The following is a 72089-nucleotide window of genomic DNA, read 5'->3' as shown; positions in this document are numbered from 1 at the left end:
ACTGAGTCCTGTGGAATGATAACAAACCTATTTTCTCTATTCTTTGTAGAGGTAGGGGACTATGGGTTGGGAACACAGCATATATTGTTGAACTCTGTTGAGGTGTTAGATTTTATTGAACCGTTTCCCTCCTGTTATAAAGTATGGATCATTGGGGAGGTAAATGTTAGGAAATGAAGGTGATGTCAAAACAAAAGGATTTAATAAAAATCTTATTTTTTTTTCCAATTTGAAGGTTGGATTAGATGATCTCTAAGATCCTTACTGACTCTTATGGGCTTATTCATTCAATATTTCTTAATTAGTACCTACTAAACACCACACTAGGCAGTGGAAATAAAAAGATAATCAAGAAACAATCTTCACCCTCAAAGTGCTTACATTCTATTGTAGGGGACCAAGAAGCACAGAGAAAATGATATATCAAGTAGATCCAAGGTAACTTCCAGTAAAGTTGATTCCTGAGGGGTGGTGCTAGTGGGGATGGCATGGCGGGGGTGGGAGGGGGGCTTCCTATAGAAAGTGACAACTGAGCTGAGCTTTGAAGGAAGCTGGGGATTCAGAGACTTGGTAGAGAGGAAGGAAGACCTCTTTGGCATGTGAGATGGCAGCCTGTGCAAAGGTGTGAAGGTGGGAGATCATGTACAGTGTGATCAGTTGGTTTGGCTAGAACTGGAAAATGTAAGGGCTGTACTAGAAAACTTTGGAGGGCTTTTCCAGTTCTAAATCTTCCATCTCTTGAATGTAGAATTCTCTCTACCTGATTCCCCCAAATGTCCTCCTTCTACACACCCTTTTTTTGGTATCAAAAGGCATGGATAATAAAGGATGTCCTCTTTCCCTACTAGTGAGTAGGGCTTGTGTTATTCAGAACTGCCCTTCTATACGAGGAGAACATTTAAAATTCATAGCCAGAGCATCCCTTCCATCCTGGGGATGGATTGATGACCACAGGTAACAAAGGACTCTGTTGAAGGCTGAAGGTCAAAAGCAGAAGCTGATGGATGAAATGACCAAGGAAAGAGAAACTTCCCTTCTTGTGAAAGGTCAGAGAGAGGCATCTATTGAAAGAGTGTTCCCTTCACACATCAGAGGATCGGGTTCTCTCTCTCTCTCTTCCCCAGGTCTCTTTCATTGGACTACCCCCCACCCCATCAAAGGCTCACTGTGGTCTCTGAAGAGTTCCCATTGGTTCACACGGCCTCTTCTCAGTGGAGTCTCTTCTCCAGGCTTCCTCCTCAGGAACAAAGGAGCACAGAACCAATGGGAGGGTTGGGCTTTCTTCAAGCAGTGCTGACTGAGCCTTTTGAACTGGGAATACTGAGACCTGGCCAGCCTGAGCTTCAATCTCTCTGGAGGGTCATAAATTTCATACCCTTGCCCCTCAGCAGGTTTAAAAACAACCACCACCACCCCTTATTTTTATAAATTAATATGTGAAGGAGAGTAGTACAGTGGGAAGAATACTGCATTTAAAGTCGGCGGCCCTGGGTTCAAATCCTGACCCTGCCACTAGTTACCTATGGGACGTCGGGCTAGTCCCTTCATTTTTCTGGGCTCTGCTTTCCTCATTTGTAAAATAAGGTTGGATTAGGTTATTTCTAAATTCGATTGGTAGTCTTCTATGATGGTCAACCATTCTGTGATTAATTTAGGGAATTTCTGCTATGGGAACACCCTTCACCTTTGAAGACTACGTCTTTCTATAACTTAGAAGGTAAGTTATATAGAATTAGAATGTAAGCTTCCCGAGAGTAGGAACTGCTTTTTCTTTTTCTTGGTTCCTTGCGTGATTAATTGACACCGTGCTAGGCACAGAGTATGCAGATACTAAATGTTTACTTAGTAGTGACCGAATGGCCTGGACCACAGAGAAAGATCACAGATGTTGAGCTAGAGAGAAGTCAGAAGTCACCTAACCAACTGTCTTATGACAGTTCCTTATACATGAGGAAACTGAGGCCCAAGTTGGTATTTTCCTCAATTTTCACAGTATTCAGTAATACAGCTGAAATGGAGAACTGATTGGTCCAGAGCTGGTGATAAAGACATTTTGGAAAAGCAGCAAAGTAACTTCAGGAATCTGTCAATCTTAGAATGCTTCCTTGCATTAACTTCATATGGAAGGTGATTTTCTGCCTCTTCTCTGAGGTTCCACGCATCTGAATTATGTTGTATCTGGTTTTCTCCACAAGCTGTTAATGGTGCTGACTAATAGTCTTTGTTCTCTTGGAATGTATACTGGGACTCAGTTTTTCGGGAGATAAAGTCCAGTCTGAATTCTGTCCTGGGGTTGGTATCTCCTGCAATACTGAAGCAAAGGCTTGTTCTTGATAAATTTGACCTTAGGGATTTATTTCCTTAACCGTTTGGGTGTCCAAAGTCAGATGACAAAAGGCCAAAGACTGCAAAGGGTGAGATACAGATAAACACTTTCCTTTCTGTTTCCAGCTAGTTCCCTGGCTTTGATCTTTCCTGTGACTGCTGACCATTAGACCCATCCAGCCCAGGTATCAGGAGAGGCCAGGCTCCACCCTTCCCAATTGGGTGAAGAGTGGTGAGCAAGTGCCCTTGAGATGGTTGTAGTGTAGTGGATTGGTCAATTTTGTCAAGATTCATGGGAATCTGTCCAGAACAACTGTCACCTGTCAAGATCAACTGGATTCAGCTGTCCATATTAAACAGAACTTGTCAAGATAAACCGGTATCCATTAGGAACAACTGGAATCTGTCAAGATGAACCAAAATCTGTCAGGATCAACAAGAATTGATCAAGAACCAGCAGAATTTGCCCAGAACAACTGGGTGGTGCTAAGATTTTATCACTGTTTATTTGTGAGGGGCACAAGGAAAATTTCTAAGATTTAATAATGAAAGGAATTGGCTCCAAAACTTCCTGCTCACCCTTTCCAAATTTTTGATACACTAATTATGGACCCAGTACCACATGATTTCTGAAGAAGCTGAATTTCTTGTTTTTACTTAAGATAACCAACTGGAGTTTTCCTCAGAATGGCAGTGGTTAGTTAACCTAGGCTCCATGGGGTTTATGGATAGATTTCAGGGGGTCCATAAATTTGGATGAAAAAATCATATCTTTATTTTCACTAACATCTGTTGGAAATTGGGCATTTCTTTCAATTACTTAAAAACATTCTGGGAAGAATATTATTCTTTACCCAAATGTCAGAGGGATCCTTGACACAAAGATCCTTGCTTTAAAAGGATCCATTGATCATGAAATTCTCAGACACTGTTATGAGTGTCTGAGACTCCTATCCTTACCAGTTTATTCTCCCATGTTGGCTCTGGCTAGGACAGATCCTTTGAACCTTGGGTCCACTTTGAACTTTGGGTCCCCAACAACTTCAGCTCCTCTGGTAGCTGCCCAACAAGACTCTGGAGGGAATTCTTTATTATAGTCCAGACTCCAAAGGGTGACCACTTAAGAATCCAGAATTGAGAAGTAATCAAATGTAATTATGACTCCTGGGTACCTCTTCAAAATCAGTTTTAAGAAAGCAAACTAACCTCTTAGATATGAAAGCTGTAAGGTGCTCCCTGTACTACATCCAATGTGGAAGCATCTCCAGTATTTAAATGCCTCTCTACCAACATTCTAATCCTCAAAAGGATGGTGTTACTTTGGTCCATGTGCTCTGGTCATCTTCTGTCATTATCCCCTGGTCTAATACCTTCCCTAAATTATGTGAAAATCCAGGTGAATGCAAAAATAAATTGGAGCAGATTTTTTTTAGTTTACCAGTCAACTTGGGCTAATGTTAACCAACTACTGTCATGTCTGCTGTCCAATGAACAATAGACAGCTTTGTGCAATCTGCCAATTGGCCAAATATTCAGAATGACCAAATCCTCCAGGATGCTTACCAATGCCTTCTTGAAGCAATTCTTAGGGTTTGCTCTTCATACACTGACATGAACCAAATTACAGTCTATAAATCGAAACCTGAAGAAAACCCTTCTGATAACTATAATAGACTATTAGAAGATTTCCAGAATTATCCTGTCCCTCCAGACATAGGAAATGCATTTAAGCCCAGGTTATTCAAGGCATTGGTCAATTGACTGGAAAAGATTATTTCTCAAAGAAGAAGAAAATGCAGTTATGTGCTGGGAAAACTAAATCCACCAATGACATCATTGTCAGAGTAGACCACCATGGTAAGCAAGTGACTGAAAGTCTGTTGCTCAGGATAACCTAATGGTAGGACAAATTCAGAATGAGAAAATCTTTTCCTGGAATTGTCCTAGTCTTCAAAAGTCACCTTTCTCACTGAATAATTGATAACATTATTATTGGAAACAAATGGACCATTGGAAATCTGAATGTAAACTCATCCCAATATCCAAAATTACAACAATTATAGAATGTGAGGCACTCATGTAATCTAATCTCTCCCCTCTCAACACCCATCTCCAAACCCTGAACTCCTGCTGCTCTGTCTGGAATTCTTTTTAATTGATGCTGGGATGACCAAATGTTATCCTCTGGTGATTGCCACAATATTCCTATGACCTCTGATTTGGTATAGGCAGTGGGTATTGAGGGAGAGCCTCATTAGCATTTTTTCTTATTCAGTTACTATGTGAATGATCCCCTAAGATCGAGTGTGCCTTCTTCCTCTCTGTTATTTCTTGGTTTCAATTTAATGGGAAGGGACCTGCTCTGTAAATTAAATGCAGTCACTATTTTTAATTCTGACATAGTTCATCTGGAATCACCTCATTCTAATATCCCTGCTGTGTCTTTGTTTCTTTAATATAATCTTGACTGTTTTGGGGATATAATGAATCTAACTCCTAATTACAGCCCTGCAATTACTTTATATAGCTCATGTTATTTCTGAGAGGCAACAACAGATCTTTAATACAGAGGAAATTCATTGGGATTAATTAGAGATAGCTAATTGGCACAGTGGAATGCTGGACTTGGAATGAGGGAGACCTGAGTTCAAATTCTACCTCAGATACTTATTAGGTATGACCCTGGGCAAGTCACTTAATCTCTCTCAGACTCAGTTTCCCCATCTGCAAAATAGGGCTAACAATCTCCCTCACAGAGTTGATAGTGAGGATCAAATGAGATAGGTAAAGTGCTTTGAAGGCTTTGTAAATGTTAGCAGTTATTAATTAATGACTCAGTCCTCTGAGGAATCCCTTTGAGGGGTGGTTATTTATTTTAAAGCCTCCTTGAAATTCCATTGCTATGAAACATTCTTTTGTCTCAGACCCCTGCTTTGGATGAGCTGGTTGATCTAATCACCTTTTATGAGTAACCACCCAGGGTATCTTATATCCTTGCCATCCTTCTTCCTTTCCCTCCTGTTTCCTGTTCCAGGATGCTGCCCCGGGGGGAAAAAGTCTAAAAAAGAGAAGGAGCTATGACCCAGGATGCAATGACTCTGTATAATGACTTCCTTTTTAATTCTCCTAATGGTTGCGCTGTTATTACTTTTACTAGTGGCTGCTTCACACTATTGTCAGCAGTAGATTTCTGGAAAACTTGAACTAAAACGCTTGGTCTATACCCAAGGCTACCTCGCCATTCTCCCATATTCAAATAGACTTTGCTGATTTGCCTTCAAGGGGATTATCTGCCTCATTTGGGAGTGTTGCATTGCTTCAAATAAATTTGTCAATTCTATCATCTCTAAATAGAGTAAAGGAGCCTCATCTATGCCAGAAGGATCTGCTCATGACCTCCAGCCAACCACTGGCCGCAAACTCACTACTAAATCACCAGATTAGTGTGAGCTGCAAAGATGACTTGCCTCATCACCTGAGCTCTGGTCTTACTGATTCTTCTTCATGATTGTCAGTTTGATATGGAAATTCTGAGCCTTAGATCATAAAACCAAATCAGCTGGCTCTCTGAGGGAGGAAGTTTCAGGAGTGTATCCAAAAACATGAGAGGCCTTTGAGAATGCTAATCTGAGACCAGAGCAGGGGTCCTCAATCTCTTTTGTGCCAAGGACCCCTTCTGGCAGTCAGCCTGGTGAAGTCTAAGGATCCCTTCTCAGATCATGTTCTGAAATGCATAACATACACAGAATTACAAAGGAAACCAATCATATTGACATAAAGATGTCATTTTCCCTTTCAAGTTCAAAGATCCCCTGAAATGTATCCACAGATCCCTTGGGATTTGGTGGACCTCAGGTTAAGAATCCCAAGGCTAAAGCAGTTAGGAAATTATTTTACAGAAACACACAGCTCCCCATGTTCTCAGCCAAATAAAAGGAGAGTATCTCTATAACAATTTGTCAATTTGCCAGAAGGATGACTTGAGAAGTTTGCTTATAAAGTATAGGAGTATGGGGTGAATGATTGAACTATTGGTTATCATGGAATCTGTAGAAACGATGTGAATAATAAACTGGTAGGCAAACATCAGGGTTTCTTCTGTCTCATCTACTTGTTACAGAGTGCTGAAAAATAGGGAAATTTAATGAAGCATTAAACCATCTTCAGACCCTCATGTAATAACAATAATAGCAATAATAACAGATAACATTTCTATAATGCTTTAAAGTTTACAAAACACTTAACAAATATCTCATTCTATCCCTATGACAACCCTGGGAGATATTATCCACATTTTACAGATGAGGAAACTGAGGCAGAGAGGAAACTTGCCCAGAGTTACAGAACTAGTTATTATGTGAGGCTGGATTTGAATTCAGGTTTCCCTGATTCCAGCTCTAGCATTCTCTCCATTGTACCAACTAGTTATGCATGACAAGTTTGTCAATTGCTTCTATGTGTAAAGGTTTTTCGTCCCAAGGCTTCACTGTCCACTTCGACTCATCAAAGTGAGAGATAGTCCTGCAGCCTGCTAAGGAAGGGATCTCACCAGAAACCTCAGACCTTCCAGGTCAAATGTAACTAATGCCTCTCTGGCTTTGAGTGAACCATCAGGCATCCACATTCTGTGTAAAATCCTAGGATCTGATTATCTTATTAATTTCTAATGATGGATTATTATTTTATATTATATATGTTTAATTAGAAATAAGTGAGAGAAAATTGCAAGTTTTTTTTAAAGACCTCGTTTAAGCTTAATGGACACAGAAGATAAATATTATTGATAACTCATTAATTGTAAGCTTACTGGCATAACTGTAAATTTGAGAGATGACTATACCACTCCATCCCCTTCAGCTGTAACCAGTGGAATTTGCTGACATGGAACCTCTTGACACTGTAACTTTAATTTTTTGTTGTTCCAAGCGTAGAATCCAGATAAAATTATTTGAAATATCATTAAGCAAGTGGTCTACCATTAAAAGGAAAGATGCTGTCACAAGGATTATTATCTATGTATCCCCAAATATCAGAGTCAGCCAGATGGATGTCCATTTAAGGAACCTTACAATAGTAATGGCAGGAGCTTCCTGACTCAGTTTCCCCATTGTGATAAATTGCTTCTGAATGAGAAAGCTTCTCACCTGTTAGATCATGGGCTTGGCTACGATATCCTTTCAATGATGTGGACTTCCAATGCATGAACTGGCCATCCCAAAAGGTATTTATGACAGTTACCTGAAATCAAACAGATCTGAGGTAATTTAGTCCCGTTAAAGCTATAATAGGCCAGTCTATGGTTTTCAGGCATAGATCTGATAGACTACTTTTAATACTGTTTTAACCATGTTCTTCTTCTTCTTCTATCAGCAAAGTCCCCTCACCAAAGCAGGTAGATAGGCAATTTTTTACAGTGAATTGTGCTGTTACAATCACCAGACAGCCCTGAGCCTACTATGTTAAGGGGTAAGGGACCAAGGACCCTATTGTTCACATTTCTACAGTTCTCCATGTAGCTTGCTGAAAATTCCTCACCTGGCAGATCAATTCTTCTAACTGCCACCTCCTTGCTCTTTGGCTTAGAGCACTCAACTTTAGGTCAGGAAGATCTGGGTTTCAAACCTGCCTAACATACTTGCTAGCTGTGTGGCTCTGGACAAGTCACATTCTCTCTCAGTCTAAGTTAACTCACCTGAAAAATGGGGATGCTAATAGAGCACTGTGCAAACCTTAAAGCTCTCTAAAAATGAAGCTATTTCTATGATTTTCCAATCTTCCTACTCTGCAGGAACACTCCCATCCTCTTAAAACCCGAGGCTAGAATTATAATGTAGCAAATGTTTAAAAAAAAATACCCACCACAATAAAGAGAAAAATGATTTTAAACACTCACATCTATTCATCGATGTGTTTGTGTGTTGTCCACGTCCATTATATGCATCCTCGTGGGTCTGTCTAGATGAGGCTTACAGGGAGATATAACTGTTTCTAGAATCTTCTCTGCCCACCTTTCTTCAAGAGAGACTTTGATTACTGCCAGAAGGAAGGGACGAATTTGGGGCCACAAAGCTGATCACTCTACTCTCCTCAGAGAGGTGGGGTACCAGGCTGTAATTATACCTACCTGCCCCCCAATATTGTTATTCCAGGATAGGGGTTGGTAAACTCCACTCCCCTCTTTTGTTCAGCTTGAAGAGTGATATTTATATTTCTAAATAAAGTTTTTCTTTCTATTTAAAAATAATTCTTAGCTTAAAGGTACAAAAAAGAGGGGGATATAGTTTGCCAACCCCTGGAGGGTGGAAATAATGTTAGGTTCAAGCTGTACTCCTGATCAGTATCCCTTAACAGGGAAGGAGCTCTCCAGGTATCTATCTAAGGCTTGACTCTCTTCTCAACCGAATGCCAGTTGCACAAAGACCACATATAGTAAATAGCAAATAAACCCATTTATCCAAGCTGATAGCAAGTAGAAATCAGAGAAGGTATACAGATGAGAGTATACTAAACAGAGTGAATAAGTCCTCCCACTGGGAGTGAGATATCTCAGTTCAACCAAGAAAGAGAGTCTCAGATCTCATCCAATGTGAAATCCTCTGAAGTCTCTAGCAAATTGGAGTTGGGGACATGATTGAGGTGTGGGCTCCTCTACCTGTTGGCTTCTTCCCAGAGTCTTTATTTCCCTTCAGGGATGGACCTCTCTTGGAAGAGAATCTGGAACCGAGCATCTTGAAGCTGGAAGCCAGAAGATCAAGATCTCTCCTCTTTCAAGGTCTCTTGAATTCCACCCCTCATGAAGGCATGGAACATGCAGTCAATCAATCTCCATCAATGAAGAGTGTTGTACAAATGGTCTTTGAGTCCCTGGCTACAAATCTTTTAAGGATCTCTCTCTCTCTCTCTCTCTCTCTCTGTCTTTCTCTTTCTCCCTCCCCTCCCCTTTCCTCTCCTCTCCTCTTTTCTCCTCTCCTCTCCCTTTCTCTCTCTTTCCCCCAAAGGGAGAAATTGATACAGAAATTTAAAAAAAATAGTTCTCAATCTTAATTGAGTAGTAAGACTCACCTTGAAGAGGCAGTAGACTGATTATTAGAATTGGGAATATTATTCAAAATTTGGAATGCTCCTTTGTTTTTCCTCCAGGTTATGCTTCTCAGCCTGGAAGTCAGCTGCTCAAGGGAATTAACTGTGCCATCCCCACCATGCCACCACCCCCCCGCAGCCTTGGTTGTATCTGATTTTTCTCTGTAAGCTGTTAAAGGTGTTGATGGATAATCTTTTCCTCTAGCAATGTATTAAAAAACCTCTCTGTGACTCTTAGTCTTTGGGGAGAGAAAGTCCATTCTGTATTCTGGCCTGGGGTCTCTCTTCCCACCAATATTGCAGTAAAGGCTTGCTCTTGATAAATCTGGCTGTAGGGATTTATTTCCTTAAGAAAGGGACCTTGGAAGCCCAACTTCATAGTCCAACCTCTCCATTTTACAGGTGGGGAAACTGAGGCCTAGAGAAGGGAATGCCTTGTCCAAGGTCAGACAGGTCATCATAAGGATCATAGCTCTGGAAGGGACTTCAGAGGCCTTCTAGGCTAAGTCTCTCATTGTACAGATGGGGAAACTGAGTCATAGAATGGTTTTAGTGGCTTGCTCAAAGTTAAAGGGATTAGAGTTCTACGGTTATAAGGGGCCTCAGAGGCCATCTAGTGTTCATTTTATTATATGGGAAAACTAAGACCCAGAGAGAACCACAGTGATTTACTCAAAGTGACAGATGTCGTGGGAATAATAGACCTAGAACTTTGGTGACCATCTGGTCCACCCCCCTCATTTCATGAGGAAACTGGGGCCTAGACAAATTAAATGGCTTTTTAAAGATGGCGTTGGTAGTGGCAGAATTTGAAACCAGCTCCTCCTACTCAAAGCCAAGACCCTTTCCCCTGCTTTCTGGGTACAGGCCGTTTCCCCAGAAGAACCAAAGCTCCAACTGTAATTAAGAATTTTTGAATATGGATCGAGAGGCAGGAAACCAATAGTCATGTGTACTTGAATCTCCTAGGCACCCATGGGAGGCGCCAGTGAGGAGAGGCCAGGCTGGATTCTCCTCCTAGGGAACAGGGCAACCCCATGCTTCCCCCACCCCCTGCCCTCCTTCCCCTAGGCCCAGGTACCTGGATCCTCCTCCTCAGCCTTTGCTTAGGTGGGAGGTGCCCAGAGTGCTGGAAGCAAAACCCCTAGAAGAAAGAGAATGGAGAGGAGACAAATTCATAAGTAAAGCAGGAAGCCATATAGATAGATGAGTATGTATGTGTGTGTATACATATATGTTCATGTATATGTCCACATGTTATATGTGAATGTTCTACAATACATATTATGCTAAGTAAAATTTATAAAGCATTTAGTACATGCCAGGAATAATAATAAATGCTGGAGATACAAATACAAGCAAGTAGGACAGTCCCTGACCTCAAGGGGTTTCCATTCTAATGGGAGAACTGAACATATAAAGGGTGCTGGACAAAGGACTCCTGAGTCCCCTCAAAATTCTGTGGTAAAAGCAAAGGAACCTTGGACTCTGCCCTTAGAACCACCCTGGGCTCTGAGTGGGCAGCTTTCACCCTGTCTTGCCAGATCCAAGCCTCTCCCTCACACTTCTTGGCTATCTCCAAATCCTGCCAGCCTCAATGTTCCTCCTTGTCTTCTAGTTCCCCTTTATGTGCTGTCTTGCCCTCATTAGAACATAAGTTTCTTGAGGGCAGGGGCCATCCTACTTGCTTGTATTTGTAGTATAGTGCCTAGCAAATAGTTAGGTGTCTAATAAATGATCCATTTATCTACCTATCTATCATCTATTTATCGCTACCATCTCCCTCTCTCTCTCTCTCTCTCTCTCTCTCCCTCTATTTATCTACCTAGTGAGCTACCCATCCATCATCTATATACCTATCTGTCCATCTATCATCTATTTATTTATCTACCTATCTAGCTAGCTATCCACCTATCATCTATGAACCTATCTGTCCATCTATCCACCTACCTACCTATCATTTATTTATCTCTACCATCTACCCATCTCTCTATCTCTTTCTCTCTTTCCCTCCCTACATCTATTTATCTACCTAGCAAGCCATCCATCCATCATCTATATACCTGTCTATCCATCTACCCATCATCTATGTATCCATCTACTTAGCTAGCTAGCTATCCACCTATCATCTATGTACCTATCTGTCCATTTATCTACCTATCATCTATTTATCTCTACCATCCACTCATCCATCTCTCTCTTTTTCTCTCTCTCCCTATCTGTCCATCATCTATTGATCTATCTACCTACCTAGCTATCCATCCATCATCCATGTACCTCTCTGTCTATCCCTCATCTATCCATCTATCTATCTAAACTCAACAGGTCATCCAAAACTCCAGGGAGATTGGGTGTCAGGGCCCTAAGCAGGTCCACAAGGCATGTGAGCAGAGTTACCATGGAAATAAAGATATTCAAGAGCTTTCTGGAAAAAAAGCCAGCATTGACCTTTGGCTCAGGATCTGAAGAAGCTGTGTGGTGTGTGTGTGTGAGTGTGTGTGTGTGTGTGTGTGTGTGTGTGTGTGTGTAGTATATGTGTGTGGGGGGGGGTGTGCATTTACCCTAGAGAGGAAAGAAAACCAGAGCCGGACATGATTGCTGTTTTCAGAGGAAAGAGCACAGCATTTAGAATCAAAGGGCCCGGGTTTAAATAGTGGCTCTGCCTTTTAATACTTGTGTGAACTTAGGTGAGTCCCTTCACCTTTCTGGGCCTCAGTTTCTTCATCTGTAAAATGTTAGACTGGATTTAATTAAATGACTTCTCAAGTCCCTGCCAGCTCCACATTTATGATTCTCTTGGCAGTGATGGGGTGCAGTAGGTAGAATGCTTGACCAGGAGTTAGGAAGACTCCAGTTCAACACTACCCCAGACTCTTAATAGCTGTGTGACCCTGGATAAGTAATTTGTCCTTTCTAAACTTCAGTTTCCCCATTTGTAAAATAGGGATAATCTCACAGGGTGGTGGGGAGGATGAAGTAAGATATTTATAAAGTACTTGGCAAACCTTAAAGTGCTATACAAATGCTAGCTAATTCATAATTAATGTAATTATTATTAGTATTCTAAAGCATGTTAAGACCTACATGCCTTTTCCCTCATACACAAGGTAAAGAAGGAAGCATCAGTACCATCACCTGTATTTGGCAGATAGGGAAACTGAGGCTCAGAGAAGCGAGATGGCTCATCCATGCTCCTAAGTCAGTAAACATCAGAGATGGGATCTGAAGGTTTTGAGACTCCAAGTCCAGTAGGATATCTATAACACTGTAGTGCCCGTCAATGCATCCCATTGTCCCACTACCCTCCAGGCAGCTTTTGTTTGGAGTTTTTACTTTACATAGCTGTTTTCACAACCTCTTTCTTACAAATGGAATTTCCCAAATTCAGATCCATCCTGGCACTGGGCTGGAGGCAGCTGGGGGCACAATGGATAAAGCCCTGAACCAGGAAACCCTGAGTTCAAATCCAGCCTCAGATACTTACTAGCTATATGGTCTTGGGCAAGTCACTTGACCCCTGTTTGCCTCAGTTTCCTCATCTGAAAAATAGGGATAATAACAGTACTTACCTCCTAGGTTTGTTGTGAGACTCAAACGAGATGACCCATATAAAACGCTCAGTATATAAACAGAAAATATAAAACACTCACTATATGAATGACAACTGAGCATTCATCTCCATATCACAGTTTCCTCATCCATAGTATGAAGATAATGATAATTGCATTACCTAACTCCTAAGTCCATTGGGAAGAAAGCACTTTGTGAAACTTAAAGTCCTCCATTAATGTTATTGTTGTTGTTTTGTTTGTTTATTTGTTTGTTTGTTTGTTTTTACTGAATCTATCATTTCAATAGCATAGAGAGCTTCAGGTGAACAATGATCTCTAGAAGGGCAGATTAGTGCCTGCCCTGTAAGTGATGGTCTTAGAGAGTTGCCCACAGCATTGAAAGGTGAAGTCAGATAAAAGGGGAAGATATGGGAGAAGACAGGAAGGGAGGGGGGAGAAGAGAGACAAATGGAGGAGAGAGAGGATGGAAAGAGAAGGAGGAGGAAGAGAGAGGTGGGGAGAGAGGTGAGAGAAGAGAGAGAAAGGAGAGAAGAAAAAGAAAGGGAAGAGAGGGAGGAGGAAGAGAGAGAGAGAAGGGGAAAAGAGAGATAAGGGGGCAAAAGAAAAAAAAGAGAGAGTGGGAGAAGAGAGGGAAAAGACAGAAGGGGAGGGGGGAGAGAGAAGAGGAGAGAAGAGAAGAGAGACAAATGGGGGATAGAGGGGGTGGGGAGAGAGGGAGGAGGAAGAGAGAGGTGGGGGAGAGAGGGGGAAAGGGAGAGGGAGAGAGAGAGGGAGAGGGAGAGGGGGAGGGAGAGAGAGAGAGAGAGAGAGAGAGAGAGAGAGAGAGAGAGAGAGAGAGAGAGAGAGAGAAGAAAAGAGAAAAAGGAGGAGAGAGGGGAGGAAGAGAGGGAGAAGGGGAGAAGAGAGAGAAAGGGGGAAAGAGCGAGAAATAGGAGGAGAGAGAAGAGACAAAGGTGGGAAGAGAAAGGAGGAAGAGAGAGAGGTGGCGGGAGATAAGGTTGAGGAAGAAAGAGAAAAGAAGGTGAAGAGACAGGGAGAGGAGTGGGCTTGAGAGAGTTTGCAAGCAGAGGAATGTTCTTTTTCCATAGGAAGTGCTACCCTGGATGCTTACTTTGCAGATGATGCCCTGTTCCTCCTGTTTAGAAGTTTCTCTAACTGAGAATCTAACTAGCTGGAAATGTTCTAATCTGTTGAGCAGAATGGGTAAACCCCTGATGCTCTTTACATTCAGAGCTGAGCCTTGATAACTCAATGACCATGTCCCCTTAATATCTGTGTAGTTGTTCTTTCCAACTAGCCTTATGACTACTGAGCCAGCTGCTCTGAGCCCTCTTTTCTACAACAGGCAAGGAAATGGACCTACTTGAATTTCCTGTAAGGTATTTAGAGAATAGGAAATTGAAAAGCTTTTGAACAGGCAAAATTAATGCTCCCAGCATAAGAGGGGCATGGTTAAATAGGAAAAAACAAACTAACAAACAAAAAAACAAAAACACCTCTGTATCAAATGTATCTGATAAGGATTTGTTATCTTACATGTAAACAGATAACAACTTTACATAGGACCAATAGCCATTCCCCAATAGATAAATGGCCAAAGGATAAAAAAAAACAAAACAGTTCTCAAAAGAATTTAAAATTATTCACAACCACATGAAAAATGCTATAAATCACTAATAATAAAAGAAATGCAAATCAGAACAACTATGAGATTTTATCTCACACTCTGAAAATTGATGAAGATTACAAAAAATGGTAACAATGTTGGAGTGATTGTGGAGTGATAGGCACACTAATACTTTGTAGGTGGAACTGTGAAATAAACAAGAATTGTGGAAAGCAATTTAGAATTAGGAAAATAAAAGACCAAAAATGTCTATATCCTTTGAAACAGAGATTCCATTACCGGGATTATATCCCAAGGAAGCCAATTATGATAAGAAGAAATTCTCTACATACACCAAAATCTTATAGCAGCACTTTTTTGCAATAGCAAAGAATCAGAAATGAAGTAAATGTTCATTGATTGGGGAATGGCTAAACAAATGGTGGTACATGAATGTGATAGAATATGACTAAGTTGTAAGAAATAACAAATATGATGAATACAGGGAAACATGGGAAGATCTGCAAGAACTGATGCGTAAGTGATGTAAATAGAGCCAATAAAAGAAGATATAAATTGAAAACAATGGAAATAGAAATCACTACCAAAATATTGAAAGTTAGTTATGAAATTATAAAGAATAAATATGGCTCAGAGAAGATGTAAGAAGACACTCTGCCTCCCAAGGCTTTGCGGAGGTGGAAGGCACACAATTATTGAACATTGTACATATTTTCAGACTTTGTTGATATATTAAACAGTTATACTGTTTCCTCCCTTTTTTTTCTGTCTAAAAACACTATTTGTTGTATGGAATAGCTCTGGGTGGGGGGGGGAGTGATACTCAGGGAAATTATGGAGATGCTAAAAAAAAAACCACAACAGACATCAACAAAAACATATTTAAAACACATGAAAGAGAACCATGGAAAGCAATGGCAGGCATCAGGCAGCTGCAACACGTGGCAGATGATGACGTTCCCCCTAATGTGCTGCACAAGTGCTCGAAGACAAACTAAATTAATCCTCAAACAAACAGCAATTACTAAATGCCTACTGTGCCAGGCACTGAGGCTACAAGTACAAAGAATATCACAATCCCTACTCACAAAGAGCTTCCAGTCTAATCGGAGAGACAACAATCACATATAAAATACATATTTGTAAATATGCAGGATACACATAAAGTAAACAAATACAAATATATCCAAAGTAGTTATATACATAGTAATCTGGGAGGGAGGACAGAAACAGAAAAGGTTTCATACAGGAAGATGGTGGCTGAGTTGCACCTTAAAGAAAGAAAAGGACTCTATGAGGTGAAGGGAAGGAGGGAGGACATTCTGGGCATGGAGGGATGAGGGCATCTCTAGAAAAACAATGAGTTGTCTGAAGAAGTAGGGAATTCCCCATCAATACAGATCTCTAAGAGACTTCTCATTTACTCACCCCTACAAGTTTTTTCTTTTCCAGGTTAATGTAATCTCACAGGTACATTATGATGACTGAATGAAATAATTCCACAGTTGTTCAGTAAGCATTCACTATGTGCCAGGCACAGTGCTAGGCATTGGAGATCAATAAATTAATGAAAATACATTTATGAAACTCCTATGTGCCAGGCACCGGGCCAGGCATTGAAGAGCAATACACCAACGAACACATTCATCAAGCAGCTGTGCGATGCTAGAATTTGTGCTAGACGGTGAAGGTCAACCAATCACTCAACGCACCTCTATGAAGCATTAATTGCCAGGCACAGTGCTAGGCATTGGAGATCAATAAATAAATCAACACACATTTATGAAGCTCCTATGTGCCAGGCACTGTACTAGGCATCGGAGATCCATCAGTCAATGCACGTTTTGTAGTCATCTGCTCTCAGTCAGGCACTGTGCTAGGAGATGAATAGACAAATATAAAATTGAGACAGTTCTTGCCTTCAAGGAGCTTACACTCCATGGAAATAATGGATGAGAAAGAGCTTTGCATGCTAAAATTCACCATATAAATATTAAAGTTGGGCAGAGCCTTGGAGATCACTGGGTCTCACCTCCCTCCCAGTATGGAATGCATCCTTCTGTATTCTTTTTTTTTTTTTTTGGCAATTGGGGTTAAGTGACTTGCTCAGGGTCACATAGCTAGTAAGTGTCAAGTGTCAGGTCTGAGACTGGATTTGAACTCAGGTCCTCTTGACTTCACATCCTTCTGTATTTTTGACAGAGTTAACTAATTGAAGAGAATTTAGCCACTTTGGAGGAGGAAGACTTGACAGATTATCCAAGGTTCTGGACTTACCATTTTAATCTATCAATCAATCAACCAACAAACATATTAAATGCCTGTGGGGTGCCAGGTACTGTGCTACAGATCAACAAACTGATGAACAGAGAGGGGAAGTGAGTTCCCTAAGGTCACACAGTTAGAAATTAGCAGAGCCAGGATTAGAATTTCTGTCTTTTCACTCCTGGTTCACCACCCTTTCCCCAATACCCAGGCTAACTTTACTTTCTTTACATAGCCAATACGGTCAATGGAAATCCCATCCCAAAGGAAAGGAGAGCTGACTAGCCCTAGGATTCCACAGCACAGCTAGTTCTTTGCAAGACTTTGCCTGTTTTGGGAAAGCTAATTTGTAAAAACTTCCCAGGCTGCACTTCTCCTCTTTGAGAGGAGTTAGGAGAATCCCCCAAACACAGATTCCAGGGGTTTAGATAAAGCATTAACATCATTGCTACAAAGCAATAGCCAAGGCCTGTTTGCCCTGGCAGCTGGGGCCCAGATTTATGGGTTTTAATTTTCAAGGCCTTAGGGCTGGAGTTGGGATGATTGATGACTCTCACTAGGACTGGTACAGCCGCTCCCTTGATGTTGAGAGGGAGCAGGAAATCACAGCTGCAATGGGATCTATGCTGACAAGACAGTATGATGACCTTATGGAATCTCACATAATGACTTCAAAAGACACCTCAAAATGGAAAAAAAGTGATCAGCTGTGATGCTGGGTCCTTGAGACACCAAATCTCAGAGACGGGAGGAAGACCAGAGCACATAGGATGACAGGATCCTGGACCAGAGCCAGCAGGAAACGGCTTCAGAAGCCATCCGGTCCAAGCCTCTCATTTACAGAGAAGGCAACTGAGTCCTAGGGAGATCAGGTGACTTTCCCTAGGTCACAAAGGGAATAAACAGAAGAGTTCAATGTACTTAGCTCATCTCAAGTCTGAATAAGAATCCCTCATGTAATATCCTTGATATTATATGGGGTTGGGGCGGTTGTCATTCTGTTCTCCCGAGCCTCTACAGTGATGACGAACTCATTACGGTCTACTTTTAGGCAGCAATTTGTAGGGAAGTTGTGTTTTTCTTTCTATCAAGTCAAATTCTGCCTCCCTTACCGTGTACTCATAAGTTCTAGTTTAGACCTCTTGGACGAAGCAGGGCGAGTTTTAACCCCTCTTTTACATGACGGTCTTTCAAATATTTCAAAAGAGCTTTTGTTCCTTCCCCCCATCCCCAGGTAATTTCTTCCCCAGTTTCTTCAGCTGATCATCATACAACATGCTCTATAGTCTTCTGGAGAATCTCCAGGTTGTCACTGTCCTTTCTGAAACACAGGACACAGAACTGGATAAAACACTCCCTCTGTTGTCTGACCGTGGCCAAAGGCAGTGACAATATCAACAACCTAGCTTTGGACACAGCATCTCTCTTAATGAGACTAAAGTTATATTAGTTTTTTTTCCAGCGGCCACATCACAATGTTGACATATTGAGCATACAGTTCACCAAGACCCCTAGATTTTTTTTCACGTAGACTGTTGTCCACTTTTACCCATCTTAGGATCATAGATTTTAGATTTGGAAGGGAATTTTGGAGTTCATCTAACCTAACCTCTTTATTTTAAAAATGAGGGAACCAAGGACTAGAGAGAGGAAGTGTCTTCACCAAGATTACACAGTTAGAAAACAGAAATCCACCATCTGGTATCTTGGCATTTGATTTAATTTCTATGCAGTGTGGAATTTCACATCACTAAAAAGTATATTTAGGCCATGGTGTTAGAAAGTTCCCTTCAATGTACCCCATGGAGCTTTCTACCCTGTCTCCGTCTAGGGCCAGGTAAGACCACAGAATAATTGTCTTGGGTGGGAGAATGGATTCTTGGCCAGCAGCCTGACCCAGTGAAGACTGAGTTCTCTTTTCACTTTTTGTTTGTTTTTTTCGGTCATCTTTATTGTTATGAAACTTTGTCTTATAATTAAGCTCAAATCACCCTCTTTGCAACCCCCCCCCCCACTCCTATGTTCTTAATTCTGACCTCTGAGGTCAGCAGAACAAGGGGAATCCCTCTTCCATATGACAGACAGCTCTTCAACTAGGGAGCTCTCGTGTATCTTCTGAACCTTCCCTTCTCCAAGGAAGATCCTCAGTTTCTTCGATGGAAGCAGCCCTTTGACATTTGCTATGTGCCAAAGATACTCTGTTCTTAAGTCTTGGATCAGGCCAGGAGGCCAACAGAAAACAAAAGAACAGAGGTAACAAAAGATGGGTCATCAAAGCAGACTTTTAAACAGTGCTTTAGTATTGACAGAATGCTCAAAAAATTCAGAGCCATCTGGGGTTCAAATTCAGTCTCTGATACTTGACTGTATAACTTTGGGAAAGTTACTTAACATCTCCAAACCTCAATTTCCTCATTTGTAAAATGAGGGAGTTGGACTATGTCAGGGGTTCTTAAACTGGGGGTCTGTGAAATGTGGCTTCAACAAATTTTTATACTGTCAATATAATTAGCCTCCTTTGATAGTTTATATATTTTATTTTGTGCATCTGAAAACATGATTCTGAAAAGGGGTCCATAGATTTTATTGGACTGCCAAAGGGGTCTATGAAAATCTCTAAGGTCCCTTCCACCTTTAAATCTATGATCCTATGATTCTCACAACCACCCATGACAAGTGGGAGATACATAGTTAAGGCAGACAGATAACATCTGGGAGACTTTTTAGAGTTTAAAATACAGAGAAAGAAAGTGATCAGAACAAACCATCACCGGGAAACCCTTAAGAACCGGAGAAGTAGGGACAAGGCAGATATGGAGCCAGGTACAGAACATTAACATTAAAGAGATGATCTGACGCTAAGGCAGTCTACTGCATGGATTGCCTCAAACTTGGGGGGAGGTCATTAAATACAGCTCACTGAGGTAAAAGAAATGCAGGCAGGCATTTTGGTGGTTACAAAGAACTGCAAACAAAATCAATGCCCATTAATTGGCAAATGGCTAAACAAAATGTGGGACATGAATGTCATGGGATACTTTTATGCTATAAGAAATGAGGAATATGAAGTGTTCTGAGAAGCATCAGAAGACACATGAACTGATGAAGTGAGAAGTAAGCAGAACCAGGGACACAATATACACAATGATTACAAAACAAATGGAAAGAACAAAAAAACTGAAACCACACATTATGTAATTACAGAGGTACAACTTGGCCCTGAGGAAGAAATGAGTACATGTGCTTTTCCCCCTTATTGCAATGGTGTAGGGATATGGATAAGGAATGATACATGTACTGTCAGACTTAGCATCTGGGTTGCCTAGTTTTACCGTGTTTCTTTTCCCATTTCTTTTTGATTCTTTGTTACAATGGATGGTTTGCTGGGTGGGGGTGGTACATGGAATTAACAAATGATAATGGTGTCAAAACAAAAAGAATCAATAAATTATAACTTAAAGAATAAAAAAATATAATTTAAAGAACTGATGATAGGATCAGACCCAGTGTCCTGACATCCAGGCACAAAGAAACCACTTTAGTGGCTCATGTGAGACTGTTGTATACTGGAAAGCCAAGTTACAATGGTCTAGACTAGAGTCTTAGCTCAACAGCTAAGGGAGCACGGTCTCTGGAATAGTTAACAACAACAGCAACAACAATTGTATTTGTCATTAAAATTTCTATAGTGTAGTAACGTTTACACAATGCTTTTCATATATCATCCTTTTTAATACCTACAAGAAGTATGTGATATAGGGGATAATATTACTCTGTTTCCCCTGCCCCCCATTTTATAGATAAGAGAACCAGGGCTTAGAGTCAATTGCCAATAACCACCCTATCAGTATGGGCCAGAGGCAGGATGTGAATCTAAGTCCTCCAGTAACAAATCCACCAGTCATTCCACTTCATCATACTTCCTCTACTAAGGTCCAAGCACTTACCCGCCAAAGTCCAACCAAGTTGTTCCTATCTATCTTTACTACAATTACAATTCAGGAGACCAAATTCCAGATAAGAAGATAGCTCACTGAACAGCATGACTGGGGCAGAGAGAGTTGAATGTCCTTCAGGAATTTTTCCATCAAGCTATAAAACCCTAATGATCTGGCTAAAGATCTGTCTGTCTAAAGACTTTCTGTCTAAATTGGTGTTGTGTATCAAATCTATCAAACACTTGCTGATTAAAGACTTGGTACTGATTGCCTAGAAATATGACATTACAAAATAATAGATTTATAGCCAGGTTATGCCTTAGACATGATCTAGCCTAACCTTCGCATTTTTAAAATTAATTTTTTTAAAGAACAGAAATCTATTTTCTTTCACCTCTGCCCTCTACCTATTAAAAAAAAGAAAAATAAATATGCATAGTCAAGCATAACAAATTTTCTCCCCGGCCGTGTTGAAATTTTTTTTTGTCTCATTATGAACCCTAAATCCATCACCTCTCAGTTAGGATGCATAAAGCATGTTCCATCATTGGTCCTCTAGAATCAAAGATAGTCACTGTGTTCACCACGTGTCTTATGGAAGAGGAAATTGGGGCCAAGAGGGATTAATTGACTTGTTACTGATCACACTGGTAAATTCAGAACCTGGATATGAATTCTAGTTCTCTGATTCCAAGTCCACTATTCTTTCCACTCCATCACACCAATCATTGGATCTCCGATGACTAGAACTGGTGGAACACTGAAGAATTCCTCATCTCTAATATTCTTTCCCCCATCTCTACTCAAGCCAGCACTGGACACCTCAGAACACTTCTTCATTTCTATATGCTTTTGTACAGTTCTAAAGAGTACTCATTATTTTATGATTGAAGTTGGCAGCTTCCCAGTGACTTATAGGGATATAGCTTAATCTCCTCAGTTAACCATGGCCAAATTCCATTGGAGGATGGATTGCTTATCAATAGGATAGTTGTAGCTGGCTGATCTTACAGAAAGAAAGCTCATGTCATCTTTAGTGTGGGTTTTATTCTCAGAGAGTGGTACTTCACGAACTCTGGTCACACTCCTTCTCTGGGTAGGGCTGAGCTTGTCAACATCACCCTAAAATGTATACTTGAGGTCTACACACAATACACATGCAGTCGGACCTGAGCATAGGATTGCATGATCATAACCTATTCTTCTAAATGCCTCTCCAGGAATAGCATGATTCCATTACTTTCTTTGGCTACCCTATCATTCTGTCAACTCATAATGACCACGTACTCTGCCCTAGATTGTGTGGTTTACAATCATCTGATCTAATGTCTTAGAGGATAGTTATGTATTAGTTTGGGATATGAAGGGTTACCAAATCATAGAATCTCAGGGTGGGAGGACCCCCTAGAGATCAAATAGTCCACCTAGTAAAAAAAAAAAAGCCAACCCAACAACCGCGAAGAAGTTAAATAAATGGTAAGCAGCTCTGTTTCCTATCTGTTGTCCATCATCACCCCAAGCACCACTGGTAGTGGTTTCATTTATTCTTTGAATCTCCTCTTCTCCATACTATAGCTAAAAACCATTTTGGCCTTCCTAGTATTATGGTAAGAATCTACTGATTACTCCTTCCTACTTAAAAGTAATTACCTTTGTTTAAAAAGGACAATTCTTGAATGAATTAATCAACCAGAACTCGGTGGGAACGAGGCCACCAAAGGTTGCTGCATCAATCAAAGGCATCTAGTGAGGGGCTCAGCCACACCCTGAGGAGTTTGTATAAGAATGTATTTCACAACCAGAGAGGACCCTTGAAGATTTGGCAGTGGAGAAGAAGGAGTGGAGACATACATAACTGAGCTAGTGAGAACCTCAAAAATAGAAAGAGAAAGGTGTGACTGAATGGTGTCAAAGAAGGGAGATATGGAGAAAGGCCATTAGATCTCTGAGTGGAAGTCTCAAGAAGATGCTATCAGTTGTATCCACTGGCTAAACAAATGAGAGACATTCTATTGGATCTATTTCTTTTCTTACAGTTGATAATTAGGAGAGTCCATTGCTCTCACTTTCATATTAGATTTTTTTTTTTGGATGAGGCAATCAGGGTTAAGTAGGTTAAGTCAAGGTCACACAACTAGTAAGTGTCAAGTGCCTGAGGCTGGATTTGAATTCAGGTCCTCCTGACTCCAAGGCCAGAGTTTTATCCACTGCACCACCTAGCTGCGCCTAAATGAGAGACATTCTAAAAAAGAATCAAAAGAAAAAATAAAAAATCCTGCTCTTTTTCCAAATTTCACCTCCCAATGCTAATCAAGAGACATTGGAATTTAATATTTTTCTTAGTTTAACCCAAAGGTTTCTCATAAACTGAATTTTGCCTTAACTGAAAGAGGCAAGGAATTAATTAGAGATAGATATTAATATAAAGTAAAACAGAATTAAACCTCTGAGAAAAATGTTTTTTTTCCTAACTGGGGACTCAGAGCAATTGTGATCGTGTTCCTAATTTTTCATCTAAAATCTCCCCAAAGTAGTGCAAGAGGGAACCACGTGGACACGAGGGACCATTATATCACCCCCTAAACATAAAGGAACTAATTATTGCAACACTTAGCATTCTGAGCTTTAGTGTTACTGACATTATTCTTATGGAATCATGTCATGATTTTGTATTCATCCTCAGTTAATGGCCCTTCTTTCCCTCTTTAGTACATTAAAAAACATAAATTGGTCATTGAATTGCCTGTGAATTCTAAATCAATCTGTTACAAAAATCTTCTTTATTTCTTCCTTAACAGAAATGTTTCTCTTTGTGTCTTCAGAATTTAATCCTTGAGAATATCCCATCCCTCTTGGGCTGACTTACTAATAACACTTTACTCTATGGGATCCTAACTATTCTCTTTGAGAACTCTTTGAAATCTTCTCTCCCTAAATCTAAGATGTGTGCCAGATTGTGCCCACCCTTCCGGAGGAGGATTTCAGTTGGGACACAACCCTAGAAGCTTGAGTTTGCCTGGACCACGTGTGTTCACTCTCCTATATGTGTTCCTAAGCCATGTGTGTTCTCTCTGTAGGTTTCCTCTCCCACTAGGGCTGTGGAAATCTGTAGAAGTGTGTGCTTGTGTGTGTATGGGGGTGTGTGCGAGGATTTTCCTTGTTATTTACCTAGTATTTTTAAAATTAGATGCCTTCTGTTCTGAATTAATATATCTTCTGGTTTCATGTGGTAATAATAGATAGTACACATAGCAATTTACATTTTGTAAAGCATTTTACAGATATTTCATCTCATTTGGTCCTTACAACAACCCTGTGAGATAGGTACTAGTATTATCACCCCATTATACAACTGAGGAAACTGAGACTGAGGGAAATTACATGACTTGCCCAGGGTCACACAGCTAGTAAGTGAGGGGCAGAATTTGAATTCAAAATCCAGAATCTGGTGTTCTATCCGCTATTCACTATTGCCTGGTAAAAAAGACTCATTAGGGCTTTGTCAGCTGTGATTTTGAATTTTGAATTTTTGAATATTGAAGCCAACTCAAAATGTACCTTGAACCTGGGTGTATGTATTTGGGGGCTGACATTTGAGGGGGATATGGGGCAGAATTATTATATTATAAGATGCCATTGAGTAAGTGGAGTATACCAGAGGGGAATAGGAGTGAAATAAAGGGGACTCACCCAGAGTCCATAAGTACAGGAAATGAAGCTAACAGACAGATGGGTAGGTAGCATGTGTCCTGTTGCTACATACAGATGAGTATTTCCTGCCCATCTTATCACCTGCTGTTCCCCACGGTCACCTTTCTAGAGCTTGGAAAGGGCAGATAATTGGCTGCCACCTTCCTACAGCTGTCAAGGGGCATCGTAGGTAGGAGCTGACAAAGTTTCCAGTTAGAACCTGGGGTGGGGGGGAGAAGAAACTGCCCTCCATTTGGGGTTGGTCACCAGGCCATGTCTGGTTCAGTAAATGTTACTACATTTGCTCATGAGAGATAGCATAGTAGGTAACTGAGTCCAGAGACGTGAGTTCAAGCCCAGGCTTGGCCACTAACCTAATGCCTCCTCCTTTCAGATTGCTTCCATGTAATCAGTATGGCTGTTGTATGTTCCCATTTACATAAGTGCTGCCTCCTCCATTAGATGGTAAGCTCTTTGAAGGCAGGGACTTTTTGCCCTTTTTGGTATTCCTAGTGTTTAGCAGAGTGTCTGGCACGTAGTTAGCACTTAATTGGTGCCTGCTGGTTGATCAATGGACTCACTGGTGGGGGGTGATGGTGGAGGGGGGTGGTGGTGGAGAGCGGTGGTGGAGAGCTTGGCCAAGTTACTTCCCTTCATAGCTAGAAGGAACCTTAGTGGTCAACCAATCCAATCGTCTCATTTTATAGATGAGGAATTGACTGATTTGTCTAGTGTCACACAGGTAGCAAGTGGCATGGCTGGGTTTTGAACCCAGGTCCTCCAGATTTCCAAGCTAGAAATCTTTCCACTTTGCAATGCCATCTGTAAGCCCCAGTTTCTTTCACTCATCCAGCATTTATTAAGCATCTCCTATGTAGCTCATATAACAACCAATATTTATATATGTGCTAGGCACTGTGCTAAGCTCTTTACAATTAGTATCTCATTTGATCCTCATGACAACGCCGGGAGATAAGTGCTGTTTTTATCCCCAGTTTGCAGATGAGGAAATTGAGGCACAGGTTAAGTGATATGCCCAGGGTCACCCAGCTAGTAAGTGTCTGAGATTAGATTTGAACTCAGGTCTTCCTGATCCCAAGCCCAGCATTCTCTTCACTATGACCCCTAGCTTCAGTGTATATCGCACATTGTGCTAGGCACAGGGAAACATGAGGACAAAAACCAAAGGGTCACTGCTTGGGTTCTAAAATGGAAGTGATATTTGCATCAGAGGCATCACAGAAAGAGATTTAGAAAGAGAATTTGATCTAGAACCAGAGGACCTGTGTTCAGATTCAGCCTAAATTGCTTATTTGAACCTGAGATCAAATCTGGCTTCAGCCACTTATTAGCTGTGTGACCTTGGACAAGTCACTTAACCTATTTACTTCAGTTTTCTCAACTGTTAAATGGGATGATAATGGTATCTACCTCACAGGGTCATTGTGAGAATCAAATGAGATAATATTTGTAAAGTGCTTAGCAAACTGTAAAGTGCTATATATATGCTGCTGTCATAATCACCATCATCATCATCACCATCATCATCATCATTACCATCACCATCATCACCATCATCATCATCGCCATCATCATCATCATCATCTTGGGCAAGTCACTTCTCTCTCTGGGTGTCAGTTACCTTTGCTATATTAGATTTGAAGACTTTTAAGGTCCTTTTCAGCTGAGGTAAGAGGATCATAGCTTGAGAGCTGGAAGACCCCTTAGTCCAACCACCTCATTTCATAGATGAAGACACTGCAGTCCCAAAGAATTTAAGCAACATGTCCATGATCATACAAGTTCTAAGCATTGGAGGTTGGATTTGAACTCAGGTCCTTTGACTTTAGAGCCACTGATATTTTCACTGTGCCACTGTGACTGCACACATATCATTTCCAAACCACAGTGAGGAATGGGTGTAAGGCATGGTAAAAGGAGTTTCTGTCCCATAATTATTAAAATGAAAAGCCCCCAGGCAGCTAGGTAGCCCCATGGATAGAAAACTGGGCTTCAGGTCAGGAAGACCTGTTAAAATCTAACCTTAATAACAGATGTGTGACTCTGGGCAGGTCACTTAACCTCTTCCAGCCTCAGTTTCCTCAACTGTAAAATGGGGATAATAATATCATCTGTCTCCTAGGATTGTTGTGAGGATCAAGTGAGATTTCATATATATATATGTATACATATGTATATATACTATATATAATTTATACACATACATATATAATTTATACACATACATATATATACATGTAGAGATAGATAGATAGTTATAGATATATAGCTATATACCTACATATACAAAACATTTATTTATTGATTTGAAGAGCACTTAGCACATTGCCTGGCACAGAGTAGGCACTATATAAAATTAACAATTCCAAAGTTAATGCCAAGGGCAACAAATTCCACTTCTCTTTGTACAAAGTTATCAACCACATTTCCCAGGTTTTCTGCGTCAGGTTAGTGGAGTGGAAAAAACTTAGACTGGAATCAAAAAATCTTGGCTCAAGTCCAGCTGTGGTGCAACTGACTAGTTGGGTGATGTGAGTCAATTCACCTTCTGGGACTCAGTTACCTCCAGTGTAAAAAAAAAGAAAGAAGGAGGTAGAGGGGGAGAAAAGTAGAGAGAGGGGGAGGGGGGAGGGGGAAGAGAAGGAGAGGGGGAGAGGGGAAGAAAAGAGGACAGGGAGAGAGATGAGAGAAGAGGAAAAGAGAAATGGAGGGGGAGAGAGGGAGAGGGAGGAAAGAAAGGGGAAGGAGGGAGAAAGAGAAGAGAGAAAGAAAGAGGGAGAGAGAGAAAGAGAAAGGGAGGGGGAGAGGAGGAAGGGGAATGAAGGGAGATAAGAAGGAAGAGAAAAAGAGGGGGAGGGGAGGGAGGCAGGAGAAGAAGAGAGAGAAGGAGGGACAGGGATAAGGGGAGGGAAGGGGAGAGGGTGGGAGAGAGTGGAAGAAAGCGAAAAGGAAGGCAAGGGAAGAGGAGAAAGAGGGAAGGAGGGGGAGAGAGAAGAGAGAGAAAAGGGAAAGAGGGAGGGAGGGAGAGAGGGAAAGAGAGGGGGAGAGAAAGAGGCAAGAGAGAAAGAGGGAGGGAAAGAGGGAGAGGGAGAGGGAAGGGGGGAGAGAGAGAGAGAGAGAGAGAGAGAGAGAGAGAGAGAAAGGGAGGGGGAAAGGAGGGAGGGAAATGGAGGGAGAGAAGAAAGAAGAAGAAAAAGAGGGGGAGGGAGGCAGGAGGAGAGAGAGGGAGGGAGGGGATAGGGAGAGAAAGGGGGAGAGAGGGTGGGAGAAAGAGAAGTGGGAGGGAGGAGGAGGAGGAGGAAGACAAGGGAAGAGGAGAAAGAGGGAAGGAGGGAGAGAGGGAAAAAGAGAGAAAAGAGAGAAAGAGGGAGAGGGGAGGGTGAGAGAAAGGGAGAGGGGATAATTTTTGAGGTTCCTCCTAGCTCAAAGTCCTATGCCCAGGAACTTGGCACTTCCCTCCCTGCCCCCCCCCCCCCCCCAAATCAAGATGTTCTGTTCATCATTGTGTCTCATTTTGGTCTTACCTTTCCTTCTAATTCTTTTTTCCTTCCTTTCTTTTTCCTCCTGGAGCCTTCTCTGTCCCCAGAGTTTTTCTCATTAATGTGGAGCCTCTGGGCTAGGAATTCCCAGAGGGCTCTGCAATGCCCTTTGGCTCTGGCCAGGCTGAGTCAGAAAATCTCTCAAGAGCAACCTCACAGGCCAAAGGAGAGACAGACACCCTCGGGGTCGAGAGCATCCTCAAATGTCGCTGGTGGGAAGGAGGAGTGGGTGGGGGGACCGCCAACACGGATCCGTTCTGTACAAGCAATGGAGGGTTGGGAGAGAGCGGCTCCTCAGTTTGAGCTGTGTGACCTTGGAAGCTGCTGTGCCTCTCTGGGCCTTGGTTTCCTCCTTGGTAAAAACAGAAGGGTTGGAATACTACTAGAACAGCAGGGCTTTGCTGTGTACTTCAGAGTGTGCCTATTAAATATTCATTTATTGTAGAAATAAATGAATAATTACTGGCACTCATAATAATTCAAGATTTCCAAAACCAGGTACAGGATCACAGGACAATAGCTGTATCACTTGAAGGTTTGACATGCTCTGTATATATGTGATCTCATTTGGTCCTCAGGAGATACCGGCGATTATCATCCCCATTTTATAGGTGAGGAAATTGAGGCTGAAGAGAGGTGAAGAGACTCAGGGGGCTCAGGGTTGTAATTATTAAGTATCTGTGATCAGATTTGTACTCAGGTCTTCTTGACTTGAAGGCTGGTTCTCTCTCCACCATGCCCCCCTTACCTTTCTCCCTCATGCTGAAAAGCAAGAAATAGAGGTCCAGCCCAGGGTCACACAGGCAGGACTTTCAGACCTGTTCTCTATCCACTACTCTGTACTGCCTTTCTGGTGTTTATACTACTGGTATATTTTACAAATGAAGAAACTGAGGCTCAGCGAGGGCAGCAACTTCCCTGTGGTCATTCGGCCAGTAAGCCTCAGAGGGGGGGATTCAGGCTCAGATCTTTGGAGCCCAGAGGACCCGCCCCAAAGCCAGGCTGCCACTGGGTAAAGGAAGCAGGCAGAGCAGAGGCTTCCCTGGAGGACGGTTCCCTGAACACTGGGCTGTATCACCACCCACATTCTCCCCCTCAAAAGCTTCTCAGTGGCACATCTCAGAATGCTGGGCCCCAGCCAAGCAGCAGTAATTCTCCCTCAAGGCAGAGACAATGATCTGGAGCGCTGGATGCCTTGTGAAAAGTCCAGGCAGACCTGAGGAGCAGGAGCAGAAAGCTCCCCCGCTCTGGAATAGGAAGCCCCCACAGCCATCCTCCAACTTCCTTGATCCCAAAGAGCCTGGCACCATGCCCAAACTGTCATACTCAGACAACAAAGGGAATTTTCAGCCCCTAGAACCGAGGCTGCTGCTGCTGCTGCAGCAAGCTACCGCCTCCTCTGTCTCCTCCTCCTCTTTCCCTCTGCCGCCATCCCTCCCTCCCCCCCACCCTACCGGTTCCTGCAGGGAACAGCAGTGCACCAGCCAGCGGATGGAAGTCTCAGCTGCATTGAGAATGCTGCTGAAGGTAAAGCCTGCCCACTTTCAAAGGGACCGCTGGGGCCCTCCTTCCCTTGTGTACAGGGCCAATCCTTCTTCCCTCTCCTCTTTCCCTGGACCAGAAAACTCAGGAATGCCCATGGCAGGACATCTGCCTGCTTCAAGCCCCTCTACCTCAAAAAGAAGAGGCAGAATCCCTGAAGATCCCCCCTTTTCCAGCAGCCAGCATGGGCATGAATCACCTCACTGCCCCAAGGTCTATCCTTCATTTATTAGGCAGAGAGTGGACAGGTCAGGGCTTCAGACACCCAAACATTACATCGATCTATTCATCTCATAGGGTGCTAGGTCCACAGCTGGTAGGGACCCCAGAAGCTATCAACCCATCTCATTTATTTGCAAATAAAGAGACTAAGGTTCAATGAGATTAAGACGTTCAAAGGACCACAAAGTTGGTGTCAGATTTTGAAACAAGCCATTCCAGACACCAAATCTGCTACATGGGACCAGGCAAGTCATTTAAACCCAGCCTCAGTTTCCTCATCTCTAAAATGGGGATGATAACAGTAATACCTACCTCACAGTTTTGTTACGAGGATTAAATAAGATAACGTCAAATATATATATATATATATATGTATATATATATAAATGTTGGTTAGCTAACTTAGGTTGAGGGTGGGTGGGTGGTGAGGGGAGAAGTCCCGTCTGTAGCTAAATAGAAGGGTACTATATTGCTCCAAACCCTGGGTCAGCTATTTCCAGGCTGTGTCACTATGGCCAATCGCCTCCCCAGGCTGAGCTCCATATTTCCTCTTCTGTTAAAATGAGGGGGTTGGAGCCGAGAGTCCCCAAAGTCCCTCCCAGCTCTAGAGCCTAGGGCTAGAATGAAAATAATATACTTACGTGGTCTTTGATCCAGGCAGCCCCAACTGATTCACCTTGAACAAACATTGGGCCCATTTTATAGGAAAGCAAAGTCTGAAGAACAGGGAGGGAGATCATGTCTTAATGAGTCAGGTAGGTAGGAAGAGAGGAACTCAGAAGCTTTAGAGACCTCACGTTGTGATTCTGGTATTGGACTAAAATGCTGCCTCATTCCATCCCCTTTCCCTCCCCTTTCCCTCCCCCCTTCCCCCATCCACTGCTGGTTCTCTGGAGAACAGCCTAGCCTCATTGGATGAGTCAGTCCCTGGCCAAACCCCTCATTTATGCCCTCCTCCCCCTCCCAAGCTCCTCTCCTCCCTCCTCCTGCTTAGGCAGGACAACTCAGCATCTTTCTTTCTGCCTTTTTGTTTGGGCCTCCCAAGCAGTGCAAAAGACAAGCAGTCAGGGAAACGAAGCCTAGAGGAGGTGCTAATTATTGCCACTACCCAGAAGAGCCAAAGTTAATGAGTGGAAGCAGATAAGGATGACCGAAGCCTTGGAGCTGGGAGTTTAGGGTAGGAGAAAAGTATTTTTCTTAGACCCAGAAGATTGAGGTCTAACAGCTGATATCTACTACCTGTGTGGCCTTGGGCAAGTCACTGCTGTGTGTGTGTGTGTGTGTGTGTGTGTGTGTAAAACTCAACCTAGTCTGTCATATGGTATCTTCCTATTCTAATTATTTTTAATATCTAGTTTCTATGCTCTATTCTTTTTATGTTGCTAAGAGAATACCGGCTCTGTCAGCACCATGAGGCAAAATGCCTGTCACTCCACCCTAGTTATGGCTCTCTTTATACCACTCAGTTCACAATGCTGAGGAGTGGAAAATCCCTTTTCAACCCGATTGTCTAATTGAGATGAGTTATGATTAATATCTGCGCCTTGCATAGCTCCACTGCAATCCCTTTACCATGGTGTCAAGGTCAAGGAGAGGGGATTGAGGGGGTGTGTTGATTTTTCTAACCCAGAAATAAAGCTTGAAAAATTGACAACAGCTTCGTACCACAAGAAAATCATGGCAGAGCAAGGAGAGAGACCTAGGTTAGAATTTTGTCTGAGATATTCATTAGCTGTATGATTCTGGACAAATCACTTAACCTCTCTGTGCCTGTTTTATCTGTAAAATGGGGTGGGTTGAATAAAATGGCTTCTAGAGTCCCTTCCAACTCTAAATCTATGAACCTATGATCCTAGGGCTCCTGGGTTCCAATCCTGGTTCTTCTGATAAATATATGACTTCTGGCTGGGCACTTGTCCTTTTGGACCTCAGTTTCCCCATCTGTCAAATAAGGAAGCTGGACTGGATCCAAGGTCTCTTTCCAGCTCTCTGCTGCTGTTCCCCATTCCTAGTCAGCAGCATCCTCTAGGAGTAGGATTCATCCCCAGAAGTCAAAGATGCCCGCCTTACTGCAACAGTTTTCTTCTATTTCTGGAGGTCACCAGCTCCCATCTGACACATCTCCCCCTCAACAGTTGGAACAGCTTTCCTCCAAAGAGCTTAATCACCCACATGCTTTGCTTTATTCAGAGAAAGCAGAATGTCAATTTCACAGAGGGCCCATTGGGATGGTCTGGGAATTCCATCTACATTGGAAGTCCCCTTCTTGGGCTAATTGCTTTTTGAGAAGTCTGGGTTTGACTCTCAAAGGCAACACAGAGGTTGACTAGTCCAGCCCTCTCATTTTACAGATGAATGAACTGAGGCCCAGAGAAGGGAATGACTTACTTGTCCAAGATCATGCTAGCAGAAAATGGACTATTAAGTTGGCATTAATAGTATCCTAGAGCGAGAGGTAAAAGTGAACTTAGAGGTCATCTATGCCCTCATTTTACAGATGAGCAAATTGAGGCTTAGGGGAGAATACTGACTTGTCCAATGCCAAGACTGGATTAATAGGATCCTGGATCTGGAATTTTGTATTCCCAGCCCTATTGCTATGTCTTGAACTGCACTGCATGCTTTGTCTGGCAGTGACTGGGGAGGGGGTGGTGGTATGGACTTCACCAACATGCCTCAAAGGCCTCTTCCCTCCTGCTTCTCCCACTGGTGCATTCTTCCTGGACCTCCATTTTGGGGAACAGTCCAGACTCACCATCTCCTCCATAGTTTGGGGGGGAGGCCAGATTAGCCACCCTTCATTTTCTGAACTTTCCCACCTTGCACTGGGCACCTTCCTTTTCAGTTTCCCATTTATGTGTTATCTTCCCCCATGAAAATGTAAGCTACATGAGGGGAGGGACTGACTTTCTTCTTTTCTGTATTTGTTATCCTCAGCACTTAGCATAGGGCCTGACACATATTAAGTGCTTAATGAATAAGTGCTTTAAATAAATAAATAAAATAAGTAAATTAATATTATACATACCCTATGGGTATTTGTACTTATCTGACTAACCCTTGGGAGAAATAGAACTCTTTACTCTCTTCCTCAAGAAGGAATGTGGAATAGTAGAAGGAACATTGGACAAGAGGCTTGTCCAGTTGGACACCTGGGTTCAAATCCTGCATCTGACATTTAGTAGTTATGTGACCTTGGGGAAGTCACTTAAGTTTTCTCACTTTCCATTTCCTTATCTGTAAAATGGGAATAATACTATGTTCACCACCTGCCTTGTAGGGTTGTTGGGATAAAAGCATTTTGGAAAGCTGGAACCACCCTATAGATGGGCATATAATACATGCATTTGGCTTTTTCCTGAAACATTTTTCTCAATGGCTTTGTGGAAGATCAACATCAGGGCCTGTAACCCTATAGATAACGTGCTTCAAGTGTGCACCATCGACCCATACCAATGAGATTCTGTGTAGGGAAGGCAGGTGGTACAATGGTTAGAACATAAAGCCTGGAGTCAGAAAGACCTGAGTACAAATCCAGTCTCAGATGACTACTGGCTATGTGACCCTAGGCAAGTCACTTACTCCCATTTGCCTCAGTTTCTTCACCTGAAAAATGGGGATAATAATAGTACCTACCTCTCAGGACTGTCGTGATGATCAAATAAAATAACATTTGTAAAGTGCTTAGCACACAGTAGGCACTTAATAGATGCTTGTTTCCTTCCTTTCCCTATGAAAGACACTAAGTACATTAGTAATGAACAATAATAATATTCCCCAAACCAGATGGAAAAACCCAAAGCACTCAGGGTTGAGGCAGCTAGGTGGTGCAGTAGATAAAGGACAGGCCCTGGAGTCAGGAGGACCTGAGTTCAAATCCAGCCTCAGACACATGATACTCACTAGCTGTGTGACCCTGGACAAGTCACTTAACCCCAATTGCCTTGCCTCCCCCGCAAGAAAAATTGCACTCAGGTTGATTTTTCAGTGGTATGTGGGCCCCAGCATGCATCTCCCTATGGTCATGCCACCATGCTCATTAGACCTTTGTCATCCTCACTGGGCAGAATCCATTCTCCTCTTTCACATACCTAATCTGAGAAGTAATACACAGTTATAGCCACAGGATGGCATAGAGAAGGGCCTGGTGCCTTACGCTTCCCATGTCCTCCCAACATAGCATGCTAGAAGGAAAGGAATATGGGTAACTCTGGCATCCACTGTGAAAAGATTTCTGACTTGTGACCTGGGCCTCCTGGTTTTCTGAACCTTCTGAACAAAGAAGGCAAATCATAATACCTAGGTTTGAGTCCTGGCTTTGACTCTTTCTCCTTGTTTATTATATATTATTTATACATTACGTACATTATATGTATATGAGAGAGAGAATGAGAGAGGAGAGAGATGAGACAGAGAGACAGAGAGGGGGTGGAGACTGAGAGAGAGGGGGAGGGAGGGAGAGGGAGAGAGGGAGAGAGAGAGAGGGAGAGAATGAGAATCTGAGCATCAATTCCCACATTTATAATATCAGGAGATTGAACTAGAAGATCTCTAAGGTTCCTCCTAGTTCTGACATTCTCTGGTCTAACGCCTTCCAGGCTCTGAAATTCCTTGTTCTAAGGCCCCTCCCATTTCTGAGATTTACTGTTCTAAGTTCCCTCTAAGCTCTGATTTTCCCTATTCTAAGACCTCTCCCACCTCTGATATTCTATGTTCTCAGGCCCATCCCAGTTCTGACTTTCTCTGTTCTAAGGACCCTCCTAATTTTGACACTCTGTTCTAAGATTCTTCTAAACTATCACATTGTCTATTCTAAGGACCCTCTCAGGTCTGACATTCCATGTTCTAAAGGCAGTCCCAGCTCTGATGTTCTAGGAGTCAATGCTCTTAGCCTTCTGTTCCCCTTCAATCTCTGCAGTCTGTAGCAAAGCACAGAAAACAGCAGTAGGAACCAAACATCTGCTTTTTGCATTCAATTGATTAAAGGGGAAAATTGTTTCCTATAAACGGCATTGGAAAAGAATTAGGGCCTGAATTGCTTATGCTTTCAGGAAGTATGTAAGCCCATTCCAAGAGAAGCAACCTCCCAAAGTTCATTGATTGAATAAATTATCAGAGATGGAAGGAAACTCAGTAGCCATGCAGTCTAATCTATACCCAAACAGGAAGCCTCACCCCATTGAATCAACTGCCAAATCTTGTCCATTCAGCCTTCTGAACATCTCTCTCACCCACACCCTTCTTTCTACTAGTGACACAGCCACTGTCTTAGCTCGGGGACTCACCACCTCTTGCCTGGTCTGTTGAATAGCCTTCCACTTGGTGTCTGTTTCTCTAGTCTCTGTCTCTGCCTGTCTATCTGTCTGTCTCTCATCTAAAGCATAGTCCCCACAGCTGCTATACAAATGCTTTGAATGTGGAAGTCTGATGTTTGATTTACATTCTACTTGGGTCTAACTTACATCCTAGGTTCACATCCTGCTTCTGACACAGATCATTTAACTTTTTTGGGCCTTAGTGTTTTTATCTGTTAAATGGGAACATTGCTCCCAAGGCCCCTTCCATACTGAGATCAATGCTGTTTCTTACCCCATAGAATGGAAACTCCTTGAGGGCTGGGGTGATTTCCATTTTAACTTTGTATCTCTTTCCCATCATTCTCTGATACATAGTAGTTGTTTGATAAACAGCTTGTTAACCGACTTGTTATTCTGTATATTCTTATAGATTCACATTTTTTTTTCTCTTTGAGATTGCAGATTGTTTTATTTGTTGTGTTTATATCCCAAGGCACACAATAGGTGCTTAATAAATGCTTGTTAGAACATCAGCTTCTTATGAGTAGTAATTATTTCTTTTTTTTTCCATCTTTTTGTAAATCTAGGGCAGGCTGGTTGAGGTACGTAACAAGTGTTTAATAAATGCTCATTAAATGACTGACTGACGAGTGGTCTTTCAGCCTATATTTGAAGATCTTTCCTTCCCTCCCTCCCTTTTTTCTCTCTGCCTTTCTTTCTTTGTCTATCTCTCCCCTCTCTTTCCCTCCATCTCTCTCTGTTCATCTCTGTCTCTGTTTCTCTTCCTTACCTCTATTTCTCTCCCCTTCCCACCTCCTGTTCCCTATCTCTGCCTCCCTCTCCCCCCATATCTTTCTCCTTCCCCACCTCTCACCCTTCCCTCCCTCTCATCATGAGGCCCCTCACCATCCCAGTTTCCATCCTATGGATATTTTCCAGATTAAAAAAAAAATACCCCTTGCTAAAATGTGGTGCTCAGAGCAGAGCAGAGCAGTGCAGATGTGGTCCTACCAGGCAAAACACTCTTGTTCACTGTGGTTGGTGAATAGGGCTTTTCTCACCAAATCAGGTGACTTCTCACCATCCAGCCTGGTGCCCTCGGCTCTGTGTGACCAGCATGAATTCTATAGTGCCTGCCAGCAGGCTCTCAGGAGGGTAGGAGGGAGCCTAGCAGGGGCTGCTGTCCTCTCCTTTGGAAAGAGAGAGGGACTTTGGGGCTCAATTCTGCAATTTCTCTTTTCTTTAAATCATTCTCCTCCAATCTATCCCCCCCAACCCCTACCCTCCTGTTTCCAGTAGTACTACTACAGGGGACATGTGCCTCATTGCTGGGTGTGGAGGGATGAAATGAGTGCGGAGAAGGAGCTGCAGCTGTTTGTTGAAAGAGCAGAAATCGATGATTCCACTGAGCTTGGTACCCAGACACACAGCTGGCAGAAAGGAGGGAGAGGAAAAAAAGACATCTATCTAGTGCACAGAATAATTAACCCTTTGGGCTTCTCCCCCTCTATTCCAACCCCCCCTCAAGAGAAACAATAGATTTAACCAATGAGTAGTCAACCCAGAACATTACATCATCAGGAAGGATGCTCATTGGCTAATCATTCTGGGAAGGCAGAATGCTGTTGCTAGCGGCTTAACCCTTTCTTCCACCTCACCTGGGAGGAATAAAGACAAGAGATTATTGATTATCACTTGGGATTCACCCTTTCTGAACATTCATCAGTTTGATCCGCTTATGTCCTAGTTCTCAAGAGTGAGTCATAGCCAACATGATCTATATATAATATATACACATATGTATGTATATGTATACATACATGTGCGTATACATGTACACATACGTATATACATATATCTTATATATTACAGGAAATAGGCATCAGCAGAATTGCTTCTAATTAAACCAAAGGGCTAGTGTCCATTTCCTGTAAGGTCCCCAATAATGGCAGATGATGCCTTAAATTCTTTGAGCAGGTTCCCAGAGATCATCAGCTCCCCTCAGGAAGTATCATCCAGAGTTAGCCCTGGGCTGGGGGTGTAAATGACCCATTCCCACCTCAACCTTCCTCCCCCTTTCCCTTCTTTGTATTGAGATGAATCTGGTGCACCTGACCCTGCCTTTGTCTGGAACAAAATGTCTGGGACCCTTTTCCAGTGCAGGTCAGTGGAGTGGAGAGACAGCAACCATATATCCTGAATTTCCAGGCAGGAGAGAATCAATCACTCAATAAACATTTATTAAGGGCTCACTATATACTGGGTATTCTGCTAAGGGTATAGCTGGAATCATGAATCTCAGATCTGGAAGGCATCCTAACCCTCTAAATCTATGCTAAGATATGACTGGAATCCTGTTTTCCAAGGAATATGCTGGATATCAGATCTATTTCCTCTGCACCAGGATACAATATTCTGGTCATAGGATCATAGATTTAGAAGTAGAAGGGACCTTAGTAATCAAGTCCAATCCTTTCATTTTACAGATAAAGAAACTGAGGCTGAGAGATTAGGTGACTTCTCTAGGGTTATAGAACTAATGTCTAAGGCAGGGTTTGTACCTAGGTCTTCTTGACTGCACAGGTCAGTGTGCAATCCACTATGTTACATTCACACCCCCAGTCTCACAGAGATCTTGGCTCTGGGTTGCAGATTGTGAGATGGGAGGGAATGCTATTTCTGCCCTCATCTGAGGTCATACTTAAACAAAATTCTTCCCTGCCACATTCCAGACAAGCCTGAAGACTAGACATATTTTATATTCCCTTCTCTAATACCCCTCTCTAACTGAAGCTACAGCCTCAGTTTTTCATTCCTGTAGGTCCACAGAGAGTCAGACAACCTCAGAGTGTGAAGAGATTCCAAAGAATATCTAGGCCAACCCATACCTGGAGCAGCTATGAGCACTGGAAGAGAGGAAACTTCATCCATCTATTCATCCATCCATCCATCCCACTGAGATACCATTCATAATGGTCAGTTTCATTGCTAAGGAATAAACAAGGACCTAGTATAACAGGGGAAATCAGAGTAAAGCAAGCTAATAAGAGTATTGCAATGTGGAAAGCATTGGTTTGGGAATTAGGAGGTATGAGCTCAAATCCCATATTGCTACTAACTCCCTATATTTCTTCGGTTAAGCCTTTGCACTGGCTGTGCCCATGTCTGGCATGCCCTCTCTCCCCATCTCCACCTTTCAGAATCCTTGGCTCCCTTCAAGAATGAGCTCCTGCAAGACCACCTTTCCCAGTCCCTCAGCTGCCATAGCTTCTTCTCTGAAATCCCTCTCCATCTAATCTGCATGTATGTGGCATGTGTTTATTTCTGCACATATTGTCTCCTCTGCTAGACTGTAAGCTCCATGAGGGCAAGGACTGTTTTTGATTTTTTTAATTGCCAGAGCCTAACATAGTCCCTGACATATAATAAGGGCTTACCATATGATTGTTGTTTGAATTATAACCTGACTGAGGCTTATTTACCATTTGAAAAAATGAGGGGATTGGAATAGAAGGATGTTCCAACAATGCATTAATACTTCACATTCCCCCTTTAAAGATCCTGGACACAATGAAGATTCGGAATTCATAAAGGTATTGAGCTCAGACTTGCTTGTATACCTAAGTGTTTTGTATGTTTTTTAAAGTGTTTTATTTTATACAAAATGTTTTATATGCCATAGATATAGCTATACCTTAATATACTCACAATTTGCCCTGTCAGAGGAAGAGGAAAGGGAAAAACAGTAAGAGGAAACCCTAAAATGGAGACCCCTAAGAGAGAAGATATACAATGCATGAACAGCTGCCATCTTGTTTTTTAAGAGCACAAAGATTATGTTATTACTAAAACCATTAGTGCCCACCAGTAAATGAAACTGTACCTGAATTTTTCACACACCTTATATTTATTTGACAGCAAACTGGATCATAGCTTTTGAGCTGGATTATCTATTTTGAGATAACCTTAGAGGTTATCTAGTACAACTCTCTTATTTGAAAGATAAGGAAACTGAAGCACAAGAGAGTTGAATGACTTCACAGGAGCATAGATTTACAGCGGGAAGGGACCACGGAGGCTACTCCAATGCCTTCGATTCAAGGAGGAGGAAACTGAGGCTCAGAGAGGGGAAATACCTTGCCAAGAATTAGTAAGTGTCAGAGTGGAGATTTGAACTCAGGTCCTCTAATTTTCATTCCAGGGCTTTCCCCCCCTATTCTAGGCTATGGTTTAGAGATGAAGGGCATCCAGGACCATCTTGTGAGGACTTACATTCATATCTTGACCTCTACACCAAATAGAATGGCTTTTCCTCCCCTACCCCTCCCATCTTCTTTTCACATGACTATTCACATAAGAGTGGTAAAAAGGTAAAAAACATTGAACTTGGAGCTGAAATACTGGGTTTGAATCCCAGCTCTGTGTGGTGTGGGGCAAATCACTTAAACTCTCTGAGGCTCAGACCCCTCATTTTAAAATCAGATACTTAAACTAGATGATCTCTAAACCCCCTCCCAGGTCTAAAATCTTAATGATCCTATGAACTATAAATTTCAGCCCTGGAGGTATAGGTATCCCAGGCTAACATAAAACCCAATTCTCTTAAATAGGCATGAATCAAAGGATGCCACCAATTCTTGGAGTGCACCAGGGGATTATTGTTTATAGAGATGCTGCCAGGTATAAAGTTCTATGGGGAAAATTCTAGGGTTAGCCTGATTTACAAAAAGACTGAGGAGAATACAACCCCCCTCTGATAAGTATGGGGCAAATGTGAATGCCTCAGAGACCCCTGATCAAAAAGCTTGTCAAAGTGCAGAGTCGAAATCTCACTCTATTTGTAGGATTTTCTGGGCTCTCCCTCTAGTGGGTACCCAGCTAGGCCTTTGCAAGGTTTCACTAGCTCTGCTGTGGCTGCAGTGTGAGTCCCTTTTGCAAAGAGATGATGAGGAAACCACAGTCTCTTCTAGCCCTCCCCTTTCTCTGCACCTTCTCTTCCCCCACCCCCAGCCAATTCGGGCTCAAATGGCGTCCCTTTGAACATCACCACTTCATTTCGAAGGCCACTTCTCTCTATGTTGGCTTCTGTTTGAAGCATGAAGTACATTATCCTTGGACTGAGGTTTAGAAAATCACAGGATTTGAAACTAGCAAGAACCTTAGAGATTATGGCACCCAAGCTCCTCATTCTATCGATGAGAAAACAGATGTTCAGAGAGAAATGGCTTCCCCGAGGTCATGCAAATAACCATAAAATCATAAGATTTAGAACTGGAAGGGACTTTAGAGACCATTGAGTTCAATCCCTTTATTTTACAGATGGGGAAACTGAGGCACAGAGTCGTTATGTGACTTGCTGAAGGTCACACAGGTACTAAATATCTAAGAGTTAGATTACAACTTGAAATACAGCAGACTTCCTATTGTGCCATGGTCCCTAGGCTTGGGTGTTATTATTCCACTTCTCCATTCTGATATGGGGACAGCAGCATCCTTCCTTACCATTCTGCTCTATCCTTCGTGCCCTGAACCTTCGAGAACCTCCATTATGTCTTTGTATTTGAACAAATCCCAGCCCAGCATCCCTCCTCCCACTTTAGAAAACAAAGGTTCCAGCTTTTTCCTCACTGAAGCAGAGTTTCTGGATTCCAATTTCAAGGTAACTTTGAAATTCATTCATGAAACCATGAAGTCCCTGCCCCACCTTCTGATCTTTCGAAGGAGAGGCAAGGATGCCCACTGGTAATGCCCCACGAGTGACTGCCACTGTGTTTGGCTCTTCTCCAGGGTGTACACGAATTTTCTAAAAAGGTTACAGCAGAATAATCTCAGTCAACTGAAGGAAGATGATTAGATCAGGACATCTTCATAAGACTTAAAAAAAAATCCAAGGTCTAGGATGAAGAGTGTGTGTGTGTGTGTGTGTGTGTGTATGTATGTACATGTGTAAGTTGTAAAACTGGAATTTAGGAATTTAGGGAGAGGAAAGAGATCCCCATAACAAACCTGTGAAGAGATAGTGCAGATACTGAGATCTCCATTTTCCAAATGAAAGCCACATATTGGTGAGAAGGCTTCATCAGGGTTGCACAGCTCAATGGAGACCAGGATTGAAACCCAAGTCTATTTCCAAGCTCAAAGCTCTTTCCATTACTGCTGAGTCATAGCCTGAGAGCTGGGGGGGAGCATAGAGGCCAACTAGTTTCACGTTTTCCTTTTTTTTTTTTTTTTTTTTAGGTCAGGGAAGCTTAAGGTAAAAAAAACTTGCCCAAGGTTATCCAGTTGCTTCTCCTTGCCATCTGCTTGCCAGGCAAGGCTGGGCTGGGCTGTGCAAGGCTATGCTTACCAAGTGTGACTTCAGGGAAACTGGGATTTGATGCAGTGTGCTGCCTGAAACTCTAAAATCAGAGCCTGGGGGTGGTGTGGGGGATGAAGCCCTTGGGGAATTGGGAGCTACGCAATGTGGTTCCTCAGAGGCTGTTTAGTGAGAGGTCCTCATTTTAATGGAGGAGGAAAGTGAGATCCAGAGAGGATGCCTTGCTGGATCATAGACCTGGGGGGGGGGGCATCTAGTCCCTCATTTCTACAGATTAGGAAACGGAGGCCCAGAGTGGTGGAGTCACCTGCTCAAGGTCACACAGGTGCATAGACTTAGACCTGAAGGACCTCAGGCCATCTTGTCCAATCCTCTCATTTTACAGATGAGAAATCTTAGGCCCCGGTGATTTTGCATAATGTCTCACAGGTGGTAAAGGGCAGAGGCAGGATCCCATCCCGGGTCCTCTGCCTCCAGGGACAGAGCGTTTTCCACCTTCCAGATTTTGCCCAGGGCCCTCCTGGCTGGCGAGACCGAGAACGCACGATGCGACACAGCAGCAAATACTGTGGAGTATTTGCTCGATGCTGTAACAGCAGGGGCCGCCTGCTTTTAGCCTCCTGCTCGCCCGGGCTGCCATCGCTCAGCTGGGGCAAGGCCTGGAAGGGGCGGGGGCGGGGTTTGGGGGTGGAAGGAGGAGGTAGGGGGATGGTTCCCATAACCTTTAGCTGCTCGTTCTAGCTCTTCTCTGCTGCGTGCAGATGCAGGCCGAGCCATGGGTTCGGTTCGCAAGCATCAGCTGCCAGGCTCGTTTTTTCCCCCTAAAGGCTGCAGGGATTTGTGATGTCGGAGCCTATTCGCCTCCTCCCCACTCCCTTCTGGGAGCCCCAGTGAGACCCCCCCGCCCCCGCCGCCCCTCCCCAGTGACTCAGATTAGAGATGGCAGAGGAAACGTCAGCCCTTCGCCTCGAGCAACAGGTTATTAAGGGCCCGGTGGGGGGGGTGTGCTGGGTGGGGGGAGGGGGTTAAGCAATCGGTGGCTGCCCCCCCCCCCCCCGCTCTATTCCCCTCCTCCCCCTCCAGCATCCTGAGGGCAGGTGCAGACAGATCTGCTGCCAGGAGCACCTGGCGGGGAGGGATTGAGGCTCCCTGCGTCCAAGAGCCTGGCAGCGGCCCCTGGCCAGTGCCCAGGCTGCAGGCGGCCCGCTTTTCTGCGGCTGCCGAGCCCCGCACCAGCCCCGCCCGGCCGCCCGCGGCTCCCACCCGGCCCACACCCGGCTGCGGTGTCCAGCCGCGGCGCTCTTACCAGGAGACCCGCCGCCCAATGGTGCCTGCGGCGGGCTGGGGCTGCAGCCTCCCGAGCACCCGGCGCCCTTGCCTGCCTTCCTCCGGCTCCCGTCTCCAAGGCTCTGCGCACAGACTGCGAGCTCCCAGCCCCAGCAGCCGGCCTCCGCTCGTCATCCCATTCTCTCCTCTCCGAGGCACGTCATTGGCTCCGGCTCCGCAGAAAAGTCAGCGAAGCCCCGCCCCAGAATTACAGTACCAGTGGAGAGCAGGAGGCAGCATTTAGCAAACAACTGGCTGGTGGCACCCTGGCAGCAGGCCACTGCTGGCTGGCTGTGCTCCCCAGATGAGCCCCTGCCCTGGGCGAAGAATTCGGGGGTGCACCAAGGAGTCGCAGTGTGGCAAGGGCTCAGAGAATCGTTGGATGGCAGAGGGGACAGGCACCTTGGAACAAACCATGTCACAGCTGGGAGGGACTACAGAAAAGGGAATGGCATAGCTGGGGAAGAGCCTTAGGACACAGAATGGCAGAGCTGGGAGGGGTCTTAGAACAGGGAGCCTCAAATGGAAGGAACCTTAGAGCCCAGAACCAGAATATCAGAATTGGGATGAACCTTAGAACCCAGAATGTCTGAGCTACAAGCCCTTTTAAAACACAGAACAACAGAGCTGGGAGGAACCTTAGATCACAGAACGGGAAATGTTTGAACTGACAAAGGGGGCTTGTAACATAGAGTGAAGGAACAGGAAGGGAGCTCCGAGACAGCCATACCCAATGCCCAAACTGGAGGCAGTCTCAGAATATAAGACAACAGAATGTCAGAACTGGAAGGAAGCTTAGAACATAGAACGCAGAGCCTGAGCTGAATATTAGTGCAGGAAGGGGCTAAAAGGCGGAAGCATGAAAGGACTTTAGAACATTGGATGTTGAAACTTGAAGGAACATTTAGAACATGGAATGGCAGAATTGAAAGGGACCTTAGAATATAGACCATAGGCTGGTGGAGAGGGTGTTAGAGCCACGTGATGTTGAAGATTAAAGGGACCCCTAGAAAGCAGATCCCTACAAGCTGTTATGAAAGGGGGTGGAAGAGTCAGATCTCCCTGATTTGAGATTCCCTTCCCCTCCAGCTGTCCAGATCTTAATCAGTCTTTGAAGAGTCAGCTCAATTCCCATATCCTCGGGGAAGTCTTCCTTGATAACCCCCTGCTACAGACACTGATTTCTCCTGTCTTGGAAACCCCAAAGCTTCCTCTCAGGGGCTGTTGTCTGCACTTATTATATTGTTATTTATCTTGTTCAAGCAAAGCTTGCCTTCCCAACAGGACTCTAAGCTTCCAGAGGGCAGGAATCCCTTTGCATCTCTTCGGGTGGCTGCTGCCACTTTGATTCAGTGGGGAAGAGTGCCAAGGAACAGCCGGACCCAAGTTCAAACCTTGCTTGCTACCCATATGACCTTGTGAAAGTCATTTTCCTATCTTCTGTAAAATGAGGGAGTTAGACTAGATGGCCTTTTCAGCTCTAAATCAATGAACTATGGATCCACTTTGTGACAAAGCGGAAAGTTTGGGGATGGGTGTCAGGAGTGTAAAAGGGCCTTAGAACATCTGTCCTGCTATTTCACCCTCCAGGTCCCAGGCATTGCCATCTGACCTGCTAATACACCCTAAGGACCCATAGACCTTTCCACCCATCCTGAAGATACACTCTTTGGCTCACTGGACCGTGATATCACTCTAAGCAGACTTTGTAGGTGTGATCACAAGGCATGGCTGGCCTCATCTTGTCTCATAATCTCTTTGGAAAAGTACAAAAATTAAGCTACACTCTAGAGGTTGAGTTCTTGCCTTATCTTATCCCCTTTTCCTCTGGGATCTCATACACAGGATTTACCTTTCTTTCTCTCTATTGTATTTATAAAAATATTTTACATGATAGATATCTCAGTTGATATCTTATCTCTTGACTAGACTGTAAGCTACATGATGGCAGGAAACAAATCTCATCTAAATTCATCCACACACAGTGCTCTCTGGACACAATAGACGCTTAAAAGATTATTTAAAAAAATCAAATCCAAAACTTTAAAGAAGATATTCTGTTATTGTTGTTTATTAACAATTGGGGGATGCAGTGATGACCAGCCCAGTTTAAACTCAAGTCACTCATTCCCCAGGCCTTTTCCTCAACCTTCTCTTATAGAGAAACACCTAATTGTGTTTGGGTTCCAACTCAGGCTATAATCAGAGACTTGGAAGGGAAGTTAACAATTCTTCATTCCAAGAGTTCTTAACCTGGGAGCCTGTGAACTTTTTTTTTTTGAGGCAATCAGGGTTAAGTGACTTGTCCAGGTCACATAGCTAGTAAGTGTCTGAGGCTGAATTTGAACTCAGGTCTTCCTTGCTCTATCCACTGCACCACCCAGCTGCTCCAATGTGAAATTATTTTAAAAATTATTTTGATAACTATTCAGCAGGATTAGTTTCTTTTGTAATTCTATGTATTGTATTTTGTGCATTTAAAATAATTTTTTTCTGAAAAAGGCTTGAGAGGCTTCACGAGACTGCCCACAGAGTCAATGAAACAAAAAAAGATTAGGAATTTCTGTTCTTGTCCAACCTCCTATTTTTACATTTGTGAGTAACTGAGGCCCAGAGAGGGGAAAAGACTAACCCAAGATTACCTGGCTCCAGGGAAGAGTGCTGAGCCATACCAGGACCTATGCAAACCCTAGTACCTGGGCCAGCATTATTACACCAGTGTCAGAAAGACAAGAGCCAAGTGGTAATTAAATCAAAGAGTTGGGTGGAATGAGATGCTTCTGGTGGATTCAGAAGCAAGATGTCATCAAATTTGGGGGAGGGAGTAGAGAGAGAAAGGCATTGGGGGAGAATGAGGAGTTTTAACTAGGTGAGTCATCACTGCCTTCCCATGTCTTTAACAAACATTAAAAACAAAATACTTTTTTAAAAAAAGGTTTTTATCCCCATATAGGACAGTAGAATGACCATATTTGGATTCTAACATCACAGTACTTCTGAAGGCAGAGGAAACAGTACTGAAGAAAATAAAGAAGGAAAAAAAAACAGCTCAACTAAACCAAATATACACAGCAGGGACATGATTTTGAGGGTACCAAGGCATTGCTTCTGAAGCTATCTGAAAGAGGGGAAGATAGTTAAGGCATGGAAGAAATCTCAGATTTTTCTTATCACAAAAACATTAATCTTATTGTTACAAATAAAAGGTGGCTGAGGCAACATCACTAACTCTCTCCTTTCATGTCTGCTTTCCTATTTATATGAAATTTTTATGAGAATAATCTAGACAGGTGTCTAGGGCAACCTCGATGAGGGAATTAGGAAGGAGCAGGCAGGCTTGCATAAACATAGAGAATACAGGATCCATCCTTCTTACTGTTTGTTAATAACAAAACAACAAACAATGAATTTTATAAAATAAAGCCTCATCTAAAATAATTTTATTGCTATCTTTTGTCTGTACATCACTTTCTTAATACATCACTCTACTATGCAGAGAGACATTCCTTATAAAGAGGAAAAAGAGAAAGAGGAGGGGAAAAGTTGTTTCAGCAAAGCTAATGGGCGGATCATCCAAAACTGATAATATATTCACTGTTTCATACCTGCAGTCCCCCACCTCTGTAAATAAGGGAGGGCAGGACATCCCATTTCTTTTTCAGGGACAAACTTGAGCACTGCAGTTACATAGCAGAATATGGCTCTTATCCAGCAAGGTGTTTCCCATGCATAGTGATGGGGACTGGACTTATGATTTCATTGGTATAGGAATACTTGGATGATGAAATTCAGCCTGACAACTTCTCTGCAGCCAATGGATTTAGAGAATTGCTAATAGCACTGAGGGTTTAAGTGACTTGCCTAGGGTCACACAGTCAGTGTATGTCAAGGATGAGACCCCAAGTCTTCCTTGCTTCTCTCCATTAGGTCACACTGCCTCTCATGCATATGTCAAAATCACACAAGATTCCTTGAAATATACAGCAATGGAGATAACCTTATCTGACAACTCTCTGATCATTAATCTCAAGTGAGGCATAAAACGGGCAGACACATGTTCCAAATCATTCACTATTGTCACAGAGGACATCCACCCCAGAGTTCAATTTGAGAAGATCTTCCCTAGAGATGGTAAGGCCCTCCTGATGCTCGTTTTGAACCCTGTAACACTACAGAACATCCTAAATTACCTCAGTACAAGATCATTCTCGAGAGTTTGGACTAAGTAGCCAAGTGGGAAAAGTTAAGCAATCCAAAAATGTCTATCCATGGTCCAGGTTATGATATCCATCTGAATGACCAACTTGCAAAGTGCCTTCATCAGTATATACATCTTGGGATCCCTTCAGCCCTGAAACTTATACCTTACAAGTACTCTTTGCTCCTGGGCTCCCTCTCTGACTGGACAGCTCCTTCCAGAATCTCCATTTAAGAAGAGAGCCCAGGCAAGCCATCTCTTTATTTTCCACCATGCTGCACTCCTGACTTCTCCATCTTCTTCTCCTACCTCCCATTTCAGTTCCCCTTTAATATATTGTCTTCCCCATTAGAATGGAAGCTCCTTGAGGACAGGTACTGTCTTTTCCCCTTGTATTTGTATTTCTAGCATTTAGCACAGAGCCTGACACATAGTAAGTGCTTAATAAATGGTTGTGCATTGGTGAGTGACTCAGTCTCACACCACTCCCTAAGTAGCCCTGTTTGGCATTAAAAGAGGTCTCTATACCAGAGTAATCATTAGTCTGGTCTAAAAAGCCCTAATAAATTCTAGCAATTTATGAGACCAGAACAAGGATTCTAAACTTGGTATCTGTGAACTTAAGAAAATTTTTTTATATCTCTATTTTAATATAATTGGCTTCCTTTATCATCCTTTGTATCTTATTTTATGCATATAAAAATACAGGGTGTCCCAAAAGTCTTAGTGCAATTTTAAAGTGTCAATAGCTTAAAATAATAATAGTTGTATTATTCTGAGATGGGGTCATTTCATAGACTTCAAAGGGCTCTAGAACATAAACCAGGGTGAGCCCCTCTGGGTTGGAGGGTCTTTAAGTTTCCCACTAGTTCCACACTTCTCTGATTTTGTTTATATCCCCAGCACAGTGCCTGGCACACATTAAACAGTGAATAAGTGCTTGTAGACTGATAGGCAACCAGTGTCAATCAGGAGAGGAGCTACTGTAATCAAACATTTTAAGGACTTGATGACCTTAGTTCTACCCATTCCCCATCTGCCACTAAACTGCAGTGGATGGATTTGGGCCATCCATTTTTCTTTTTTTACAGATGGCATCATCTGTAAAATGAGGCAGTTGTACTGAATGATTCTCCACCCAGCTCTACCGTATTAAGAGAAAGAGATGGTAGAAATTGCTTCTTGGATTCTTTCCAGTCCCAAATAAGGGTCAGCCATGGAGAGCAGGTCAGGGAAGCTCTGCAGCTCAGAAACTGATAGGGTTTGGCCAAAACCACCTAGGCAGTTACTGAAAGGGAGATGCCATTGCTGTAAACAAAAGCCTGTAAAAAGCCTCAGGGAGGGGCAGTTAGGTGGCACAGTGGATAGAGCAGTGGGCCTGGAGTCGGGAAGATCTGAGTTCAAATGTGACCTCAGACACTTACTAGCTTGTCACTTAACCCCAATTGCCCCCCCCCAAAAAAGCCTCAGGGAAACATGAGGCCAGTATTTCTTTCAGCAACTAAGCTCAAAATGCCTTGATGATGGAGTCAGCTTTAAACAGAGAGAAGAGAAAATGGAAGAAGAAAAAAAATGGACAAAAAAAATTGGGAGCTAGAAGCATGAAATTTCAATCTGTGTGAGTGAGAAGGGAAAATGAAGACTTTTTTTTTTTTAAGATCTAGAACTCGAGGAAGGAAAATCTCCATTAGAAGCAGGGAAGTTTAATGGTTAGAAATTCTTAGGCTATGTGGTGAGCCAGCTGAGGCAGCCACACCTTCAGCTCTCACCCAAGGCCTTTCAGTAATGAGATACTACAGGCCTGCAGTAGGAGGGCTGTTCAGGTCTTGGGTTATTTATTCTTTGTGGAGAGCTCAGATAATGAAAAAAGGTTGGAAAGATATTCCCTCCCCCTCCATCTCCTCTGTCTCTCTTTCCCTCTCTCCTTTTCCTTTTCTCTTCCCTCTCTAATCTCCTCCTCCTCCTCTTCTCTCTCCCTCCCTCCCTCTACCTCTCTCTCTCCACCCTCTTTTACTTCTCCCCACCCCTGTCTCTGCAGTGAATTTCCTTTGCCTTCTCTCTAAATCCCAATACCCATGGATACTGCATAAAGCCAGAGTAATGATTTCTGAAGAGGAAACTCTCCAGAAAAATAATTGTAGGATAGCCAAAATGGAATAGTGACTTGGAAAATATTGGTTCTGCCATTAACTGGCTCTGTAACTTGGGACAAGTCATTTCTCTGTTCCTTAGTTTCTTCTTTACCCATAAAATGAAGAAGCTAATGCTTCCTGTCTCTGACATCCCCTGTTCCAAGCCCCCTCCCCCAACTCTGACATTCCCTTTCTTAAGGCCCCACCCAGCTCTGACATTCCCTCTTTTAAGGATCCTCCCAGTTCTGATATTCTATGTTCTAGACCCCTCCCAGTTTTGATGTTCTATGTTCTCAGACCCCTTTTAGCTCTGATATTCTTTGTTCTAAGAGCCCTCCTAGCTCTGATAGTCTCAGTTCTAAGGACCCTCTTGGCACTGACATTCCACATTCTTTACAGCCTTCCCAGCTTTGACATGATCATTTTCAAGCTCTGATGTTTTTGTATTTTGAGCAGGGTGAGGGATTGATTAAAAAAAAAACAAAACCCAAAAAACTAAAAAACAAAAAACAAACCAGCTACCACCTTGACAATCAATACAACACTAACCACATGCAACCTCCCCCCCACCCCATGACACAAGTATGAGAAGGATCTTCTTGTGAGAGGACACAGACATGTCCAGGTCACCTAGGTAAGCACCCATGCACAGATCTATGTATGCAACACCCATATACACACTCATACACAAAGGCTCATGCAATGCTCTGTGTGTATGTGTGTGTGTGTGTGTGTGTGTGTGTGTCTGTGTGTTTGTCTGTGTCTGTGTGTCTGTGTATATAAACACAAACATATGTCATTTCCCACCCTGGGGAGTGGGAGCAATGATCATTATAGAAAAAGCATTGGCCAGTGCCATTTTTCTTTAGAAGAATTTCCTTCCCTAAGAGAAGACACTTGTTTTGTTCCTAGTAGGTCCAAGAGAGAGAGTCCTTAAGTACAGTTATTTGGGGAGCCTGTTAGGAGAGGACAGTGCTTTCTTCAAGTAAAATACCCACCTGCCTTTTTGTAAGCTAGGTCCCAATTAGTACAAAGAATGAATCCCATGAAGTAGTCACATGTGTTTATATCAGCACTGTTGGAAGTTATAATTATATAAAATATGGCAATTGGTTCCAGCTTATTGGAAATATGCAGTGCAGTAGAATAAGGAATTGGTGCCTTGGTCAAATTTCATTGTTGGAGATTATTCCCTGTGTGATCTTGAGCAAATTGTTTAACTCTCTGGTCCTCAGTTTTCCCACCTCTAAAATAAGAGGATTGGACCAAATGATTTCTAAGGTAGTATCATCTCTACCAGCCTATAAGCCTATGAGTATTTCTTAATTGGCTAGAGGGGGTGAAACTAACAAGATGAAATTTTGCTAGGGATAAATTCAAACTCCTTCATTTGCATTTTCAAAAATCAATGGGACAAAAACAGGTTGAAAGAGAAATGGAGTAACAGCAATACATTTGGGAAAGAAAAAAAAAAGAAATGAAGGGAAGAAAACACTTGAACTGTAAGCTCAGTGTCAATAACACTATGACATGGAAATGTAAAATAACAAGCAAATATAGAAATAAATTGGTGAATGAATGATTAAATGAACAAGTAAACAAATAAACACAAAAGCAAACAAACAAATAAAGCTGGTTCAATCTTAGGCTTCATTGAAAGGCATATACTGGTTAGAGCTACGGAGGTCTTGGATATTCTCTACTCCAAGGGCCCCCCCCAATACTGTATGGATAAGATCACACCTGGAATACTGGGTTCAAGTAAGACTATAATATCTTCGGAAGGATATTAACTGGAAGGAATAAAAAAGAGGGAATCCAGGGTTGGCGATAAGGCTCAAAATAATATTTGACCAGAAAAGGAACAATAGTGATGGTGTGAAAGAGAGGTGAGATTTTTGTTCTCAAAGTCCAGAAAGGAAAATTTGAACTCACGGGTGGAAGTTACAGTGGGGACAGATTTTAGCTCATTATTAGGAGGGACTTCCTAATGATGACAAGTATTTGGATGGAGGGTAAGATACTGAGATACTGGGGATTTTCTTTTCTTTTCTTTTCTTCTTCTTCTTATTTTTTACTGAGGTGATCAGGGTTAAGTGACTTGCCCAGGGTCACACAGCTAGTAAGTGTTAAGTGCCTGAAACTGAATTTGAACTCAGGTCCTCCTGACTCCAAGGCCAGAGCTCTATTCACTGTACCACCTAGCTGCCCGAATACTGGGAATTTTCAAGCAGAGACCAGGCTACCTGTTTCAGAGAATGTTGTAGTAGGGATTTTTGCATTCTGAAGCAGGTAGAATTAGGAAAATTCTCAGGTCTATTTCAATTCCTGGGATTCTCAGATATAATTCTGCTTGAACCCAGGGAGGCTCTACTTTCACCATTTTAAATATTACAGCCTTTTACTTGTCTGCACTCCTGCACAGGCAAATGCTTAGGCACATCAACAAATAGGGATATAGAGGGTAGTCACACTACAAAAGGAATATTACTCTTGGCCTCAGTTTCCTCATCTGTAAAAAGAAGGGGTAAGATTGCTTCTGGTACTAAATCTTATGACCCTATTAAGCTTTTGGCCCCATATTTTCCGAAGGATATCGATAACTTGGAGAGAGTCCAGTTGAAGATGACCAGCATGGTGAAGGGCTTCAAGTCTGTGATGATTGATTGAAGTAACTGGGGATGTTTAGCGAGAATAAGAGATGACTTAGTGGTGGTGGTGGTGGTGGGCAGATGTGAGGCACAGAGATGTGGGCTATCTTCCTGGATCCAAAGAGCAATCAGATGGAAGAGGAATTTAGCTGGTTCAGTTTGGTACCAGAGGAGAGAATCAGAACCAGTAGGTGGAAGCAGAAAAAAGGCCAATTTAGGCTGGATTCTGAGGAAAATCTTTGAACAACCAAAGCTCTCCAAAAATGGAACAGGCTGCCTCAGGGCATAGCAAGTGGTCTTCCTCATTTGAAATCTTCAAGAAAAGGTTGGATTATGATTTGTTTGGTTTGCTACAGTGGTCATTCTTCTTTCCTGGATTTTTTTTCATGACTTGGATGAAATGGTCATTGAGGTCTACAAGCTCCAAGACTTGAGAGGCCAGAAGGGGGTCTTAGAGGCCACCTAATCCCAACCTTCCATTTTACAAATGAGGAAACTGAGTACTGGAGAGGTTATGGGCTTATAGATTCAAATCTAGGAGGGACCTCAGAAATAAGTTCAACCTCCTCATTTTGCAGATGAGGGAACTGAGTTCCAGAGGGGTTGCAGGATCACAGGTAGGGCTGGAGTGAATCTCAGAGGCCAGGTAGTTCAGCTTCCTTACTTGACAGCTGAGGAAACTGAGGCCCAGAGAGATGAAAGTCACAAAATCAACAAGCATGAAAGCTCTGACAGTCTGTGATTGTGTGCTGGATATACCTCTGCTTCATTCTGGTGCTTAACCTAGGGCAATACTAAAAACTTGGAGGCATTGTGTGTGTGGTGCATTCTTGCATGTAAGCTGAGATTGGAGGAAGGATAGGTGACTTAGATATTGTCATGGTAACCAGAAAAATACTTCCAAAATACTTCAGATGCACCTTTGGAACACGTATATCCCAGAGAGCTCCAAAGGACCATGGAGAATTTTTATTTACCAACCACTCTCAAGGTAATGCTTAATGTGGTCCCATCCCTGCATAAAGAGGTGCTTGGAGAGTGGGGAGGCATTAATAATGGTTCTACAGAATGCCTTAGCCCTGAGTTGCTTACATGAACTTGACTGCTTACTTGAATGTCATACATCAGTCAACAGAAAAATCATGGGAAAGAAGGTGCCCATTTCTGTTTCTTGATTCTCTGCCCCATGGGAGACACACACAGTGTGGATCCTTATCACACCTTTAGCAGACAAAATCCTTAAATCCTCCACCATCTTTTTAGGACTATACTTCCTCATGACAAGGGACCTGGCCAAAAAAAAAAAAAAAAGAACTGGATAAGGCAGAAGATTGCATCTCATCTCATCTTTTCCCCAATTATTTTGGGGGAGGGAGGAGTGGGGGGGGAGAACATTAATAAATGCTTACTAGGAGCCAAGAACTGGAGATACAAGAAGAAAAGAGAAAGTCCCTTCCTTCAAGGAGCATACACATTCCATTACTCTGTAGTTGTCTAATTGCAGAAAATGACACAAATAGGGGATTAGTGACCAGGTAGGGGCATTTTGATTTGGAAAATTATAGGAATGGTAAGTGGAGTCACAAGAGAGTAGAATTTCTCTAGAATGTGTCCATCTAGAATTCAGGGCAACAGCATGGTTCACTTTTATTTGAAAATGGTCAGGTCCCAGGCAATTCAATTCAAGTGATCATCATAATCAAGTCAACCAACCAATCAGTCCATCTATTATTTAACAATCTTATTATGTGGATTAGGCTTATGCTGGGGGCTGAGGTGGCAAAGACTAAAATGAAACAGTTCCTGACCTCCAGAGACTTCATGCTCTTAGGAAAGACATCATGTGCATGTGTAGGTATACATCATAAATACGATGCAATTTTTTTTGTAGGGGGACTGAGGCATCAGCAGCTGAGGAGTTAACTTGGCACTTAATAAGTGCTTGGTGATGGTGGGTCTAACTTTGCCAACTGTGGCTCATAGGGAACTATAGATCTAGTGCTTTAAGGGATGTTAGAAGTCTGACCCCTTCATTTCACAAATGAGGAAACTGAGGCCTACAGATGTTGAGACTTGACCAAGGTCACACAGGTATTAAATGTCAGATGTGGAATTTGAACTCATATTTTCTGATTCTTAAGTGGTGTGTGTGTGTGTGTGTGGGTGGGTATGTTTGTGTCTGTGTATGACAGAGAGAGAGAGAGAGAGAGAGAGAGAGAGAGAGAGAGAGAGAGAGAGTAACAGAGAGAGACAGAGACAGAGACAGAGAGATACACACTTCTTCAGCAGGTTGGTGAAGCTGATGAACCCTGTATCAGAATAATGTTTTCAAATAATTGAGGAAAATGCTAAATTTCAGTTGGCAATTTGTGAAAATGAAGACAATTTTTTTCTCATCCAAGTTCACATACATCCCCTGAAATCTATCCCCAGGCCCCTCCCCAAGGGTCCCCTGGACTCCTGGTTAGGAAGATTTCTCTACAGTCAGTTACTTTACATGATTTTTTAGAATAGCACTTGATAACATAGAAAGGTAATAATGAGTATTTGAAACTACTTTTTCAGCACCACGCAGCACAAATAAAAAATCTCTCCATTCCACCTTAAATAAAAGGACCTCCTCTAGGAAGAATGCTTGTTTAATTGGCTTGAATTGAACGGGAGGTGATGAGGCAGAAGTCAGTTTCTGAGGCATGACTGATGATCTGGAGAGGCCCCTATGAAATGGAGAAGTCCTGTTTGACTGGAACATAGAGTATGTCTCAAGGACATCAGATGAGATCATGGAAAGCCCTTCTCAAGCATTAAAGTGATTTATGAAAGCTAACTATTGATGATGCTGGAAAGGTCGGCTAGAATTAATCTGAAGGCCCTTCGTGTTAAGCTAAGGAGTTTTTCATTGTATTCTGTAAGCATTGGAAGCTTTTCAAGATTTCTGAGAAAGGGAGTGATGAGTTCAGGTCTGTGCAGGAGACTTGCAATCAGAAGTTTGGTGATGTGGGGCATTTCCCTTTCATTATCATCCTCCTTGCCTACAATGCCTCTTATGCTCTGAAGTCTGAGCTTTCTTCCCCACTGCAAGGCCATTATAACTTTACAACTGAGACAGCTAGGGAGGGCTAGGGAGAGCGTTGGAAGCAAACGCAGGAAGGCAGAGTTTAAATTAGGCCTCAAACACTTATCATGTGATACTGGCCAAGTGACTTAACCTCTGTGTGCCTCAGTTTCCTCATCTGTAAAATGGGGATAATAATAGCTCCTATTTAACTGGTTTGTTGTGAGAATCAAATGAGTTAACATATATAAAGCTCTTGGCAAACCTTAAAGTCAGCTATTTACAGATTTCCTTAGTGATCGGTTTCCTTTACCAATTTTCCAGGAAATTGTCTTTTTTTTTTTTGTACATATCTATACATAGAGTGTGAAAGGCACTATGTAAAGAAGACTGACTTTGGGGAGGGAAGGTCTGGGTTTAAATCTTGGCTCTGATAATTACTACCTGTATGAATCTCCATGTACCTCAGTTTCCTATCTCTAAGATGAAGAGGTTAAATTAGATGGCTTCTGGGACTAGAAGGGACCTTACTTCCATGATCCTTATAGGGATGTGGCCAAAAGTGATCTTTGTTCCTTCTCCTCCTGGGTTGGGTTAGAAGGTGAAGGTGAACCTGAGAAATCAGGGCAGCTTATGGGGTCCTTTTAAAGGAAACTCAATGTGTGTGTTTACTCAGGTCCTTTGGCTTCATTGCACTTGGCTCAACTCTACTGTGCTTGGAGATTGGGACTCCCTATCTTAATTACCTGGTCCTCTGAAGGAAAGAGATTTTCAGACTTCAGGAGGCGGCAATGAACCAGTTTGGGGCAATTCAGCCGCATCATGCAACTTAACTGGAAGTGTTGCTATTCTGCATGGGCTCTCTATACTGTTCTGTTTGCTATTTAGCGCACGTACTCCCATCTCCCATCCTGGTGTCTGCACTAGCTGTCTTACCTGCCTAGAAGAATCCTTGGCTTGCTTCAAAACTTAGGTTAAACACTACCTTCTACAGGAAGCTTCCCTGGATTCCCAGCTGTTAGAGCCTTGCCCCTAAAGGTCACCTTCCATCTAATCTTATTTATACCGATTATTTTACACATACCTATTTATGTATATGCAGCCTGTCCTTTTAGAATGTAAACTTCTTGAGGGTAGGAACTGCTTTTTATTTTATATTCATATGCCCAACACTTGGGTGCAGCTAGGTGGTACAATGGCTAGAGCTCTGGGCCTAGAGTCAGGAAGTCTGAACTTCATCATGCTGCTGCTGATGGTGGTGATGGTGGTGGTGGTGGTGGTGGTGATGATGGTGATGATGGTGATGATGATGATGATGATGATGAGGAGGAGGAGGAGGAGGAGCAGGAGCAGGAGGAGCAGGAACAGCAGCAAGGGCTGCTAGGTGGTACAGTGGATAGGCCTGGAGTCAAGAAGACCTGAGTTCAAATCCAGCCTTAGACACTTTCTAGCTGTGTGACCTTGGACAAGTCACTCAGCCCTGTTTGCCTCAGTTTCCTCATCTATAAAATGAGCTGGGGAAGGAAATGGCAAACCACTTTAGTATCTTTTGGAAGAAAACTCCAAATGGGGTTACAGAGAATTAGACAAAGAATTGAGAAATGACTGAAAGTGCCCAACACTTAGCTTGGCACACAGTAGGTGCTTAATAAATGCTTGTTGATGGATTTTTGGATGGATACACAGCACTTATGATCTTCAGAGTCAGAAGGGATGTTAAAGGTCAGCTAGTCCACAACTGCTTCATTTTCATTTGCATTATGGGATATTGGTCCCATAGAGGCCAAACAATCCTGCCTAAAGTCATAGAGCTACTTAATGGCAGAAACGGAAAACAAACCAACAAACTCTGATTCCCCATTTCAGGGCTCTTCCCGTAATGTGACACTGCCTCCCTCCTAGAGCTGTCCTCTCTGTCCTCTTAGTGCCCCCATGGATGAGAAACAGATATTTTCCTCTTTCAAGAAAGAGATAAAGTCATGGGCATGACTCATACAATATGAGAACTGGGAGAGACTTTAGAGATCCCGTAAGCCAATGCCTTTATTTTTCAAATAAGGCAACTGAAGGTCAGAGGGATCAAGTCACATATCCAATGTTGCATTGCTTGGAAGAGGAAGAGTGAGGGCTTGAAATTCCAGGTTGTGACGATGAGACCCGTCAGTGCTTTATCAACGACACTATACAAGAAATTAGAAACTGAACTGCCATTTTGATTTTGGGTGGCGGGGGAGGGGAGAGATTTTGAGTTCTGGGGAATTCATCAAAAGTCAGGTGGCACTTAGAGTTCATTTATCTTTTCTCTCATTATGTCAGATACCACAAACTGGAATTTAGTGTTTGGATTTTTTTTTTTTTTGGAGGGTTAAATGACTTGCCCACAGTCACTCAGCTACCAAGTGTTTAAGGCTGGATTTGAACTCAGGTCTTCATGACTCCAGGACTGATGCTTTATCCATTGCACTACCTAACTGCCCCTGGAATTTAGCATTTTAAACTTTATAAACACATTTTACATACATTATTTCATTTCAACCTCAAAGTAACCCTGATGTAGGTACTATAGGAATTATCACCTCCTTTTTACAGATGGAGAAACAGGCTCAGAGAAGTTAAGTGACTTGCTCAGTGTCACATAGCCACTACACAGTACAGTAAAAAAGTGTCAGATTTTAAATTGAAGGGCCGGGGTTCAAATCCTGCCCCTTGCTATCTGTGTGACCTTGGGGTGGGCAAATCATTTAATTATTCTGGGTCCCAGTTTTCTCAACTTATTTATAAAATAGATTTTTATAGGTATCTTTTGTTTCTATATCACCTAGATTTCCCTCCACAAGACTACTCTTCTCTCCCCTCCCAGAGGGTCATTGTTTCTAAAAAAGAATTAGAAAAAAATTAGAGGAAGGGGGAAAATTTCAGCAAAACTGATCAACACATTGAAAAACCCCCCAATATTATATGAAATGGAAGCTTTGGACCAGACAAGGGGTTTTTGTGCTGGGGTCCACAAACCACTGAGGAGTCTCTGGATAGATTTCAAGGGGGGGGTCCATGAACTTGGATGGGTAAACAATGACATTTTTATTTTTACTAACATCTCTCTGAAATTTAGCATTTCCTTCAATTATTTAAAAAAAATTAAATTCTAGTTTTACCAGGATGACAAAGGGGTTTACAAAAAGGTTGAGAATCTCTGCATTAGATGACCTCAAAGTTCCCTTCTGGCTCTAAATCTAGGATTTTACGATTGGGATCCAGGGCTTTGAAGCCAGCATTCTGCCTCTAAGGGGGTGAATCTCTCAGGTAGAGGTGCCTTTGCTTTGTTTTCGTCTTTTCCTGATTATAAAATTATGTTCTAGAAATTTCCCTTCCAGCTTGTCATTAGTGCTGTTGGTGTTTCAGCCTATCAGTCAGCAGGGATAGGCTGAGAATAGGAGACAGTCTGGGAATGGTGGTACTGTAATTGACTGCTCCCTAAGCACATTTCTGGGCAGGTGGTGATGGCTGCAGCAGCCGAGCCTGCTGGATTACTGCAGTGCGTGACTGCGCTTCGGCTGCTGCTACCTTCATTCATTCCTGGCTTCTTCTGGTCCCTGGATGCTTCATAACAGCTAGCCTCTTCCCTTTTGTTGCTAGGCAACAGAAACAGCACTCCCTTCCCCCACAAGTTCAAAAAACCAATCAGGAGGTGTGGAGGTGGAGCCTCTGTTTGGATGACATTCAACCTTGAGAGGAGGTGGGAGAGAAGGGCTGGAAGACCAGTGGCTGCCAGTAGGCCCCACCCCAAGTGCCTCAGGAGACCAAAAGCTGGGGACATTTCCCACTCATCACTACCCTTCCTTTTCCACAGCTATCGTATAGCCAAGAGAAGCATTGCAAATGGCCATCAGGTGGAGAAGGGACAGTCCACAGTCCCTAAGCTATAGAGCTGGAAACAACTTTAGAAGGTACCTAATCCAATGCTCTAATTTTGTAGCTAAGGAAACCAAAGCCCAGAAAGAACTGACTGGTGCAAAACCAGAGAGCTAATAATGAGAGCAGTGATTTCAACCCCAGGTCTTCCAATCCAAATCTGGAGATCTTTCTGCTTTATCAGAATGATTCTTCCATGACTGTTGAGAGAACCTTTTCCTTAAGGTTCCTGTTCGTCTCTTCCATATGTATCTTGGAGGTACCTAGTAATTTGGAGGTTGTCTCCCCCTTTAGAATGTAAACTCCCTGAAGGCATGGACTGTTTTTACCTTTCTTTGTAGCACCAGCGCAGTGGGTCATTCACTATGTGCCCCAGCCTGGCCCGTAATAGATATTTAATACATGCTTGCCGACTGTCTTCTGCCTGTAGTTGGGGACTCCATGGAATCTTGCACATTTGTAGCATATGAATCAAGCAATTATTTATTGTTTTTATTTAAATTCTAAAAAACTCAGAAAGGGACCTTTTCTCTTCAAAACAAGCAAATCTCTAGCGAAGAAAAAATTAAAATCTTTTCCTGGAAGGCAAGGTCTTCCCCACCCAGCCCTCTTCTTGACCTCCTAGACTTCAAAATCATGGCCTTATTGCTTTTTCATCCTGAAACTTCCCTCAACACCTGGGGCCTTCTCATCCCAGAGCGTCCTGCCATCCCTGTGACCTGCGCACCATGGAGAACCCATCTGCAAGGCTCCCTCCACTTCTCTCTTTGGTAAGTTCCTTCTGAAGCCTCCATTTTGTGGAGGTGTCAGGTTGGCCTGCCTTCTTTTCCATCCTGGCCTTGCTCCTAACCTTCTGGACTGCAAAAGCATGCGTCAGAGCTGAATACTTCCTCTCCTCACATCTTTCCAGCTTTACTGTGGTGTCATCTTCCCCTATTAGAATGTAAGCTCCATGAGGGCAGGGGCTGTTTTTCTTTCTGCTTGTATTTATATCCCCCAGTGCTTAGCATACTGCCCAGTATATAGGAAGTGCTTAATAAATGCTTGTTTCTTTCCTTCCTTCTTAGGCTGCCCTAGAGCACTAACCCAGATGGCATCATGAATGCCCTTGTTTTGAATCCAAGATCTGCTACTTCCTAGCTGTGTACCCTTGTATAAATCACTTAATGCCCTCTGGGCCTCAGTTTCCATATCTGTGAAATGAGGTGACTGGATCTGATGTTCTATCAGGTCCCTCCAGTTCAAGATCTGTGTGACCTCAAGCAAGTCACCTGACTCTCTGAGAATTAGTTTCCTCCTCTATAAAATGAGAGATATGGACTAGATGTCTCCTAAGGCCCCCTTCCAACTCTGGATCTATGATCCCATCATGGGTTTCTGATACCTCACTGTAAAACCAATGACAATAGTTTCCCCCTGACCCAAGACCCAAAGTGGGACATTCTACAGTCCCATGGGCTACCTTTGCCCAGTGTCACAGATGTCAGGAGCTGCTCAGAACAGCTGATCATCACTGGGGACAGTTATTTCACTCACCATTAATTTATGAGGCACATTTACTGCCTTACTTTCACATTAGACTGCTGTTGGTTCCCCATTTCATTCCCATGTTTACTGATCTGGGACTCTACCCTGTTCTTGAGTCCTGACTACAAAGTGTCCCCAGCACCAAAGCAGATGACTCAGCTCCCTACTTCATTGAGGGAACCGAGGCCATCCCATAGGAACAGCCTTAAGTCCCCTCCTCCTCATTTCAGACATCTTCCTCATCACCCTCTCCCTCCTCCTTCCCTCATCTCAAATGGAGAAAAATCCCTACTCTTTTTTAGGACTAAACAGACAATATGCAAACGAATGTATTCAAGTCAAGTAATACCCAAGAGAAATAGAACATAACTATAGGAAGTACATTAAGAGGGCTCCTCCTACCTTTCCAGTCTTCTTACACCTTACTCCCCAACAGGTATTATTGGACCCAGTGGCACTGGCCTGCTGGCTATTCCAGGAATAAGCCCCTCCACTGCTTGGCTTCTGGCATTCTCTCTGACTGTACCTTTGCTGGGAACACTCTCCCTCCTCCACTCTGATGTTTGACCTTGATTCCTTAAAGTCCCAGCTAAAATCCCACCTTCTACAGGAAGCCTTCCCCAGCTCCTCTTAATCGTAGTCAGGATCAGATGCAAAATATTCTGTTTGACATTCAAAGCCCTTGAGGTGAGAGGGAACCCCTGGAGTTTATTGAGCAGAGGGTAACATGATCAGACCTTTGTTTTAGGAAAGTCACTTTAGTTACTGAATGGAGGATGAATGGAGGAAGGAGGGACTTGAAGCAGGCAGACCCCGCCCCCCAGCAGCTATTGCAACAGTCCATGTGTGGGGTGATGAGGGTCTGCACCAGAGTGGTGACAGTGTCAGAGGAGAGAAAGGAACATATTCAAGAGATGTTGCAGAGCTAAAAGCCACAGCTTGGATATAGGAGGCTGTGAGGATAGTGAGGAGTCCAGATGACTCCTAGGTTGCAAGCCTGAGAGACTGGGAAGATGGTGTTACCCTCTCCAGTAATAGAGGGGGCAAGAAGGGGGAGGAGAGAGTTCAAGGGGAAAGTTACTTATACCAGGCATAAGTTATATTTCCCTACTAAATGTCATGAGTGTAAAAACTGTCTCGTTTTTTTGTCTTTGTATCTCTAGCATCTAAGCAGCTAGGTGGCACAGTGGATTTTGTTATTGTTGAGTCATTTCAGCTGTGTCCAACCATTTGGGGTTTTCTTGGCAAAGATACTGGAGTAGTTTGCCATTTTCTTCTTCAGCTCCTTTTATAGATAAGGAAACTAGGGCAAACAGGGTAAAGTGAGTTGCCCAGGGTCATACAGCTAGGAAGTATCTGAGGCTGGATTTGAATTCATGAAAATGATTCTTTCTGACTCCAGGCCTGGTGATTTGTGCACTATGGTAGCACCTAGCCACCCCCAGCACAGTTGGGTTTGGATTCCGAAAGTCCTATGCTCAAATCCAGTCTCAAACAACTTCCAATTGTGTAAGCCTGAGCCAGCCACTTAACCTCTGTGTGCCTCTGTTTCCTTGCCTGGAAAATGGGGATAAAAATAGCACTTAACTCCCAGGATTGGTATGAGGATCAATGAAATAATGGGGCCTTGTCTCCATTCTAACTGATTTTCCCATCTCTGTGCCTGCTTTCTTCTTTATTATCTGGGTTTGGAGCCTTCTGTTTTATATACCCCTCAGGATTTCTCTTCCCCCACTGTTTTCTATTCTCAGGCTCCTTATCAGGAAATGTTTCAGACTCTTCCCAGCTTGTCCTGCGGGACTTCAAGCTTCTTCAATAGTAATATTGGACATTTGGGTAGCACTTTACAAATTGCTTCCAAGCACATGATCTCATTGGATTCCCACAAAAAAACCCTGGGAGGAAAATAGGATGGGGATTATCAAACATTATTTATAGACAATAGTAATAATAACTCATATTTATGTAGGGCTTAAAGTGTTTTTCATAAAAACAAAAACAAACAAAAACCTGTGAGTTAAAGCAGTTCAAGCATTATTACCCCCACTTTTCAGACAAAGAAACTGAAGTTATCAAGGTGAAATGACTGGCCCACAGTCACAACAGGAGTTCGTGGCAGAGTATGCCCCTGAATTTCTGTCCTATTTTAGGAAGGCAGCAGAAAAGTTTACATCTAGTCACTCACACTGTGAATGATCTTATGGAGATCTTTTGACCTCCTTGTACCTCAGTTTCCACTTTTGTAAAATAAGGGGATGACCTAGACAGTCTCTGAGGTCCATAGTTCTAGGTACACATGACCTTATCATTACATCATACTGTTTCCTATGCATTTGGAATCACACATTTCTATGACTTCCCAACCAAGACTTCAGATTTCCAAGAAAACTCATTCTAGAGACTACAATAACAACAGAAAATTCTATGGCCTTTTACAATAACAAAACACTTTCCCCACATCTCTCATTCGATTCCTCACTAACTAGGCAGTGCAAATATTATTATCCCCATTCTAGAGATGAGGAAAGTAAGGCACCTTACATATCTCATAGGCTCATTGATTTAGAGCTGAAATGGGCTTCAAAAGCCATCTAAACACGCTCCGCCATTTTATGTGGAAGCAAACTGAAGCCTAGAGAGATAAAATAGACACACAAGTTACTGCTTCTGGCAGAGCCAGAATGCAAACCCTGGCCCTCTAGTTCCTGATCCATCGCTCTTTCCACCAGACCACATTGCATCTGTTCTTTCAAAGAATACTTAAGGCATGCCTTGAGCTTTGGGAGCAAAGGACATTACTTCCTTAATGCGGGTCAAATATCATTAAAATAAATAAACAGCCAATGAAAGGCTTGCTCCAATGAAAAGATTTCCAAGCTCCAGCTAATGGGTCACTCTCTTCAAGAAATACTAAATGTGTTCCACACCCATCCGAGTGACTTATATATAGGAAGAAAAGCATTGTATTTGTTTAATATACAGTAAAATCCTAGGACAAATAAAAATTGTTCAAGGCTCTAAGAGTTGGTAGCTATGGGATTTGACCTGTACCAAAAATCCATGCCACTAAATGAAATTATATAGCTGTCCACCCCTTCCCCCGCCCCGCTCCCCACCCCAGAAAGAAGTATGTTCTGTGGATGAAGAAGGACCTTAAGATAATCTCTTTAAGAAATCAATTCATAAAGAGAGAAAGAGTAAATAGGACAGATGGATGGAAGGGAGGAAAGAAGGAAGGAAGGAGGGAAGGAAGAAGGAAAGAAGGAAGAAAGGAAGGAAGGAAGAAGTATGGGAAGGGGAAGGAAAGATCAAGCACATGGGGAAGGAAAGGAAGATGGAAGATGGAAGAACAAAGGGAAAAGTATGGGAAGGGGATGGAAAGAATGAAGCAAAGGATGAATGAAGGAAGGAAGGAGGAAATGGAGGAAAGAAGCCCTCAAGGAACTTATATTCTATTTCTCAAGTACAATGTGAACCCAGATAAGTAAATGCAGAATAATTTGAGAAAGGAAAGAACCCTAACAGTTGGGGGTGGTAGTGGTAATGGTAATCAGGAATGTCTTCCTGGAGGGGGTGGAATCTGATGTGAACCTTGAAGGAAGATAAGGAAGGAGGGAGAGTGTATTCCAAGGATGGAGATCAAAGCTACTACAATTCAGGTGACTGTTAGCAGTGAAGTCTTCTACCTTTCAAAGATTAATATTTATTAGGCTTTAATGTGGAAAGAGCTAAAAGGGTCTCAAAGATAAACAATTCAATCTAATCTAAATAAACATTTATTTAGTACTTATAGTATGCTGTGGCTGGGAATACAAATAAACCAGTACCAGCTTTCAAGGAATGTATCTTTTTCTGGCAGTATACAATATGCAGTCAAGTTAGTAAATGCAAATCTTATACAAAGTAATTTCAAGATGGAAACTGTCAAAACAATTGGGAAGATAGTAAAGTCTTCCACAGGAGGCAGCCCATACATAAGCTTTGAAAGAAGTGAGAGATTGCACCAGGAGGCAGTGTTGAAGGAAGATGTAGTTCCTGCCCTCAAGAAGCTTACAGTCTGGTTGGAGAAAGGAGATGAGCAGTCATGCAAAGAAAGAATGCCTTATGTGAGAAAGGCCCAACAGGGACAGACAATCCTTGTTATTCACGACTGCTTCCTCTTGTCTTGTTAACCCCTCCTGTGCCCCCAAAGACATAGGCTTAGAATCAGGTTGCCTACCTCCCTCACCCGTATTTCTAAGTCACCTCAAGGTTTACAGAGTGCTTTCTCCACTACAACCCCGTATGTATAAAGGAAATCATGCGTCATTATTTCCAGCATCCAGATGAGGAACAGAAGTCTCGGAATGGTGAAAGGCTTTGCCTGAAGTTGTCACCTAGTGACTGAGCCAGGCCTCCCATTCCAAAGACCGCACTCTTTCCCCCATCCTCCCACTTAAATGCTAGCCTCAGACACCCACATTACCTCATTAGGTCAGCTCTCTCTCTCCCTTTCTCCACCTCCAAATCACATGCCATGTCTTACTCATCTACTCCTTTGTTTTCAATTCCACAAGCATTTATTAAGCAGAAGGCTAGGTGCCAGAGAGAATACATATTCTAGATAGCAACAGCTCCTCATTTATATGGCATTCAAATTTCCAAAGTATTTCCTTGACAACAAATCTGGGAAGTATACAGTGCAGGTCTGGTTACATCAATTTTACAAAAGGGGAAACAAAGTTTCAATAAATAATTGAATTGCCCAAGGAGAGGCAAGTAGTAAATGTCTGAGATAGGGCTCAAACTCAGACCTTCTAATAGCAAACTGAGGGTTTTTTCCACTATTCCATATCTTAGAATAAAAAATAATCCATGTTAAAATCATTGGAGAAGTGCAAACAAATGTAATAGGTTAGGTCTGGGGGAGAATCGATTGTTACTGACTTGGAGGTGGGTGTGAAGAGAGAGTCCAGAGGAGCTGGGAAGACTTCCTGGAGGAGGCGACCCTGAAAATGATTTTTATAATACAGGTTCAATAGGTGAAGAGGAGGCATTAGAATTACCACTCTAGGTAAGGAGGGACACTGTGAGCTAGAGCACAGAATGAGGAAAACATTCAAACACGGAGTAGTTTTGTTCAGCTGGAGCAAAGAGTAGAGATAGGGAAAATCTGAGATAAGGCTAGAAAGGAGGGGGAGGGGTTAACAGATTATTCACGACCTTCAATGACAGGAAAAGGAGTTCTAACTTCACTCTGTAGGTAATAGCGACTCCTTAAAGATTTTTGAATAGAGCATCATGATCAGATCTATTAAAATTATTCTGGAAAGGATGGATTAGAGAGATTTTCTCTCTTCTGAGGCTAGAGTACCCCTTCTTCTCTCCTCCTTGTTTCCTGGTCTCCACTTTCATGTTTAATTGGAATAGTGGATAAAATAGCTTTTATTGTTTTCATGCAACTGTCAAGTCAGAGATGGAAACAGTATGGCTCAGTGAAAAGGGCAGTGGTTCTGGAGTCAGATAACATAGATTCAGATTTTGTCTCTAATCCTATCTGTGTGACCTTGGCCAAGTTACATTACATCTCTCTGGGACTATTTGTTCTCATTTGTAAACTAAGGGGGTGGACAAGATGACCTCTAATGTTGATGAGCCTCTGACCTGAATTTAAATTCTGCTTCTGCCCTCACTACCTGTGTGGCTTAGAACAAGTTACATTATGTTTCTCAGAATCTTAGTTTCTTCCTCCATAAAAAGAAGGGGTTGGATTAATGAGGGTTCTTAACCCCTCCACTTTTCTTGGTATCATAGACCTCTTTACCTCTCTAGTAAAGCCTTTGAACTTCTGAGAACCAAGTTTTTAAATAATTGAAGAAAATGCTAACTTTCACCTGGAAGTTAGTGAAAATAAAAAAGAAGTCAGGGACTCACTGAAATCAATCTTTTAAATATTTGAAAGTATCCGTTTTCCCATCCTTTTTCCTGCCTATCCCCAGTATTCTCTTATCTAAATGCATACTTTTTAAAAAACTCTATCTTGAGTGGGATGAATTTGAGGTCTTTCATCATATGGGTTACTCTCCCCTGGGTGTTCTCCTCCTAATCAATGTCTTTTCAAACTGTGGGGCCCAGAAATGAACCCAATACTCCAGTTGTGGTCTGAAGTATCGCCCTGCCTCCCTGTTTCATCTCCCCTGAATTCCCAACTGCCCTGACGGATCTTCAAACTGACTTGAGAATTTGGGCATATAGCTTCAGTGTTTTTCCCTTGCCTTATTTGCCCTCATTTTCCTTTATTCTAGAAGCCAGTAGTCAGCAGAATGCAGTGGAAATCTGACTGCATTTGGACCTGGAACTTGGCTTTTGGGCTCAAATGCTTAAGAGCTGGAAAGGGCCTTGGAGATAATTTTCTCTATTGTACTCATTTTACAAATAAGGAGATTGAGGAAGAAGGAGGTTGAATGACTTGGTTGAGGCAACATAGGGCATCGTGTCCAACATTAACAGCTCATAGGTGGGCACGTTTTGTTTGATAACTCATTTGAAGTTGACAATCAATGGATCATTTAACAAAAATATCTCCGTGGTTGTATTTGTCATGGAGTCTTTTGTTGTTGTTAATTTCAACCTGTGCTTGGGAGGTACCATATGTGAGGAGATTCTTTAAGGCTGAATTTTGTTCTATAGAATACGTTTGCTTGAAATAAACAAACAATACATGTAGTATGTGTATGTGTTATATTCCTTATGCCTCTCATTCTTTTGGCTGTGAAGATTCAGTTTATTTTAGAGAATTGCCTATAAAAACTCTTTGTTTTCTTCCCCTTCTACTCACTACTGTTGTAGGAAGTTGGGTAAATTACTTCACCTACATGGTTCTCAATTTCCCCTTTTATACCATGAAAAGGGAGAGTTAGTCTAGATGACCCTCAAGTTTGCCTTTGGCTTATTATGGGCTTCTGAAACCATTCCCATTTTTTCATGCTTCCATACTCTTCAAATCCATTGCTGATCATAGTACAATAATGTTCCATTATATTTATGGCCCATAGTATATTTAACCATTAACCAATCTATGGGCATCTACTTTGTTTCAATTCTTTGCTACCACAAAAAGGTTTACTACAAACATTTCAGTGTATGTAAGATGTTCCTTTCTGTTTTTGACCACTTTGTGGATATATGACCATTGGATATCACTGGGTCAAAGGGTACAAATCACTTTCTTAGCATGCTAATTCCAAATTATCTCCTCTGATACTGCATCTATTGAATATTTCTACCTTCTGTCATCTCTGGCAATTTTCTGGGTATGAGGTAAAACCTCAGATTTGTTTTGATTTGCATTTCTCTAATTCTGGCTGATTTCATGCAATTTTTCATGTGATTGTTAAAAGTTTGCAATTCTTTTGAGAACTCTTTGTGTAGATCCTTTGGTGATTTGCCCATTGGGGAACCCTTTCCCTATTCCTGAAGCCCTTGATAACTACTACAACCCATGGAAAAGTCAGGCTCTTAGTCCCTCTGCAGCCTAGCATTGTTAGCTTATGAACTTCCATCACTTTGTGGTGAGTGTGAAGCCCAAAGGAAGTCTTGTGGTATTCACTTGGTGAGCTCAGGGAGGAGAAGTATTTGCAGTCCTAGGTAGGTGTGTCAGGATAAAAGTAGAGATATATGTCTGTCAAGCAGCATTATAAAATGTCAGTCAGTCAACAGGTATTTATTAAGCCTCTACTAATTTGCAGTACGGTGCTAAGAGCTGGGGATACAAAAAGATAAAAGACAGTCCCTATTCCCAAGAAGCTCACAGTCTGACGGGGGAGACAACATACAAATAACTTTGTGTGAACAAGTTATATACAGGACAAACTGGAAACTAGCACCAGAGGGAAGGTACTAGAATTAAGGGGAATTGAGAAAGGCTTCCTTTAGAAGGTGGAATTGTATCTGGGACTTGAAGGAAAGAGTACTGACATTAGAGTAAAAAGACATGGGTATATCTAAGTCCAGATGCTTTTTCTATTTAAATTATTTCACAGGACATCTTTCCGTCATGGGAAAATATCTTCCCCCCTCCCACAATGGGTGATTTGGATCACTGAGGCATTACGCATCCTCCTCACTATAGTAGGTCAACTTTCTGCATTGTCTCCTTGCCACTACCAAACCACTCCTGATATTCATAATCAATGTATCAATGATGATGCTCAACACACTCTTTTTAGGAATATTTATTCATTCATTTGATATGTTAGTCTTAAAGCCCAACATAAACAATTATTATTCAGTTCTTCAATTGTTATTTATTGAATGCTATGTGATATACATATATATATATATATATATATATATATATATATCACTCTCCCTCTAATGTAGAGCAGCATAACAGGGTCCAGCAAATGAGAGCCAGTGGCAATTCACCTGAAAATTCATCCTCAATCCCAGATGACGTCATCTAGATAAACATATGCTTACAGATGAACAACATGCAGGCTCTCGGTGACTCATCTTCCTTGTGGGTGCACAGAGAAAAGAAAGGGCAAATCTAATAAGCACTGATAGGAAGGAAAGAGCCCTAATGCACCAAATTGGTTCAGGGAAAATTCAGTGGATGAGAAAAAGATGATAGGAGGTAGTCTGCCTTAACTGACTTTGTTTTTCTGCTCTCAGAGCCTTAGGATCTTCAAAGCTCAGATTGGGAAGGTTCTTCAGAGGCTATCTGACCTGCCCCCTACCTAAAGCATAGGTCTTCTCTATAACATCCCCAACAAATAGGTATCCAATCTCAGTTTAAAGATTTTTCAGTGCAGGGGAGCTCACTACCTTACAAAGTACTCTTTACATTGTGTTGGCCAGCTCTAGCCACAAGCCCATTCTTGTTTTCATTCAGCTAAAACCTGGCTCTCCCAGCTTCACAGGAGTGGTTGTGAAGTTTGAACAACATAATACTTGAAGAGCAATTTGCAAACATTAATGTGCTATATGAATCCTAGATTTTTAAAATTATTATTGCTATTCTACCGACTTCTCATAGTTCTACCCTTTGGGACCAAGCAGAACAGAGTTAATCTCTGTTTCATGTGACAGCCTTTCAAATTCATGAATGGAACAATCATATCTAACCCCTTACCTCCAGCATTTTCCTCCTTTCCAGGTTAAAACACGTTCAATTCTTTCAATATGTGTTTGAAATAGAAATACTGTTCCCTTAAGAATTAATGATATCAAGAATTCCTCTGACATATTGCTAGACAAGGATAGCTTAATTAGCCTTAATAAAGCAAAGAGACTTTAATAGAGTAGAAAAGTACCGGATTTAGAGTCAGAAGAACTAGATTGGAATCCTAACTCTTCAACATTCTACCTGGGTGACCTTGGACAAATGACTTAGGGAAGAGGAAGGGTATTTATTAAGCTCCTACCGTGTGCTAGGAGGCACTGTACTAAGTACTTCCCAAATATTATCTCATTTGGGCCTCACAACAACCCTGTGAAGTAGAAGCCATCATTATCACCATTTTATAGCTGAGGAACCTGAAACAAACAGAAGTTAAGTGACTTGATCAGGGTCATAGATTCAATAAGTGTCTGAGGCTAGACTTGAATTCTGATCTTCCAGACTCCAAGTTCAATGCTCTATCCACTGTGCCATCTAGCTACCTCAATGCTTAATGCTTCTGGGCCTATTTCCCCATTTGCAAAATGAGGGATTGGATGAAATGATCTCTGAGTTCCTTTGAAACTCTCCATGTGTGATCCTGAGAATACCTCCCAGTATCTGTATGTGAGGCATTGGTTACCAGCTTAAAATTCTGTGGTGGGAGGAGCTATACTCAGTTGTTTTCATTCTACATTCACAGAATCCTGTCTGTGTGATGTCACCCACTCAATAAATAATGCATTATTGTCTGATTAATCATAAGAAGGAAAATTAAATCAGGTACTGTTTTGCCTCATATTTTCCAGTGTGTAGCCTTGAGAAGGCCCCTCAACTATTATGAGTCTGAGTTTCCTCATATTTGAAATGAGGAAGTAGAACCAGATAATAATTATATTTGCTCCCATATCCAATAAATAACCACAGCATGGTAAATTTGATGCCATTTCCTGAGGATTGCAAAACCTTTAAAAATAATGCTAGAGAAACCATGAGACATAAATATGGTCCAGGGGGAGGTGCCTTAGTTTACCATCCAAGACCTGGGTTCAAATCCTAAGTCTGCCACTGTGTAACTTTAGACAAGTGTCTAAACAACTTTGAACCCCAATCTCTAATCTGTAAAAAAAAAAAAAAAAAAAAAAAAAAAAGCCAGCTGTACTACAGCTCTGGATCTCATGCTCCTAGGACGTAGAGCCCCTCAGAAACACCAATTGACCAGTTGCCTGATTGTGATCTATCCGTGGTGCTGAACCCCATGAGCTTTCAGGATCGAAAATATCTTCTCGTTTTAAGGATTTTTTTTGAGGGGGTGGGGTAGGATTAGAGAAAACAGAAAGTGAAGGAAATGCTAATAAAATCAACCATTCATCTTAACAGGTTTATGCAAAGTAGGCTTTATCTCTCTGCCTAGCACCTCAAAGCAACAAAGACAAATTTAAGGAAAATTTAAAAGTGTGTCAAAAAGAAACAAAAACACTGGGCAGTGGGCTTCAAAAAAATGTAATAAATTATCTATTTCCAAGAGAGTCATGTTAACACTAGCTGATTACAAGATAGGGTGCTGAATCCTTGAAGCAGAAGAAGCAAAAGAAAGAAGTAACACAATGTTAAGAGTCTAGACCAAAGCTCAAAACAAAGCAAGATTCATAGAATTAAAGAATATTTGAACTAAAAATAACCTTAGAGATCACTTCACTGTACCCCCACAAATTGTAGATAGACAATCTAAACCTAATAGAAATGAAGTGACTTGTGGTACAACCCCTTTTAAATCCAAGTCATGCTCTTTTCACTGAACCACACTTCCCTGACATGGAAGAAGTTAGAAGAAGAAATCATCAGGTGCTCCCCCCTCAAAGAAGGAACTGGGGAATTGGGTCCAAAGCAAAGAATCAGATGGACCAAAAGGGTGTGCCAAACACTGGATAATCCAAAGAGAGCAATTAAATGATGAGTTGCACCTTTCAATATATACTTTAGTGGAATATCCTTTTCAGGTTGAGATCTTCTGTTTATTTTTCCTGCTTTTTCAGCTTCTTAAAGGTCAAATGCTAAGAGATATTTGGATATATACACATTTGGTTTCTCTTGAGCTAATATTTCATGGGGATTTATGAATGTGTTTATATCAAATTAATGTTTATGTTTTCATAGGTTGGTGATAGGGGATGGGGAGCACAACTGAGGAAGATCATTGCTACATGAGAAAAAGTAGTATACCTAAAATAGCTTTTAGAGGTCTAATCATATTGTTCGTTAATCTGATATTGATACTGAACCCCATTAATCATCTCTAAAATAAGACACCTATTTCTCAGATTCTTTGGGAAAAAAATAAGATTGCTCAAAAAGAAGGGAAGTAGGGAACACAGATAAGCAGTATAGCTTTGAAAATAATATAATAAATTTATTTTACACTTTAAGAAAGCAAATTGTGCATAATGTGGGCTCATAGTTTCCTATAAAATCTTTTTTCATCCTACTTTGTATATGGAAATGCTTATCTTATTTAGCATTTATTTAGTTTAAAAAAAAAAAAAAGAAAGTTTGTCACTCTTACATAACAGTATGTGAAGTCCATCAGGAAATTCAGTATGAGTTTTCTAGAATGTTTTCTCTATAGATTACAGGATCACCATGAAATGGTCATGAGATCATACATCTAGAACTGGAAGGGGCCTCATCATCTAATCCAACACCCTTGTTTTT

This window comes from Vombatus ursinus, unplaced genomic scaffold (assembly GCF_900497805.2).
Source record: "Vombatus ursinus unplaced genomic scaffold, bare-nosed wombat genome assembly UNPS02003292.1, whole genome shotgun sequence".
In the NCBI taxonomy this organism is placed as follows: domain Eukaryota; kingdom Metazoa; phylum Chordata; class Mammalia; order Diprotodontia; family Vombatidae; genus Vombatus; species Vombatus ursinus.
The sequence above is the reverse complement of the archived record's forward strand: the minus strand, read 5'-3'. Positions refer to the sequence as shown.